At 38.7% G+C, this 64,321-nt stretch overlaps 5 protein-coding genes, 2 long non-coding RNA genes and 1 pseudogene across 18 annotated transcripts in view; 4 read left to right on the top strand and 4 right to left on the bottom strand.

Annotated features, from left to right (window-relative positions):
- Positions 1 to 627, top strand: part of LOC130724472 (protein DEEPER ROOTING 1-like) — a 2,256-nt gene extending 1,629 nt beyond the window's left edge. The window contains exon 5 of the mRNA XM_057575698.1: positions 195 to 627. Within this exon, the coding sequence (XP_057431681.1) occupies positions 195 to 214 (20 nt within the window). The 3' untranslated portion in view covers positions 215 to 627. The remainder of the gene's footprint in view (positions 1 to 194) is intronic.
- Positions 628 to 2,361: 1,734 nt separating this feature from the next.
- On the top strand, positions 2,362 to 6,885 carry LOC130724480 (uncharacterized). Its single transcript, XR_009014529.1, has 7 exons — positions 2,362 to 2,425; positions 2,731 to 2,807; positions 3,729 to 3,807; positions 3,893 to 3,996; positions 4,118 to 4,160; positions 6,356 to 6,389; positions 6,647 to 6,885. It is a non-coding gene; the product is annotated as an uncharacterized LOC130724480 (long non-coding RNA).
- A 729-nt stretch (positions 6,886 to 7,614) lies between these two features.
- LOC130725548 (uncharacterized) lies at positions 7,615 to 9,801 on the bottom strand (annotated as a pseudogene).
- A 20,421-nt stretch (positions 9,802 to 30,222) lies between these two features.
- Positions 30,223 to 42,332, bottom strand: LOC130724056 (uncharacterized). Of its 7 annotated transcripts, none has more exons than XM_057575223.1 (3): positions 41,827 to 42,332; positions 41,444 to 41,485; positions 30,223 to 30,914 (listed from the first exon to the last, which is right to left on the bottom strand). In XM_057575223.1, exons 1-3 carry the CDS (start codon positions 41,854 to 41,856, stop codon positions 30,528 to 30,530), a joined length of 459 nt encoding a protein of 152 aa, XP_057431206.1. In that variant the 5' UTR covers positions 41,857 to 42,332; the 3' UTR covers positions 30,223 to 30,527. The 7 variants fall into 7 exon arrangements, with proteins under 7 accessions (XP_057431206.1, XP_057431211.1, XP_057431210.1 ...); XM_057575228.1 differs by having other exon boundaries at positions 30,223 to 30,907; XM_057575227.1 differs by having other exon boundaries at positions 30,223 to 30,907; positions 41,444 to 42,332.
- Positions 42,333 to 44,198: 1,866 nt separating this feature from the next.
- On the bottom strand, positions 44,199 to 46,985 carry LOC130723612 (uncharacterized). 4 transcript variants are annotated; one of them, XM_057574723.1, is made up of 8 exons: positions 46,971 to 46,985; positions 46,704 to 46,800; positions 45,934 to 46,018; positions 45,689 to 45,824; positions 45,432 to 45,586; positions 45,204 to 45,321; positions 44,906 to 45,094; positions 44,199 to 44,765 (listed from the first exon to the last, which is right to left on the bottom strand). In XM_057574723.1, exons 2-8 carry the CDS (start codon positions 46,708 to 46,710, stop codon positions 44,619 to 44,621), a joined length of 837 nt encoding a protein of 278 aa, XP_057430706.1. In that variant the 5' UTR covers positions 46,711 to 46,800; positions 46,971 to 46,985; the 3' UTR covers positions 44,199 to 44,618. The 4 variants fall into 4 exon arrangements, with proteins under 4 accessions (XP_057430706.1, XP_057430703.1, XP_057430705.1 ...); XM_057574720.1 differs by lacking the exon at positions 46,971 to 46,985 and having other exon boundaries at positions 44,207 to 44,835; XM_057574722.1 differs by lacking the exons at positions 46,704 to 46,800; positions 46,971 to 46,985 and adding an exon at positions 46,115 to 46,436 and having other exon boundaries at positions 44,208 to 44,835.
- A 118-nt stretch (positions 46,986 to 47,103) lies between these two features.
- Positions 47,104 to 60,006, bottom strand: LOC130723613 (uncharacterized). The gene is made up of 3 exons (XR_009014310.1): positions 58,941 to 60,006; positions 58,730 to 58,822; positions 47,104 to 47,238 (listed from the first exon to the last, which is right to left on the bottom strand). It is a non-coding gene; the product is annotated as an uncharacterized LOC130723613 (long non-coding RNA).
- Positions 48,960 to 58,692, top strand: LOC130723611 (factor of DNA methylation 5-like). Of its 3 annotated transcripts, XM_057574718.1 has the most exons (9): positions 48,960 to 49,281; positions 49,583 to 50,465; positions 51,079 to 51,260; positions 51,354 to 51,434; positions 51,516 to 51,818; positions 52,304 to 52,411; positions 52,499 to 52,744; positions 58,007 to 58,121; positions 58,202 to 58,690. In XM_057574718.1, the coding sequence occupies exons 2-8, from the start codon at positions 49,622 to 49,624 to the stop codon at positions 58,079 to 58,081; spliced, it is 1,839 nt and encodes a 612-aa protein (XP_057430701.1). In that variant the 5' UTR covers positions 48,960 to 49,281; positions 49,583 to 49,621; the 3' UTR covers positions 58,082 to 58,121; positions 58,202 to 58,690. The 3 variants fall into 3 exon arrangements, with proteins under 3 accessions (XP_057430701.1, XP_057430700.1, XP_057430702.1); XM_057574717.1 differs by having other exon boundaries at positions 58,007 to 58,692; XM_057574719.1 differs by lacking the exons at positions 58,007 to 58,121; positions 58,202 to 58,690 and adding an exon at positions 53,452 to 53,845.
- A 1,652-nt stretch (positions 60,007 to 61,658) lies between the features above and the next one.
- On the top strand, positions 61,659 to 63,992 carry LOC130724061 (protein MAINTENANCE OF MERISTEMS-like). The gene is made up of 3 exons (XM_057575231.1): positions 61,659 to 62,690; positions 62,775 to 63,535; positions 63,638 to 63,992. The coding sequence occupies exons 1-3, from the start codon at positions 62,657 to 62,659 to the stop codon at positions 63,938 to 63,940; spliced, it is 1,098 nt and encodes a 365-aa protein (XP_057431214.1). The 5' UTR covers positions 61,659 to 62,656; the 3' UTR covers positions 63,941 to 63,992.
- Positions 63,993 to 64,321: the final 329 nt, after the last annotated feature.

Genomic DNA, 64,321 nt, shown 5'->3' with positions numbered 1-64,321 from the left:
AATTGAATTTTTTTTATGGTCTACTAAGCATATACATTAATTAGTTTGACATTGTACTTAAGTTCATGTAATCATGTCGGATTTATTTAATTTGCGGCGATGTTTTCGCCTTTTTTATCAATTAAGTATGTATTTGGATACCAGTTGATTACAACTATTCTGATAATAAACATGTATTTATCTTGTGGTGGCAGATATCGTTCTGGAGATATAAATGGGGCTGCTTCTCATGTGCTTACTCTGTTCACTGAACCTGGTAGCTTAAATAGCATGGAAATTATGGATCTACTCTTTTGAATGTATGAACCACGCCAAAGAAAGGGGACAAGCTGGACGATGAGTCAGGAAAAATGTTTAGATTTCAAGTCTTTTTGTAGGACACGAATGTTTGAAAGAATAATCTAATTTCTTACAGAATATCTCAAATTGTGGTCATGTCATGTGTGTGATTGTTCTATATATGGCTTGCATGCATTAGTGCCTCACTTATTGGATCTTAGTCCTTGATTCCCAATATTATCACATCTGTAATTTCCCTGCTTGAATAATTCTCTATCTAGGATCATGCCACTTGGTGGACATCCCAAAATTCCAGGAAGTAGTGAACAAGAACAATATGTAAAAACACGTGAGATTTACATGAAAATACTCTTTGAGTTTTAAAAGTTTTTTTTGTTTTAAAAGTAGTTTTAAAAGTTTCTACAACCTAAACTAAATTTCTACTTTAAATTCCGTAACTTGCTATTTCAAATAGTTATTTTCACTATATGTATTCCTCAAATTGTAATTGATCTGATGACGCCCATTGTAGATTATGACCATCTTCATCATCTGGATGCGCCGAGAAGCCATTTATAAGTTATGGAGAGTTTGTTGTGTACCTTGTGTTCTCCATGTGTTGCCTCGTATAGAGGTTAGAGTTGTGAGGCTCGAGGTTGTCATGAGTACCTCATACGTTTTTTTAGCTTTGCATCATTGTCTTGGTTGTTGTGTTATAATCACGTGATGTGATGTGGTGAGGTAACATAAACTTTCTCGGTTTGACTTTCAATTGTGGGCATCTCCAACTGCACGAGGGCGGTGATGGTCATGATCAGGAATGAGTTTGGTCAGATTGGCATGAGACGATCAGATCCATCCTCGAAATAGTAGCCCCTAGTTCTAGCATTTAGTCGAGAGGTGCAAAGAGTTGGGAAGGGTTATGCTCGAACATGGCTTGCTCGATCAGGACGACCTCAAAAAACCGTCGGCTCTTTGGTGGGGGCGTCATTAGTTATTTACGCTGGTCGGGGTGGAGGCTTTGGTCGGGTACTGCGATGATCGAGACTTCTTAGAATCCGGGTCGCGATGAGGCTGAATCCAACAAATGGAACAAAGACTGAATGAAATTAGAAATGCAATTCATATAAATGGAAAAAATAAGAATAACATATATTCGCTACGTCACATAAGTGCCCAAGATCAAAGTTGAAAAATCTTTGAGTACACCACTTTTTTTTTCAAAATTATTCAGTCAAATTATAATATTAAAGATTGTCATCTAAAAATAATCTAAATCCTAACTGAGTGGAATAAATCTACTTCCAAGTATCCTAAATTAGAATTCAAAAAAGGGAATAAAAGAAAAATCCTAAAAGATAATAATCCTAATAACTAATTAAGAAATTTAATCAAAGATAAATAAAATACATCTAGAGATGTAAAAAAATAATATAAAAATAAATAAGTATCCTTAAATAGAATTCTAATAAAACTACAAAATCTTATAAAGATATAAATCATAAACAACAAAATCCTAAGTAAAATAGAAAATAATTTTTTTATATGCAAATGTTATATCTTTATATAACTTGGATATATGCAATTAGATAATGGTATACAAACATGGATATACCATTATCTATTTTCTTGTTGAGTTATGATATATACACACCTCTCAACTCCTTTTCCACCTTCTCTTTCCTTTATTTCTCTTTTTCCTATCAATCAAATCACATATCACATCTTTACTTTATATCTCCTTTCTTCCTATCTCTCTCTTCCTCCACCTCTCCACACCTCAAAAAATAATTATTCTTCTTGTTTGTGTGTAAATATAACTTGTTTCAATAATTTTTTTTATTAACACTTAACACATTTTAAAAAATTTAAGCTAGTGTATAATAAAACACGGGACGATCCTAGTACATTACAATTACAATGATGAATAACTTGAAATAACTAATTAAATAGTGATATGATTTGGTGAGTTTTTAAATAATTAATTAGATAATTAGATTAGATTGGATATCTTTTTTTTTTAATTTTAAAATCTGGCATTATATATATAGAAGTGCCCATTTAGGATTTAGCCGAGTCTGTCTTCACTTCGCTCTGTTCCGCCGGGTTCCTGCAGCAGCGCCGCCGGTTCTGTACCATTTTCCAGGTTCGTTTTTTTGCATCAAATCTCTGTTTCTTTGTGTATTTAGAAAATTAGGGTTTAAAATGAATACTCTTGCTTGCTCTTCATATTTAAGAATCTGAGTCTTGAGTAGTAATTGGGAAGAATGAACTAAAGATTGATTGATTTATACTGATAGAATGCATGTACACTGTGCTCTATGCTTTCATATGATGTGTACTGATTTGATTATCTGTGTAGTTTTTACAACATTTACATATTAGATGTTTTACTTGTATTGTAAGTAATTGTTGAGATTGGTTGGTTGCCTGACCTTTCGCAATTGGCAGATGTATTGGCACAAGTTTCTTACGCCCAAGAGAGTACGTTTGACCAAAACGCTCAAAAGGCGGATACGTAAGATAAGGTTTCAAATTGAATTTTCTTTTAACTGGTTCAGCAGTATCTGATTTATCGAAAAGCTTGTGTTATAGATGCTCTAAGTTTCAATTTTGGTTCTCAATATTTGAATAGCTAATTTGGTGAAGTGGAATCTTGTGTGTTTGCGTGTGTGTGGAGAGATACAAAGGCTTATATAGAGAAAATGTTATCAGTTTCCGTTTTCTTTCATTCATCATTACAAAAACGTAAACTTGTTTGCATTTTGTTTCTTACTCAAGGAAATATTGTAAATGATTTTGTGTTGTTGTCATTGTTTTCTGGAAATTTCTCTGAAACCAGGAGAGAAAAAAGAGGCTTAATTGCACTTTAGGTCCCTGATCTAACATGATTGTGCAAAAGTGATCCGCGATGTTTAAAACAAGCTCTTTTTGTCCCAGATATTTTTTACGTCCGCGGTTTTGGTGTAATGAAGTATAGTTAACCTCATTTAGTATCTGTATATAATTGGGGGATGACTCCCCTCAGCAACTTGACCTCATTTAGTTTCTTTATATGTTCCCTTGTCCAGTCCAGTATTTGAATTGGATTTTATTTCAATGTTGTGTTCATATCGGTATTCTTCAGATCATTGTTATTTTTACGTTTACGTATTATTTGAATATGCTGTAGGATCTGTTACAGCCTCACATTTTGTTTGTTATGTATGCTTGAATTTGAACGTTTCCCCGTTAATATTGGTTATGATTTTTGGAATTCTTTCATCCAATTTCTGCATATTGTCTCTGTTTTATTCTTTTTTTGGTACAGCCTTTTGGGTACAATTATAAATTTACATTATAATACAATTTCGTCTCCTTAATCTATATTTAAGGCTGTTGTATTTTGTGAAAGTTCGTAGCAGTTTCTATAACCGTAGCCTGATTTAACACGTTGGTCTGTTTTACAGGGTGAAAGTACCAACAGCTCCAAGGAAGGAAGAAGCTACAATAGAAGATAGGATAATAAGACATTGTTTGAAAGAAATGGTTATATAGTAAATCCTTATATTACGGCTGCTAAATTCCATGTTGTCTTGGCTTTCCCTGATTTTTGTTTTTCAATATTGTTTAGTTTTCTCAAAGGTGGCTTCATCAATGCATAAAAAAAGGAGTTTCACCAGGAGATAATTTCAAATCCCCTAAGGAATTGATTTTTACCTTTCACAGGATGAAGAGGTTTGTATTTTCTAATCCATTTCTCTCGGCTGCCAATTGTGTTCAATCAGTACTATTTGAAATTTAACTTGTTAATGTGTTGCCTATATTTAATTTCTTAATTTGTTTTTGAACTGAACAGGAATAAGAAGTAGAATCTGATGAAGGTCATGTTAATCTTGAAGGTAACTATATACTGTTCCCTCTATTAAAATTGGCCTGTTCCTGTAAATGCTGCTGGATTTTGTACTTTGGATTAAGGCCCAGTTTGGAAGAGCTTATTTGAGCTTATCTGACAGCATAAGCTCTTATGCCAGTGTTTGGGAGAGCTTATGCAAACAGCTTATGGTCTGCCATAAGCTATTTTCAGCTTATTTTCATAAGCTACTCAGGATAGCTTATGAAAAACAGCTTATGCTTATACACAGCTTATTTTTAATTTATTTCAATAAATTTTTAAAAATAGCTTATGAATAAGCGCTTATGTCATAAGCGCTTATGACCATAAGCTCTTAATTAAGCTGTTTATCCAAACGGGGCCTAATTTCTATGAATGACAACTTAGCCACTTCATTCGCGAGCTTTTATTGTATTATTATTCCAATATATATTGTTCATATTGTTTTGTAGTTGGAAGGCTTCCAATACTGAGTTTAAGTAAATGAGGCTTTAGACACATAGTAGACTTTAATTGCTCTAAACTTTTAAGACCGATGTTGGTAAATTGTGGAAATATTTTAGACTTGGAATATGTTTTCGATACCTAAAAATGTCATTTTTTGTTATTAGCCCCGCTTTAATTTTCTTTGGTTTTAGTCTGAAAATTTGAAACTTGTGTTTTTACTTTTTACTCGCTAAAAGTACCCTAGTACGGGACTAAGCACACTATTTGTTGAAAGCGGGGATTACAGCAAAAAGAGGGACCTATTTGAAAATATCATATTTTGAAGTAGTACACATATTATATATATATATATATATTATTTTTTGACAATAATCATATTATATTGAAAACAAAGCTACATGCTACAGATGTCATATGTGCATGTTTTATACTGATTGTTATGTGTATCGATCAAATTTGAGTTCATTCCCTTTCTCTTGCTTTATATTACTCATTATAGTTCTTTGTTTGCTTTGCTAACTGTAAATTATAACATAATTATGCCTAAGTTTTTAGCTTTTAATTTTGCTGTTAACATTCCTGCGTTACAAGAGTAAAAGGCTCCAATTATTTCTGTTGAATAGAGAGAATCTGAGAGACAACATTAGATTGAATTCACATGTTTCAAGTTTCAACTATACTACGGAGTCTATTATCTATAATAGGTGAAATAATTGTACAATTTTTTACCCTATTTTCAATTAACAATAAGGTATCCTGCTAATCTATTTAACAATAAGATATTCTACATCTACAAGATATCTAATATTCTCCCTTAAGCTATAGCATATAAATTATATGCATCATGCTTGTTACATATATAACTAATTTTAGGAACTCTCATAGACCTAGTAAAGACATCTGCCAATTGATTGTTTGAACTTACGAAGTTTGTGGTGATGTCCCCTGATATAATCTTCTGTCTAATAAAATGACAATTGATCAAAATGTGCTTGGTCATTTCATGAAACACGGTTGTGATGCAACTTGTGGGGCTGCTTGATTATAGCAAATCAGTGTCATCTGCGTAGTATCTCCAAACCTCAGCTCTTTAAGTAGCTGTTTGAGCCATATAAGCTCACGGGTTGCGGAGGCATGGCCTGATATTCCGTTTCTGCCATTGCCATTATAGTTTGTTTCTGTCTTTTACAAGACATCAAATTGCCACCAATGAAAATGCAGTAGCGTGAAGGGGATATATTGTTAGTAGGGGAGCTTACAACAGAGTATCCCACTACTCATGCATAAACTTTGTCATCATACGAGAGACTGTTTCCCAGAGCTACTTTGCTGCGAATAACAACATCCCAAAATCCTACACATGGTGGGGTTGAAGGGGACAGAGGAGTTGGCCCCGGATGATAGTGAATGGGTCTGTTGCCAGCTAGTAGTGATAGAGAGGAGGGAAGTGGTCGATGTTGACGTTGGTATACTTGTAAAGGAGGTAGTGGCATTAAATTATATGGAACATGGGGCCTCTCTGAAAGGAGAGGGAAGAGCCGGAACCGGAGACGAGACATGGTTTTTTGAGTAGAATTGCACCCATGGACAGGTGGTTCACTACTGTGGGTTCACGGGAAAACACGTATACCGTGTTGAATAAGGAGAAACTGAATATCATTATTACCGTTTAGTATTTACAATTAACAATAAGATATCTGCATATCTTACCTACGTATCTATAAAATATCTAACAAGTTTCATCCTCATTTTTAGGAGTTAACTTTTGAAAAGTGGAAGAAATACCAAGGTATGTGGAGTCAATTTAACAACCACAAATTTTTGGCACTAATTTATAGTTTCATCTTACACATTTTTGTTCTCTCTTTCCCATCACATGGGGGTGTAACAAAAAAATCCTTCTTGTAAATCTAAATGCATTCTATAGAGTGGTTTTCTTGTTTGACATCTATGGAGTTTAGAAATGTATGAGTCTATGAGATCCTTGAATTTCGTTTAGGTTGCTGCGTACATGATATTACATGCATTAACTTTCATCGTTTTCAGGTGGAGCGTGAGGATGTGAGGATGCTGATGGTGATGTAGCTGCAGAGCTTTTGTTGGTCGTTATTATGATTTCCCAACTAATTTTCTTTATGGCATGTTTCGTTTTTTGGATTTGTTTATTTTCCCAGTTTGGGGGATAAAAAAGTGTATTTTTATTTTTCAATTTGGATATTTATATAGTCATCAATGAATCTAACTTTGTTTGACATGACCAATCTAACTTTAATAGAATTGATTTGATCAGGATATTCATTTTTTAAAGGCATACAAAATATTTCAGAAAAACGCAATGGGTGCTTTCAACCCATTACAACAACCTATGTTTACCGCAATTTAAAATACAAAATGCCTATGTGTACTGCAATTTAAAATGCGATATACATAAAAATGACATGAATAGGTGTGGGGTGACTAATAAAATTTGTTGAATTTTAAATATTTGTTTTTTGTTGTTTGTGAGTACACACATCGTGTAAAGAATTTGAGTTTGGATTCCAATCTACGTTGTTTTATGCTTCTTTGACAAATCCATCGGTGCTTATAAGACCAAATACAATAGTTTGTTGAATTTTTTACTTTCAACACCACTTATTCTCTTTCCAGCACTCCACATCATCTTTTCTTTCCAATTTAACACTCATTTAATTTTTACCCACTCCAATGGTTTTTCATTCAACATCCTACCCCACCACTTTTTTATTTCATATTTTTATTTAATTTTATATTTTTGTTTTTATGATTACATAAAATTACAATTATCGATTTAAATTAAATTAAAACAATAAACCCTTAACAATTTAATTTTTTTTTAATATAGACTATAATTTATTTTATTTTCTTAACTTAAAATGCAAGACAACAAACTAAGCACACAATAATTTATTTTATTTTCTTAACTTAAAATGCAAGACAACAAACTAAAAGCATACAACACACAAATAACGTAGTTAGTACGATACAAATCATCTTCAAAGAGGAAACATTCCAAACTTTGCCCAGATGTACTTCACTAGATCTGCTTGCAGTTCGTGATGAACATTTGGATCATGTAACTCGGATCTAGCACGCACATGATTTGCAAAAGCGGGTAACACCTCGGTCGAGTATGGTTGCGGTGTATTAGATCAACTTTCCCCAGATTGCTCAAAATCGGTCAAACGTTGAGAATATGTATCTCGTTCATCATCAACAATCATATTATGTAATATGATGCATGACCTCGTAATGATACCAAAATCAGCTATGTCCCACAAGCGAGCTGGTTCACGAATGATTTTAAAACGAGCTTGAAGCACTCCAAATGCACGTTCGATGTCCTTCCGACATCCCTTTGAAATTTTGCAAATAACTTATCGGGTTCACTTTGAGGAAGTCTAATCGATTTGACGAAAGTTGGATAAGAAGGGTAGATACCATCAGCTAGATAATATGTCATATTATAGGGACGTTGATTCACAAAGAAATTCACAGTTGGAGCCTTTCCCTGTTCCACGTCACCAAACATTGGTGACCGATCTAGAACGTTTATGTCGTTCAACGTTCCCGAACATCCAAAAAATGCATGCCAGATCCATAGATCATGAGATGCAACTGCTTCAAGAATAACTGTTGTGGTTCCCTTATTCCCTCTAGTAAATTGATCTTCCCATGCTTTAGGACAATTTTTCCACTCCAAGTGCATGCAGTCAATACTCCCGATCATGCCTGGGAACCCCCGCATTTCACTAACATGTAGTATTCTTTGCAGGTCATCTTGGTTAGTCTCTTGTTGCACCGATGCTATCTTCTCCAATCGTTCAAGCTCTTTCTCCTTGAATTGTTTGAATTCAGCCCAATCTTTGTCCACCTCCTCCAAGGTAGCTTCTCTACTTTTCTTTTTACTCTTTTTTTAGCTGCCTCCCTACCCATTGGACGAGGAATTGATCCTATAGAGTTTGAGCCACATGCATCACTCTCGTGAGATCTCTTAGATCCACTACTTCTTGAGCCACCATTTCCTCCTACTTGACTACAAAAACGTGGTTGATCACGGAGAGCGTGTCATTCTTCCATCAAAGTAAATTGAACATTCTTCCCACTTGCGAATAATTCCTGCGCTTTTGCCAAAACATCATTCTCCGACCAACCGCTTCCTTGCTCACGCTTAGCGCCAATCCATTTACCCAGTATTTTGTTCATATAATTCCAACGGTTTCGGCATGCAACTCCATCGCGCGGAGGATCGAATGAGCAATGCTCATTACAATACTCAGCAATATCTCTCCAAAATGTTTCTCCTTTCTGATTTTTCCCGACAACACTGCTTGTTCCATATTTAATCCACTCACTAATTAGCAACAAATTTTGTGCAGTGTTCCATGCTGGTGACGAGGTTTTCTTGCTCTTAGGAGTTGAATCCTCTTGATTTGGAGTGACTTCATTAGCAGCTGTCATGCCACCAAGAGTCATTTGTGTTGAAAATTCGAGAAATTCAGGTGCATCAACACTCGGAAAATTTTCATTCACCATTGACATATAACCACTAAACGGGGGTGTTTGAGATGGATATCTCATAGATCCATAAGATGGATGACTGGTTGAAATTTGGTGCAAAACCAAAATTATGTATGTTTTGAGGACATTGGTTGGGAAATTGATTTGGATCTTGATAATTGTTGGGATTTTGAGGACGTTGGTTGGAAAATTGATTTGGATCTTGATAATTGTTGAGATTTTGAGGACGTTGGTTGGAAAATTGATTTAGATCTTGATAATTGTTGGGATTTTGGTAGTTAAATGGGTAGTTAGAAGAATTTTTGGTGTTGAAATGGTAATTGTTGGAATCTATTTCAAAACAAAGGCTAATAGAAAGATAATAAGATTGTGAAAGACTTGGTTTTTTTTTTCTGTGTCCAAATCAAACGAACCAAGTCTCTATTTATAGAGGGAAAAAAATCATGAATTTTGGTTAAAAAAAATTTCCATTAAATTTTTTTTTCGATGAAATAATTGAGTTCAAAAGATAAAGATGATAAAAATCCAGCGACTCAATCAAAGCCAGCCACGTGTCACACTCAAAGATTTCCGTTAGTTTCTCTCTCCTCCAGTAGGCTCCCACGCGCCTGGCTAGCACCAATCTGAAACCGCCACGTGGCAGCCGGCTCCCCTCTCAACATTGTTGACTCCTCTCAACACTTCTCTCCTCCGCCTCATCTTCAACAAACTTCAACCAACCACTACACACCCTCAACAAAATTCAACCCCCTCTAAACAAACCATTGTATTTGGTCTAAGAATTTGAGTTTTGGATTCCAATCTACGTCATTTTATGCTTCTCTGACAAATTCATCGGTGCTTATCCACTTCTTGCCACATGATAGAATATTTATGTAAAATCATTTTTTACATTATTGGTGCTTAACTATAAAACTTTTGAAATTAAATAAAAAGAGGGAAATATGATGGAAAAGTTAAATAAAAAAACGAAGTGAGTCAGGTGAAATGACGTTGAAATCCCTGTTTGTTTCTCGACCCTCTATTTTGTTGCTGGCTCTCTTCCCAGAGAACACACATTCAGACAAAAAGTATCAATGTATGCACTTTTTATTATCAATGCACGGGAAGAAAATAAATTTTCTCAGAAGCTTAGAGAGTACCACTTCACTCAACTTACTGTCAATGCACATGAAGCAAAATTTTGTTATGTAAACTCAAACGTGGATCAATGTTGAGTTTAATGGTTCCTTCAAAAGGGGTTTAGTTTAATGGAAATTCTTTTTTATTTTTTTATCAAATGGAAATTCAAGCATACTTAGAGCTTCCTCTTTTTATTTTTTTGGTCAACCTTTTCCTCTCATTTTGTTGGGTGGGTTATCATTGGGCTAACCAACCATCACCACACACTAGTTTTGGGCCAACCCAAGTTATACATCAAGTAAGCCTGTGTTGTTAATACATTTTTTATTGTGATCTTATTAGATGGATTTATAATGTGATTCTAACTCTGAGTAGAAGTGGATTCACCCTCCTTGATTGTTCGTGGGTCTTTTTTTTTTCCGGATTGGTTGTATTTGTAAACTTGTTTCACCCTTTGGGCCTGGCCCATTATGAAGTAATATATAAGTCATCATTAATAAATAAATAAAAAACATTGATAGATCTAGAAATCAAAATTTATCTCATCATGTCTTAAAATTGTCACTTTCACGTTCATTTGGGTCGGTTGGGGGCATTAATTGTCTCTTCTTAATAATTATACAATTTGAATGTGTTTTTAATTAACAAGTTTCATTTTATCAAATATTTCAAAAAAAAAAGAGTTTCATTTTATCAAATAAAAAGTATCTAAACATAAATTATATAACAACTAACCCACTTTGGTGAAGGAGGGGGTGGGAGGTTTGGGAATGGTGGCAAGGAATGAGAGAGGTGAAGTAATGGGTGCTGCTGCAAATTACCCAATTCATGTTATTTCACCATTGTTAGGAGAGGCTTCATGCTTGTTTTGGGCAATGAGAATAGCTGTGGATTTTGGTTTTCGCTCTTTGTGTTTTGAAATAGATTGCTTACAACTCTATGAATGGTGAAAGAAGGGGCTTCTAGCTTATCTTATTTGGATGCTATTGTTCGTGATTGTCGGCCTTTAGTTTTTTGCTTTTGATTTCTTTGATTTTGTTTTTGTAAGACGTCCAGGGAATTTAGTTGTAGACTTTCTGGCAATGAACGCCTCTGATTTCCCTACCTCTGTGTGGGTAGAAGAGGTTCCTCATGCTGTGAATTATTTGGTGAACAATGATGTGATGTAACGGCGGCTTCACATATTTTCAATTAATATATTTGCAGGCCAGTTAAAAAAAAACTCACTTTAATCCAAACTATATTTCGTAAATCCATATTCATTTAAACTTGGTTTTTCATACTGAAATCCAAACACTCATTCAGTCTTTATCACACATCAATCATTAACCATTGATAGATAAACAAATTGATAGGAAATTCATTTGTGTTGGGTGGGGGAGGTCCAAGAATTGATCCTTGGAGGAAGTAATTTATCTTTCCGATGTAAAAAAAATAATTTCATAATAAAGTGAGAAATTTTTTAATAGTGCTTTCTCTATTTATCTTCATGATAATCATTTTCCTCTCTTATGAGTCTTTTGTGTTAAAATTGAATATCTATATTTTATAAATATGATTTTCTAAACTAAAATGTAGAAAAAACTTAGAAGAATGGACAAACATTAAGAAACAACATGAGTAACATAAGAGCAAGAATAGAGAGGGAAATAAAATAATATAGTAAATATTGATAGTACAACGATAAACATGTAATTTGAATTAAACTATAAAAAAGTTTAGTTTTTGAAATTTTTTAAAGCAAAAGAAATTTATAGCAATATAATAAAAGGAAAAGTATATGAGGACTACCCCATTCCAGAGGGCAAGTCATACGAACTATTTTTTCACAACCGCCTTAAAAGGCCAACGGGCATTAGTTTTAACATTCCCTCAATTAATCCTCCACCTTTCTTTATGCACCAAAATGTCTCAAATACCCTTGAAATTTAATTTCATTCCAAACATATCACTTTTCCTACCTTATCACTACGTTGCCACTTTTCACACTTAATATATGTGAAAACATTTCATACTTTGTAAGTGTGAACCGAGGTATGTTCATTCTCTCTTCACCTTCTTCCTTTCGTTTTAAGTATTTCACACTCAGTAAGTGTGAAACATTTTCACACTCATTGAAAATGTTTCACTGTTAGTAAGTGTGAAAATTTCATTTTATCACTGTTGTTCGTATTTCAAACTTTAGAGTGTGAATTTGATTTGTAGTTCACACTTTGGAGTGGGAAATAGTTGTTCCGTTCACACTCAAAAGTGTGAAATTTACTTGTTTGCGAATTTTTCTTTTTGATTCTTACTCTTTCCCATTTCAGGATAACTCCCATTTCAGGATAGCTAATCATGTCTCCTGTGCTCATTGAGGAAGTCGATAATGTGGCTGAAGGGGATCATATCAAGGTGGATCATGTGAAAGAAGTAGATAATGAAGTGGATGCTATGAAAGAATAGGGTCACATATTGAAGGATGATGAAGATTTAATGAATGCAATAGATGACATGAATGCATTATCTCATGTTGTTATGGTAGATTGTACAGAAGCCTTCACTACTGATAAGACTCACATATCTCATGTGCTTAATATGATATATACAATTGATTGACTTTATTAAATAATAAGCTAACTGTGTTTGTTGTTTGTAGAAATTCCAAAATCGGCATGAAAGTTTGACATTAGGGTGTGAGCATGGTGGTAAATTCAAACCATACAAGGGAAAGTTTGACATTAAGGTGTGAGCTTGCATTTTTCGCACTCTTGAATGTGAAATTTAATTATAAAAAAATGAAATATTTAAAATTAAAAATAAAATTCTTAACAGTTGGTTCCTTCACACTCTTGAGAGTGAAATTTGAAGTGAAATGAAAATATAAAAAAACCAAAAAATATTTTTAAAAATAAAATTATTAACAGTTCAATAACTCACTCTTGAGTGTGAAATTTGAAAATGTTTCACACACTTGAGTGTGAAATTTAATTATAAAAATGAAATATTTAAAATAAAAAATAAAATTCTTAACGGTTGGTCCATAAGTCCATTTACACTCCTGATCTTGAGTGAGAAACTGAATTGTGTTTCACACTGTGTGAATCGAGTATATTCATTCTCTCTTCATCTTCTTCCTTTCGTTTTAATCGTTTCACACTCATTGAGTGTGAAAATGTTTCCCAGTTAGTAGGTGTGAAAATACTATTTCATACTTTGATTATCTCTTTATAAGAGAGGGTATTAAGGGAATTTAGAAAATAAAAGAGGGTGTGGGATTAATAAGAGGGTGTTAAAACTAATGCCCAAGGCCAACCATAGAAAATGTGTCTCATTAAAAACTTTACTAAGGAAAACTCGTTAAGAAAAATACCTAATGAAGGAAAAAAGAGTACACTAATGTCTAGATTGCCTCTGAAACAAAACCTCAAAGAAACAAACCAAACACCACTACCTTGTAACAGTATCAAAGCAAGAACCCTGTTAGAAGGTAAATATTCCTCCATAATGATGCATCAAATTAGTCCAGCATAATATTCTTCCACCCTGTGAGCATACACATTCAGACACCATGCAACACCATCTACCATACTATCAAGGGCGTAGCCAGAGTTTTGACATCGGAGGGGCCAATTAGATCAAACAAAACATTTACATGTGTATATTTGAAAACACTCTAAAAAGTTATATAGTGTGCAAAACTAAGATGAAGTTATTTATACCAGGTTTACTATGCTCTCTGTTGTTTATCCAAAACACACTATGACTTGAAAGAAGAAATAATATTTTTACCCCACAATAAAATAGTATATTTTGAAAGGAATCACATTTTTCATTAAGTATGTGAATGAAGAAAAATGTAATCGTAATTAAGTATTAAGTATGTTATAAGTATGAAAACGTAATAAATGAACTTTTTATTAATTTTATATCTAAAATTAATTTTAATTAATTTTATTTTATCCGAACAAAATTCTTTTTTTTAAACGTTTGCGTATGATTTTCATACACAAAATTCAATTTTTTTTATCTTTTATCTTATCATATTTCATCATATCAAGCATACTTTTATTGAAGGATGATCCAAATGGACTCTACATGTGTAAATCAAATGATATAATTGACTTTTTAAAAGTTGAAGAAATGTATAATGTATAATTAATTTGAGGTTGATGATATTATCTTTATATATAAATGTGGCAAATCGTAAAATATACATGGTGTTCTATCTAGCTTAGTGGTATGTTGTCCCCTGTAATCTTATGTGTCGCAGGTTGAAACCCTGCTAAACACATCTTTTTCATTTTATAAACCTTTTTGGATTATAGCGCTACGTTGTAACTTGTGTTACATGTTACATCTTTTTACATCTTTTACATAGTATCAGTATAAAATTCGAAAAGATGCCTGGGGCCGTGGCCATGGTGAGCCACCGTGTGGCTTCGCCCCTGCATACCATACCTTGAAGCTGCTAACTCATTCACTTCCAAAATAAATATCCACGTCAAGGGCAAGAATCACGATTGACACCAAAGCACAGACCTAAATTGAACATATAAATAGCCAAATGACCCCCCCCCCAAAAAAACAACTTGTTCAATTCTGCCACACCAGTTTTTTAACAAAAAACAAACCCATATTCATCAATTTAACAACTGCATAAACCAGAATCGCACTCCAACCCCTTAAAAGTACTGCTGCCTTTCCACACTAGCACAACATAACCACATAAAAAATCTGCATTCTAATCACTGCATAAATCAACTAGGTCCAGCAGCCAAAACATAAAAACCACAACTAGCTAAACATATCAAGAGAGTTGTAAACAATTTAGCGGGACTAATATTTATAAGGTGTTCGTTGTGCTACTTTAAGCCAGTTTAAAATGTGGTATTTAAAATGTGTTGACTCCAATAATAAAGACTCAGTATAAAATGAGTCAACATTAATATTTTTCCAATGTTGTTTTTTAAAATAAGTTTATTTATGAAAACATTAGTTACGAACATTCACTTATTAATAATTAGAGTTTAGCATCGCTAACTCTTAAAGTGAAGAGATCATCGGTCTTCTATCCTGAGTGTAACACAATTCATATACTATGTTCTTCTTATCTCCTTCTCTCAGAAGTTCCGCCATTTTCCGAAGGAAAGGAACTTGGAGCGATGACGATTTCCCCATTTTGATTTCAATTCTAATAAATTCTCTATGACATTCATCAACAATGAACGAACCCATATTGATTACATGATTGAAATAATTATTCTTAATGTTCTAAAAACCGGACCGGTCATCAAACCGGTTGAGGCACTGGTTTAAAGGTTGAACCGGGGTTGAACCGGTCGATCATAAGTGTCAGGGGATCCCGGAAGCAACCCTAATCTTACAGTGGCGATCATAAGTGTCAGGGGACCCCGGAAGCAACCCTAATATCACAGTGGGAATCATAAGTGTCAGGGGATCCCGGAAGGAACCCTAATCTTATCATAAGTGTCTCGGGATCCTGGAAGCAACTCTAATCTCATAGTGGGAATCATAAGTGTCAGGGGATCCCAGAAGCAACCCTAATGTCATAGTGGGAATCATAAGTGTCAGGGGATCCCGGAAGCAACCCTAATCTCATAGTGGCGATCATAAGTGTCAGGGGACCCCGGAAGCAACCCTATTGGGAATCATAAGTGTCAGGGGATCCCGGAAGCAACCCTAATCTTACAGTGGCGATCATAAGTGTTAGGGGATCCCAGAAGCAACACTAATCTTATAGTGGCGATCATAAGTGTTAGAGGATATGATCCCGCAAGCAGCTCTAATCTTACAATGGCGATCATAAGTGTCAGGGGACCCCAGAAGCAACTATATTCTCACAGTGGGAATCGTAAGTGTTAGGGGATCCCAGAAGCAACCTTAATCTTATCGTAAGTGTCTGGGGATCCCAGAAGCAACCCTAATCTTATCATAAGTGTTAGGGGACCCCGGAAGCAACCCTAATCTCGTAGTGGCGATCATGTGTTAGGGGATCCCGAAAGCAACCCTAATCTCAAAGTGGCGATCATAAGTGTCAGGGGACTCCGGAAGCAACCTTAATCTCACAGTGGCGATCATAAGTGTCAGGGGACCCCGGAAGCAACCCTAATCTCATAGTGGCGATCATAAATGTCATGGGATCCCAGAAGCAACCTTAATTTTGAATGTACTATTTTTTTCTATTTAAATATTGCAGATTATATTTAACGAAAAAAAATAAATTTTGAATGTATTATTTATTTTTTTCCTATTTAAATATTACATATTATATTTAACGGGAAAAAAAATTTGAATGTACTATTTTTTTTTCCTATTTAAATATTGCAGACGGAAAAACAAATAAATTTTGAATGTATTATTTATTTTTTTCCTATTTAAATATTGCAGATTATATTTAACATAAAAAAATAAATTTTGAATTTTTTTTTCCTTTTAAATATTACAGATTATTTTTAAAGCTAAAAATTTAATTTTCTTGTATTATCTATTGGCCACCTTAAAGCTAGAAATTATCTAACGAAAATCTAAACCCTAAACCCCAATTATGATTGATTTCAAATTTCATATGAAATAACGCGTCTGCCTCTATTTAATGACCCATATTCTCGATTAGGCCCCAACTAAATGCACTACTATCCCCGTTTTGCCCCTATGTCTTCTCTGGCAAGTACTATTATGCCCCTACTTTTGGGAAAAATCCGGGGGGTCAATCAGTGTTGGTACGTGGGAAGTCATGAGTGGAAATGGGTTGGGATTTGGGATTAGAGGGCAAATCACATAAAATTAGACTATCTCTTCCAATTCCTGCAGTTGTGTGAAAAAGTTTATCAACCCAGACGTCGTTTAGCTCCTCCACACCAGCTAGCGTAATGACCCTTTATAAGCAACCTATAGAATTGTGTCTAGATGTTTTGAAACTCATTTCTCTCCAGAAAACACCCCCTAGAACCCTAAGAAGCCATGTCTGGAAGAGGAAAGACCCCGAGGAGAGTGAGCACGAGGAAGAGAAGGACTCGAGATGTTGAGTCCATCACCTGCCCCATGAAGACTCACACCTACCACACACCCTTTCGATCCTTTCAGATAGGCCAAGGAAAATCCCTTCCATCATTACCATATCTTCAAGGTTTGCTCTAAACCCTCATCGTTTTCTTTTTCTCTTGAATAAGCTTGGTTTCTTATTTTTTTTTTTTGGTTTTTTTCCATTTCTTCATGAAGCCGGCAAGACATGAAAGCCCAAGCTCCCACCTTTAATGCACACCCACCGCCTGAACCTCAGATCTGTACCCAGAATGAAAGCCACGAAGAAAAGGTATGTTAAATTTTTGATTTTTATTCCCCTTTTCATTTTTTTTCGCCTTGATTTTGTTCCTTCTTGTTCGTTTTGTGTTGTTTTATTCCTTCTTGTTCATTTTCTGTCGAGATTTTGTAAGTAAAAAAATAAAAATTTGGGAATTTTTTTTAGGGTTTGATATTCAGAAATGAAACCACTTGGGCGTGTCAGGTTTATCCGTCAGGGTTTTGATTCTTAGTCTGACTTGTGATGGGGTTCCTTTTTGTGTTTGAAAAATATTATTTTCTTTTCTGACTTTCGATGAGGTTTTGTCCTTTCCTCTTTGTCTGACAACTTGAAAAGGTCTTTTTTTTTTAAGGTTTTTGTTGTTGGGTGGGGACGAAACCCCAGATTAAAGTTGAGTTTTGTTATAGGGTTTCTCTTGTCCCTTTCTAACTGCTTCAGATTCTTGGGTTTTCTTAAGTTCAAGGCCTAACTTAAATGATGCTACTGATGTCAGGGCTAAAAATTAGGGTTTCGTTTTTTTAGGGTTTTGGATGTGCATATTGTCATTTTCTGACTACTTCATTTATTCTCACTCCATTATTGAAGTTCAATTTTCGTCCTCCACTGAAAACTTGACAAAATTCCTTTATTGTACTTTGCCTGCAACTTAAAATTCCTTCTCTGATTTGTTGATATTTTTGGGTGAGTTAAATTAAATTTATGGTGTCTGGTGGGGTGGGTTAAATTCCTTCTCTGGTATATAATTTATGTGAGTGATTTGTTGATATTTTTGGGATAATTTATGTGAGTATGACATGGTCCCATACTATCATATTTAGCACTCATTTTCTCATGTTGCACCTCATTTCTCATTATTTAACCTCCCTGTGCAGGAAGTGCTAAACACAGTAACTGGATTGAAGGAGGATGTCAACAAGCTGATGCATGCAGTTGGCTTCTTAGCAAGTGCTTGGTGTAGCCAGAACACCCAAAATTCTCATCCAGTGACACCAGAGAAACCAGTGTCACCTAGAACTGAGTATACAGTAACTCCAAAGTACTCTGTCACGGCTGCAGCAATTGAAGAGATCCTTAAGAAATTTCTCAAGTCCAACCCAACACACGACACAGCAAAGCCTATAAATGTTAGTGGACTCGTGAAGAAGTTGTTCTCCCCACCTGAGTTTCAGACCATGCATACTGGCACGAAGACAACAACCCCTTCATCTAAACCCAATGACAAGGATCCCACCACCCCTTCCTCTAACAAACCAACTAAAAAGGCTCCGTTATGCACACCAGTGCCTCCCATTGATCCCCTATATATTCCCCCTGTAAGTTGAATATGACCTTATCTATTTTATGCATTTGATTAATTCTGGCACACCTTGACCACTTTATATGTATTTTAATCAGTGGCTGCTTACCTTGTTTGGACCTGCTGTAACTGAGGCCTTAAGCTACATGGAGGTTGATGTGGCGTGTTACATCTATAAGAGGTGTAATGTTGGAGGTGTAGAAATGTAAATGGTTCAAGTGTCTAATTTTTTTTAAAAAAAATGTTTCTTAGTTTCACAAGATGTTTAATTTTTTCTTATTTTCTAACTCAGGAAGGAAACACTGATTAAACCTCTCCTCAACCACGTTTATGGTACTCGCAACACGTTGCACTGCTTGAAGCCAAAAAAATGTGTTGATCAAGAGATCCTAAACTTGACTGCTTGCATGTTGACCCATAATAACAGAGCCTTCAGCAGGAATCCAACCCATTGGTTCATGCCAACTTACTACTCAGTATGTTTTCCTTTTCTTGTAGGAATAATTTTTTTTAGGTTGTATCATTGCATGCCTAATTTGTTTGTAATATTTAAATTACCAGCAATACATTCTTGGATGGACAACCCATCCCCAGAGCATGATTACCTACCAGCAGAGAACATACATGGGGAAGGTTGACCTGGTTTCAAAGGTTTGTAAGCTCAGAATAATTTCTCACTTTGTAATTCAACTAAGAATAACAACATATCTCACATCTCACACATCCTTTTCTCTTAATTTTATGTTAGGTCTATGTTCCAATGAATGATAACAATGAGCACTGGTACTTGATTGTTCTTGACTTTGAGAAGAAAGAAATGGTCTACTTAGACTCATTCCCCCAAGCAGATAAGCTTGAATTCAGGATAACAAATGCCAAGTTAGTGGTAAGTATTCTATGCTTTGTGCTTATTTAACTGAATCAGATGCATATTTTCTTAATTTGTGCTTCACTGATTGTATTGTATTGATTCAGGCACTGTATATGAAGATAATGCTGCGGGACAAGTCTTTCTACGAGTTGGAAACCGCTGAAAGGCCACGTGTATCACTTTTTAGGGTTGTCATGCCCCGGGGAATACCCGTGCATAAATCTAATTCGTAAGTCATGAAATTTATTACTGTCTTCCTTTAAACTTATAATGTTTGATTGTGAGAATGATTCCATATCTATTTGTTGCTTAATTTTGTAGTAATGATTGTGGGATTTGGGTAGCATCTTGGATGAAGGGCAGAGGGATCAATGGGTACAATCATAAGATTAGTTTGCTTACATTCAAATATTATGTTATGTAGAAAATAGGAAATATATTTACAGAACCCTGATCAACGTATGTGGTTTTGCAGGTTAACAATGGGACGCGCTTGTCATTGGCATTGCAGCTTGCTCTTCACCCATACAATGAAATGCAGGATGTGCTGATAAGGAAGTCATTTGACTATTATGGGACCTTGGTGAAGTATGTGTTCCCTAGGAAGAACTGAAGCTGCATTTGCAAAGGCTGCATGTTTTGATGATGGGGTGAAAGTTGCGCTTCCAAAGTATTGTTTTATCATGTCTGCATGTGTCTGTAATGCTCCCATTTTATGTGTAACTTTTAGCTGGTTGTTGTTGGACAATTATGGCCTGTTTGTGCCATTATTTTTCTGTGATTAATGTTGCTTACTATTGGACAAGTATTGGACAAGTTTGGGCTGTTGTGCCCTTTGGTATTTATGGATAACCGTTTTCTTATTGCCTCATATGGATAAGTTTTGGCCTGCTGTGCCATTTGTTATTATTGCTATTTCCTCATATGGACAAATTGCGTGCATGAAGTTTCAGGTTGTTTTGGTATTCAGGTTTTATTATCGTTACTATTGCCCACATAAATAATATTCGTGCATGAAGTGCCCCACATGGATAAATTTAGTGCATGATGCTTGACTTGTTTTTGTAAGATCAAGTTTTGATCGAGTAGTACAACTCTATGTTTTGATGATTACAAGTTAACATTTTAGTATGAACAATTATGGTACTCTAACGTGTTTTTCTGAGTGTGCTATTTACAGGCTCTGACCTTAATATTATCTCACACAAATCAGAAGCACTGTGCTCAAAGAGTGACCCAAGCAACGCTTTCGCAATATCTATGTTCAATCTGAACAGTAGAAAAGCTTCAGAAGATCTGATGTTAATCAAGCTCTGATGCAGACTCAACTCACTTGAAGTTCTGAAGATCCAGACGTTTTGACAACCCAGACACTCTGAAGGTTCAGATGTTCTGATGGTGTAGAAGACTCTGAAGATCCAGAAGCTGAAAAGTGGAGACTCTGAAGTCCAGAAGCAAAATGGCTCTGAAGACCATGTACTTCCCTCTGAGTTCAGAATCAGAAGGTACAGCGGTCAGAGGATCCATACTTCCCTCTGACTCTGATCAACGAGCTTCACAAGTTCCAACACGAAGCATTCCTCTGATCAGAAGTCTACTAGGTTAAAGGTCAAGTCACTATCCAAAGTACAAAAGCAGATGTACTATCCTGACGACCTAACCTAACATTCTCAGCCACAGCAGAAGCTGGAAATTCCAGATCTGCCCTCCAACGGTAGCATTTCCATGTAGCGTTCAAACCCTAATCCTTGGAGTATAAATAGAGGCTGAAGATTGAAAGATGCGGTTGGAAGAATCTCACACGCGCAAGCCATATTCAAACTTTCTAAGCATTCTTTCATCTTGAATTCATTGTGTTTACTACAAGCTTTTTAGAAGCAATCTCTTTGTAAAAAATCTTTCTTAAACAGTTGTTTAGTTTACCTTTAGGAGATCAAGGTTGATCGGATCCTAGAGAAGACTAAGAGAGTGAATCTTAGTGTGAGCTAAGTCAGTGTATTGTTAGTCACTTGTAGGTTTCAAGTGCAGTTGTAACAATTACCTGATTAGTGGATTGCCTTTATTCTAAGAAGGAAGAAATCACCTTAACGGGTGGACAGGACTAGCTTGAGTGATTCATCAAGTGAACCAGGATAAAATCCTTGTGTGCTTTTCTATCTCTTATCTTAAGCACTTTATTTGTTCTCGAAAGATTTGCTAAAATCTTTAAGGTGGAAGTTTTATTCTGAAAACGTTATTCAAACCCCCCCTTTCTACCGTTTTTCATACCTTCAGTTTTGATATTCAGGTTTTTTGAGTACTTACATAAAACCTCCACTTTTTAGATTAGGATTTAAACACTTATACTTCATTGCATTATAATTTTTTTTTCAAAAATAACAATTAACATCACATTACATACTCATGCTTACTCTGATTTTATGTTAAAAATAACAATTCACATCAAAGTTCAAGTTCATGATATCATAACATAGCATAAAATATAGAGTACCAATGTAGATCATTACACACAAACGTAAGGTTCAAATATTTAATTCCTAATACAAAATAAATATTTGGGGGGCACCTCACTACTATTTAACCCATTTTGCTTGCAAAAGCAATAGCAACAAGAAAAACCCGAAAACAAACGACAACTAATACATAAGCTTGCTCCCTCCTCCTTCCATCAGCCAGCAAAAGTTTCAATGTGACATCCTCAGTCCCAGCAGCAGTCTCCATGTTCCTTTGTGAATTAGTCACACTGAAATGGTTCACTTGAGGTGCTTCATCAACAGGCTGGGTAGGACCTTCATCCCAATCAAAATAATTGCAACCCTACACATTTTGAACTTAGACTAAGAAAGTTGAATATCGAATATTTAATATTTTATATTTCACACAAAATAAATATTTTACCCCATGGGGGCATTGATAAAATGTGCGCCCATAATTGATCTAGTCCACGAGGTTTTAGAGTCGGATAAAGACCACACTTGCAACGTCTTCCATCATTCTGGGAAGAAAATGATTGGGAGGCCATTTTTTGAACTACAATTATAAAAATAAAAATAATACCATTAAAATTAATGAACGCTAAACAAAGCACAACCATAGTTATTAAACACAAATAAGTTCACAAATAAGCACAACCAAGAGTAACCACCACAATAGGAAACCTAAATGTGTTCTCAACATCAAGTCATGGGAACAAGACTAACAATCTAACCTAATTGCCATCAACGACGCTGAATCCTAACATGTAGAACGTTATTCGAACCACTATGACTGAAAACGAGCTAGTCATTTTCAGCTAACTGGTTGTCACTCACAAACTTGTAAAACTCTTCGCCAAGATGGCAATCAGTAAGTTTGTCATTCCTCTTCCTCCAACAGAGCTTGAAAATATACCATTCTTGATCCCCTTCCTTTTTCAATAATACTTTTTCCCAGCTATGTTTAAGGTAGTCACAAACATATGACCATGGCAAAGGCTGATCAAAATAAGAAAAATCAACAAGACTAGAGACATGTAACTCTACAAGTTCAGCTATTTAAGAAACACAAACATTGAAAATGCTTACCAAAGTTTGACCACCACCAGCAATAGAACTAGTAACAATCTTCTCAAAGGTGTACCTTTCATTCTGAACCTGGCCAATTGCAGCAACTTGAGGGCCATCTACCACACCCTCTTCCTCAGCCACAACCTCTTCGTCGACCACAACCACAAACTCTGCCACAACCTCTTCCTCAGCCACAGCCTCTTCGTCGACCACAACCTCAAAATCTTCCTTAGTGTTAGAACTCAAATATAATACATCTGGGGTTGGTGGTTCATCATGCCCTTTTTTAGCAGGTTTTGGACAAGGGAGATGGGATGGTGTTTTGTTCTTCTCTTTCATCCCTTTTTGACCAGGTTTTGGATCAGGGAAATGGTTTGGTGCTTCGTACTTCCTTTTTCACCACCATTGGTTGGTGCTTTGTTCTTCCCTTTTTACCACCATTTGGATAGGGGAAATGGTTGTTATTTTCGTCATAAATTTCTACTTTAAACCTATTTCCCCCTTGATATTGAAAAACCATATCATGGTATTTTTTAAAACCATAAAATGAAACCAAGGTAGGAACAACATAATGAAGAAACCCTCCAACCAATCCAATCAAAACTTCCAACCTAACACAGTTTCCCTTCGGGTCAGTGAGCTTCACCTCAGACTTAATTTCATTTTCCTTCTTTTCATAAAAATCTTTTGGCAATTTCATGTGAAAATTTCCCAATATTATAGGGATTGAAAACATTTGGGGACTTCTACTACCAGAGCAACCAGAGATACTACCACTGGATCCATTGCTTCACAATAAAAATTGAGGGAGATTTAATCACCCAAAGGATAACAAAAAATTGAGATAACAAACAACTTATATATATAAAAAATCAACCAAGCCACAAGGGCACATATTTCATTACTATCAACAAGAACAAGAACAACAAGAACTGAACAAAACGCAGAGACATGACTCAGCACAAACCCTTTCCCCCAAACAATGGCAAAAAAACAACTATTAATTAGGCCGCCATTTACACCAGATCAACAAAGATTGCATTAACCCCAGAAAAACAAAGAAAATATCATACCCTTGCACCCCAATAATCGCACAACACCCGGACAAGATCAACATGCAATACAAAATCCCTAAAATCCCTAACATCAACACTCAGAATTTACTGTTCCCACAATGAAGCAAAGAAAACCACTAACCTTGTCACGGTGGTCAGAAAATGATAGCGACGATCTACGCGACAACAATAAAGCTTCGTCCTTTTCTGCCCAACAGCTGCAAACACCAAAGCATGGCAACAAAAGAAAAACCAAAACGATTAAAACGGTGGTAACGGAAACCGACGACAGAGAACAAGCAGAAAGATAAAAAAAACACAACGACAGAGGAGGAAGAGAGGACAACAGGAAAGAGTGAGACGAAAAACAAGGTACCTTGGTCGTCGGAGGAACTTCAACGGAGGAGACAGGGTTGCACTGAGCTTGGTCTTTGTTTGGGAACCTGAAGCTTCCAAGGGAAGATAAGTTTCAAAACCTTGGGAAAAGGTGAAAGGGTGAAAAGGTCAATCAACTCTAACTACTCCAACCATGGTTTACTTACCTTGGATTAACTTAATTGTTTTTCCTTTTTCTGTTATTAAAAAACGAAATAACTGAAAATAAAAATTCATGCCACCTGTCCTCATCTAATTGATCCACGTCATACCCAACTTATTTGTGTATCATACCCAAACAAATTGTTGTGGTATCGTAGCAAGCATCATAGCCAAATGACCCCCCCCCCCCAAAAAAAAAAACAACTTGATTCAGTTCCGCCACACCAGTTTTTTAACAAACACACTCTTATTCATCAATTTAACCACTGCATAAACCAGAATCACACTCCAACCCCTTAAAAGTATTGCTCCCTTTCCACACTAGCACAACAAAACCACATAAACAATTTGCATTCTAATCACTGCATAAATCAACAAGGTCCAGCAGCCGAAACATAAAAACCACAACTAGCTAAACACTACAACAAATAATAGATTTTGCGGCCACTTTTTAGCGGCGGTTTATGAAACCGTCGTAGCTCCTATTTTGAACATATCAAGAGAGTTGTATACAATTTAGCGAGATTAATGTTTATAAGGTGTTCGTTGTGCTACTTTAAGCCAGTTTAAAATGTGGTATTCAAAATAAGTTGACTCCAATAATAAAGACTCAAGTGTAAAATGAGTCAACATTAATATTTTTCCAATGTTGTTTTTAAAATAAGTTTATTTATGAAAAGATTAGTTACGAACATTCACTTATTAAAAGTTAGAGTTTAACATCACTAACTCTTAAAGTGAAGAGATCATCGGTCTTCTCCCCTGAGTGTAACACAGCTCATATACTATGTTCTTCTTATCTCCTTCTCTCAGAAGTACCGCCATTTTCTGAAGGAAAAGAACTTGGAGTGATGGCGATTTTCTCCATTTTGAAACTATCATCTTCTCTACCTAGATTATTATTTAAATTGAACAAAGACTTACAGACTAGTTCGAATTACACGAAGCAGGACGACGAAACAACACTGATGAGCCACCAAGCATCGATGAAACAATGGCGATGAAACACCTCCTCCTAGCTTTGTCGTTCAAACAATGTCGATGTGCCCGACAATTGAAACCTACGAACTCTAATCCTAAAAACTTTAAATACTTAATTGAACATTTACTCATTTAATGTGGTAACTATTAAACTTTTTATTTTATTAAGGTCTTTGCCGTTTTAACAATTTCACTAAAAAAATTCTCCGTGAAAAATGCAAAATCATAACTTCAATTAAATTACCACAATGTCAATAATTTATTGAACCATTTTATTCAAATATCACACCGAAAAAAGTTATATGAGTACCGATAAGTTTGAAATAACATATCATGAAGGAAGCAAAAGCAAAAGATCAACGAAGCACAACACATGATTAATAGTAATATCAGACCTAAAGGAATTGAATTACATAACACACTTACAACTCCAAAGTCGATGTATATGTAGAAGAAGCTGATTAATAAATGTTAAGACTTATAACTAAAAAAAGATTAAAATGAAACCAAAAATGAAAAAGGTTAGTAGCATCCTCTTAGAAGAGAGTGAAACCCTAAAGAAAGAGATTCCGAGAAAACGTCCCTCCCCAATGATCTCTGGTTCCTCGATCGAGATTGTTATGCTGCTCCCACACAGTCTTTCTTCTTCTTAGCATTTTGTCTCCTTCCCGGCCCTTTGACCCTTTGCATTGTCATGTTTCTATCAATCTGATCAGATCATTGTGCAGCAGCTGATCAGCCCCTTGGCATCCTAGGGAATCTCTGAATCTCTCCTTTTTTAATTTCTCATTGTCTCTTGCCCTCTTCATACATAGAAACTGCACCACTTTCCATTTTTAGGTCAAATTTGATTTACTTTATGCATGTTTTCTAATTTCTATGTTTCACCCATTTGCCTCCTCTTCATTTATTTCTTTTGGAATGTAGCACAACTCAACACCAAGTTTGACCCTTTTGAAGTTCCGCACACTCTGCTTTGTTCCTTTTTCACATTTTTTTTTTCTTTATTTGAAGATAAATTATATTAAAATGAAAAAGCAATAACAAGAAGCCAAATTCACAAATTTTTTGAATTTTAATCTTAATTAACTTCTTGATTTTTTTTTCTCTTAACTTGATGAAGCACAATACAAAATAAGAACAAAATAAAAATTGAGTCAGATAAAATTGGGTGCATAATAGAGGGATAGGGGTGGCTCATAGAGTGTGGTAAATAATGGCTAAGAAAATATGTAAAGAGAAAACAATCAAACAAAAGGTAGGAGAAATCGAAGATGGTAGAGTAAGGAGGAAGAATGGACAACTCTTACAAGAAGGAGAGGAGCATAGAAATAAATAACAATAGTCAATAGATATCCTATTAGAGAATGGGAAATACCCCTGTGAACAACTAAAACTTGGTGGTGATGTGCTAGAGAAAGGAACGTTGGATGTCATGATTTTGTTACTTTTGTAACAAGAGAAGACATTAACAGTTAAAGTGTTCAATTAAGTTTTTTTTATAAAGCCATCGGTAACTTACCAATCGTTGAATTAGGCTACGGGTAAATTGTCGATGGTTAAGTAATCATCAGTTAGTTTACCAGTAAGTTATTGACGGTTTAGGAACTAATTAGTGCAGGATATTACAAACGAATTAGGTCATTGATAATTGATTTGACATGAACGAGAAAACTCATTCAGCCGCGAATGAAAATGTCACATTCATGGAAAGAACTTGCACATTTTGATCTATTATGCCATTTAAAACAATAGTGCGATCATTATTAGCATAATTTGTATATGTGTGCGCGCTGTGTTTTCGAAGCACCACATAAATTATAAATCTGCCTTTTTTACATATAAGACATTTATTAAATGATGAAAATTCATCAATAGCTTTATAACTGGATTTTGAAAGAATTTCATACTAAACACTTGTATCAATTTATTAATAATTATTTGTTTGAGTTGATAGGTATTTTGTAGGTAGAGCAACACCTCCCACATCATGTTGATAGGTAATTTGAGACAAACCAAAACATTTAACGGTGTGGACATGCTTTTAAAATTTTGGATTTTAACATCACTTTTTAGCATAAATTCAATTAACACACAGTTTAGTAGAAATTCAAGTGCAACAAGTCAAGGTAAAACCATATTTTGGGACATTCCTATCAACTTAATCTCATATCCACCCACTTTCTTTTCTTATTTCTCTCTTCTTCTCATCATATTATCATGGCATCTTAAAAAAGTGGAGGTTGAATTGATTTTGATTTTTAGGACTAAACATTTTCCTTTCCATATCATTAGTACTAACCGAATCACTTACACACTCTCACTCTCTCACTCCCTCTGCAGCAGACTCACCTCATCACGTACACACACACACCTCTAAAATGACAGAGCAGCGTGTCTCAAGCAGTGCAGCTAGTACAGTAGAGTAGGGAGCTAGGAGGCCGTTATTCTCTTCTCACACAAGCACCACAGCAAGCAACCAACACACAAAAAGGCACCACCTTTCAATATGACCCTTCATCATCCTTTGCTTGTGTTGAGAATTTAAGTGCGGAGTTGGAGTCCCACATTGGTTAAGTTTGGGTGAGGAGAAGACTTTATAAGAGATGTGACCCATAAACCTAATGCCTTAAGGTTTTGGGTTAAGATGTGGTGTCAAAGATCTCTTGGTGTCTTGCTCCTCGGCCCATGGGCTCCCCTGTCTCCCCCAACAAGTGGTATCAGAGCCGATGGTTGGTGTAGCCATGGTTACGGCTTCTTGTGTCGAAAGTCTTCTTAGCAGTGTGGCTAGGTGGCGGGTTCCGTTGACGCGGTGAAGCGAACGGCGGTGCAAGAGTGGATAAGCTTCCGCGGAGGGGGGCCATGATAATGTGGAGGTAACTCGCACTTGAGGGGGAGATTGTTGAGAATTCAAGTGCGGAGTTGGAGTCCCACATTGGTTAAGTTTGGGTGAGGAGAAGACTTTATAAGAGATGTGACCCATAAACCTAACTAGGATAGTAGCCCGTTTCCGTGCTATGCACGGACGAGCGATTCTACGATTTAATATAATTAATTCTTCAATTATTAAGATGAACAAATTAATTTACATATCAATAATTTATAATCTTTTCAATTATATACCGTAGTTGTCTAAATGACCCACATGAAAGTTTGGTTAAATAACTCATGGTCCTAGACGAACCAATCACATTTAAGATAAGTGTAATATAATTTTCATATTTTATTTATATATTTATAAATAATTTTATTGATTCATTAGGATGAGGTTAAAATCAACAAAATTTATCATCATCTTTTTCAATACATAGGTGACAATAAACCGATTATTAACTTTAATAGATATAAAACATCTGCATTTTGCATTTTTTTTTCACATTTTAAATATAATTATAATACCATAACAATGTTACAATATTCAATTTATTAGAAATGTACAATGATAAAATGATAAGTCAAAAAGATATGGTCTCCTTTTTTTTCCAAGACTTAACAAAAAAAAAAGTATGATCAGATCTTTAATTATCCAACAACGTCTATAAACTGGAAAAAAACCTACTTGATTTATTTTATTAAAATATTACCTGTATTTAAAATAATTAATAGCTATGCACCTTTCTTCATGTCAATTTTGAATATAACTTTGCATATTTATAATTCTAAGAATTAGTACAAATATATTTAATTTTTAGCAAAACTATTTAATTTTAGAAAATTGTAAAAGCTTAGTTGGCAAAGAAAGTAGACAACCTTCTTAGAAAAGATGACAATTGACAAATCAATATAAACAAAGGACAACGATTGGGGGGAGGGTAGCTCACTTGGCGAACTAAGGAAAATGCAAGGATTGCAAGGTGAAGGGTCTTGGTTCAAAGCCCAAGCAAAAGAACTAATTTACTAACCATTAACAACTAACATTTGTCTATAAAAATAACAAAGGACAACAATTGATTTGTGATCCCATAAACGAAAGCTCTATGAACTTGGTAGCAGAGCCAGTCTTGTGAACAAAGAAAGCGGGGAATTTTGATGAGAAAGTTAACCAAAGTAGTTAACAAAGAGACTGAATGAGAAGTGGTTTTCAGCGGGAAGACTTTATCCCAATCATTCAGTGTGACACATATATATGGGCTTTCCCTTCTTAGAAAGTAAATGATAAAGTCTTGTTAGTAAAAAAAGATGTATGAAAGAGAAGGATCACAAAATCCATGAAAGGCAGTAATATATAGAAAAGGAATCAAGTATTCTTACTTGTGTGTGGCCTAAATGAGAAGAAACTTATTTGTTTGCATCTGAATTTGTTGATTCAATAATTGAATAAAAGGAAGAAAATGATACAAGTCTATTCATATGACCATCAAAATAAGGCTTAAATATACTTTATTCATTCTTATAAGCATATTGTTGGAAAAGGACAAATGAAGCATTCACAATGAATACAAACACAAACTTATATTGATAATAGGGTTACTTAAACTACAATTCTGCACATCACAGTTCTCAAGAGGTTACAAAATAGCAAATACATATCACGTTCACCAAACTACATGCAGTTCTAACATAGGACATGTAGCATCACACTTAATTAAATACAATACTTAGTTCAATGGCCCCATAGATTTACAAAAAAGGGACATACATAATGCTAACACATAACACCCATGTACATTGAATTCTTCATTCAGAGTAAGCAATATCCAACATCCAGTAATGAACCTCTAGAAGCCAGCAGGTTGAAATTTCATGTTTTTCCTGGACCTTGAACTCAGCAACTGGTACAAAACGACCCTCACAGTCAGACCCCCCATCAGCTATCTTAATTTCCTTCAAGCGATTAATTTCACCTAACAGTCCATCATCAGCATTGGCAAAGTCATGACCAGTGATTTCTACCTTCTCCACCACCTTTGTTTCAACCTTTCTTAGCTTGCTATCTGCATCTTCATAAAACTCACTACCAGACACTTTCAATTTTCTTTTCACCAAATTTGTAAGAGCACCTTCATTGATACTTTTTCCATATCCAGCAACATGGGCAGCATGTTCTCCCTCACCATCTGTCACCTAAGAGTTCTTCTAAAGTTAGAACATGCTACCTAAGATGTCACCAATGTTATAAAAATTGACTGTTTAAGGATGCATAATATATATATACCAGTTCTAACTCACACATGATACCTAACAAAATAAAAACATAAACACTGCATCTATGTCCTGTAACAAAAAAAAACTAATAAGGTTAATAGTTGTGTACTTGTATCCAGATTATATCACAAAATACATACAAAAATTACCATAATCGATGTAGTACTCGCTGCCTCAGAAAAGAAAAGTGAAATGATCTCAGTATCAGCACAAATTCGAAGAACCTCATAGCAAGGAAACCCCTTAATTGTAATACCAGGAATCTTAGAAACTTTGAACAACAATTCTTTTCCAATAATTTTTTCCTCAACCTCCAGCAGGTAATCAACATCAACAACAGAATGCATCAAGGAAAAAATAATTGAGGAAGGAATCAAGTAATCAAACTAATCCAATATAAATTAATAAATCATTATACTATATCAACAAAGGCTTGGCAATACTCACATCCAAAGGACAGACCAGATCCAGGGGTGACAAACTAATGAAAATATATAGTTAGTGGACTGGGCGGGACATAAAGAAGATTATGTCCCGCCCAAAATGAACAACAAACCATTGACGATAGCCAAGGCGGGAAAGGCAACATGACGAGCTTCATTGCCCTCCCTTAGGTGATGGACCCACAAGCCAGCTGGAAGATTCCTTTGGATTTGTCTTATATGTACGGGGATTTGGGCCCTGATTGTCAGGCCCAAATATAGGAAAGATCCATATCATGACCACCCCCTCTATAAAAGGGGAGGTCATCCACTTGTACGAGACCAACTTTTTCAGCATTAATGAGAATATTCCTTTTATGGTAGTTTTGCTATTTTAGTGCTCTGCTAGGGTTTACTTTTTGTCTTTCTCTTACATAAGCTTGCCCTAGTACAGAACATTGGCGCCGTCTGTGGGGAAGACTCAGCTCTTCCGGTGACAGAAGGAGGAATCGCGAGCCATGGAGACTCGTTCATACGGCGTAGGTCGGCGCGATCATCGCCGGCGCGGTGGTGGTCGACACGGCGGTCGCGCCGGCGGACGAAACAACAACCGTCCCGTACTGGACGACCAAGAGCAGGAAGCTTCCTCGGAGGGGGTCCACTCAGTGGCGCCGTCGCCGGCGTCATTGGTGAATGCAGCTCCGGGAAGACCTTCAGATCTGATCGCTAAATCAGATCCAGGTGTTCGGCGGCGTTCAACGCCGCCTGACTACGTGAACTTGGAAGATCTTAAAACAACTGCTCCACGGAGAGCGCAAGAGGCAGTGACAGGTATCACGCCTGCGGCTTTGCAACAAATGTTAGATACCTTGCAGAAGGTGCAGTCCCAAAACGAGCAGTTGCAAGCCCAAGTTGAGTATCTTACTCAGCGGCAGAATTTTAAGCAAGAACAACGCCTGGAGGCGGAGGATGTAGTTGAATTCCAACCTTTTGTTCCAGCCATCACTAGGGTGGACATTCCAAAGCACCTGCAAACCATGGCATTAGACGCCTTTTCGGGCGAATCTGATCCTATGGAACATCTTAGATACTTCAATACTAAAATGGTGATCGGCGGGGCGTCGGATGCGGTAAAATGTCGATTATTGCCTTCCACGTTCAAGGGCATGGCGATGCAGTGGTTCATTCGACAACCGCCCTTCTCCATTGATAATTTCACTGATCTGTCCACTAAGTTTCTGACTCAATTTTCCGCCAATAAAACCACAAAAGCAACAATGTTTGATCTTATCAGCATACATCAGCAACCAGGCGAGAAATTAAAAACCTACATGGCACGCTTCAGCAAGATGGCGGTGCAGTTGGAGGATGAAAATCCAGATGTCTGTTTGGCGTCATTCAAAAATGGCCTTCGGGCGGGAGATTTGAATAGAGACTTAACAAGGCGACCGGCGAAGGATATGATGGATCTTCGCGCTCGTGTTCAAGAGTTCATATTGATTGAGCAAGATGACCAGAAGAAACAAGAAAGAGAGGAAGGACGTAAGCAGTCTCAATCTGGCGGTGTTTCACAAGACAAATCTAAGGCGGGGAAGGAAACCAGGATAGCGCAAACCCCCCGCGTACCAAGACCGGGACCATACCACAACTCTAAACCTGGCTTTCAAAATACATGGCACAGAAATTCACAAGGTCCCGCTGCTGCCACAGCTGGTCAGCCTGGTGCTTCGCCAACGCCAATCCCACTTACTAAGTTGAATGCACCCTTAAGTACCATTTTAAGGGCGGTTGGACAGACCAACGTTGTGCAGTACCCACCACCCCCACGGCGGCCGCCAGCTAACGTGGACACCAATAGGTGGTGCGAGTACCACAGAGCGTTGGGGCATACGACAGATAATTGCTGGAATTTAAGGCGGGAAATTGATCGCTTGATTAAAGCTGGCCATTTGGCAAACTTTGTCAAAGACACAGCAGCGCCGGAGGTAGCTAAAATCACTCAAGGGGACAAAGGTAAAGGTAAAGAGATAGTTGAAGAGTTGGGCGATCCTGCTGGGGAATGCTCATCTATTGCAGGAGGATTTGGCGGGGGTGCAATTTCAAGTAAGGCTAGAAAACGCTACGTAGCGGCAGTACACTCAGTACAGGAGTCGAACGAAGGCGAGTGTTGGGTGAATCATTCTCCTATTATATTCACCCCTCAGGATTTTGCGCATGTAATTCCCCATGACAACGATCCAATTGTGGTAACAATTAGGGTTAACAATTATGTGACAAAGAAAGTATTCTTAGACCAGGGATCTTCGGCAGACATCATCTATGGAGACGCCTTTGATCGCCTGGGACTAAAGGAATCAGATTTGAAACCATACAGGGGAACTTTGGTGGGATTCACAGGAGACCGTGTCAGTGTGCGGGGATACGTCGAAATTCCGACTGCCTTTGGAGAAGGAGAGTTTGTCAAGAAGTTTCAAGTAAAGTACTTAGTATTGGCGTGTAGAGCCAATTACAACGTACTCTTGGGGCGGGACACCCTCAATAAGGTCTGCGCGGTCATCTCAACTGCTCATTTAACTGTTAAATATCCCGCTTGCAACGGGAAGGTCGGGATATTGCGTGTAGACCAGAATGCAGCAAGGGAATGCTATTTGAGGAGCGTGGCGCTCTATGGGCGGAAGGCCGCCAAGGAGAGCCACCGAATTACAGAAATCTTCCCACAAGAAGGATTTAGCTTGGACCCAAGAGATGATGCTGATGATTTTCGCCCACAACCGCTGGAAGAAACCAAGCAGGTGCAAGTCAAGGACAAGTTTCTAAAGATTGGCAGTGGGTTGACAACAGAACAAGAGGACAGACTAATCACCCTTCTGGGTGATAATCTAGATCTCTTCGCATGGACCATCAATGATGTACCAGGGATTGATCCCAAGGTGATCACCCACAAGCTAGCCATACGACCAGGGGCGACCCCGGTCATCCAACCAAGGTGAAGAATGAGTGAAGAAAAGAACAAGGCTGTACAAGTAGAGACTGAAAAATTGATCAAGGCCCGCTTCATCCGTGAGGTACAGTACCCAACGTGGCTCGCCAATGTTGTAATGGTCAAGAAGGCCAATGGGAAATGGCGAATGTGCACGGACTACACGAGCCTGAACAAAGTGTGTCCCAAAGATTCGTACCCACTTCCCAATGTTGACAAGCTTGTGGATGGAGCTTCAGGGAATGAACTTTTAAGTCTCATGGACGCTTATTCGGGCTATAATCAGATTATGATGCATCCCTCGGATGAGGAAAGTACAGCATTCATGACCAATCAGGCGAACTATTGTTACAAGACGATGCCTTTTGGTTTGAAGAATGCAGGAGCTACGTACCAACGGCTCATGGACAAAATTTTTTCAAAGCAAGTAGGCAGGAATATGGAGGTGTATGTGGATGACATGATTGTAAAATCCGCCAGGGCTAGTGATCATGGCGGCGACCTTAAAGAAGCGTTTGATCAGTTAAGAACATATCAAATGAAGTTAAACCCTGAGAAGTGTTCTTTTGGGATCCAGGGAGGAAAATTCTTGGGATTTATGTTAACATCAAGAGGAATAGAAGTAAACCCAGATAAGGGAAGGGCGATCTTGGAAATGAAAAGCCCAACAAGTATAAAGGAGGTTCAGCGTTTGACAGGGCGAATGGCCGCCTTGTCACGTTTCTGGCCAATGGCGGGTGACAAAGCGGCCCCGTTCTTCACATGTTTAAAAAAGAATTCAAAGTTTCAGTGGACAGAGGAATGCGAACAAGCTTTTACCAAATTGAAAGAAACATTGGCCACATTACCGGTACTCTCCAAGCCAACACCAGGCGTTCCATTAGTGCTCTATTTGGCGGTTACTGACAAGGCGGTAAGTACGGTTTTGCTCCAGGAAGAAGGAAAAAAGCAGAAAGTTATATATTTCGTGAGCCATACTTTACAGGGGGCAGAATTGCGGTACCAAAAAATTGAAAAGGCGGCTTTGGCGATTCTGAAAACTGCAAGGCGCCTCAGACCTTACTTCCAAAGTTTCCAAGTCAAAATTAAAACTGATGTTCCCTTAAGGCAAGTACTTCAGAAGCCTGATTTATCAGGGCGATTGGTTAGCTGGTCGGTTGAGCTGTCAGAGTATGACTTACAATATGAGCCAAGGGGCCAAGTCACAGTCCAGAGTTTAATTGACTTCGTGGCGGAATTAACACCCACTGAAGGAGAGAAGACTCAAGGAGAATGGGTCCTGTCTGTGGATGGATCCTCTAATAACACTGGAAGTGGGGCGGGAATAACAATCGAAAGTCCAGATAAAATGATCATTGAACAGTCTCTCAAGTTCGAGTTCAAGGCGAGCAATAATCAATCTGAGTACGAGGCTCTAATTGCCGGCTTAAGGTTGGCCATTGAATTGGGAGTCCAGAAGTTATTTATCAAAGGAGATTCGCAGTTAGTGGTTAAACAAGTGAAAGGTGAGTACCAGGTGAAGGATCCGCAACTGTCCAAATATTTGGAAGTGGTGCGCAGATTGATGATGGAGGTCAAAGAAATCAAAATAGAACATGTCCCGAGGGGACAAAATGAGAGGGCTGATGTGTTGGCAAAGTTGGCAAGCACAGGGAAATTGGGCAACTACCAGACAGTCATTCAAGAAACCCTGCCTCGCCCGAGCATTGATTTGGTAGAAATAAAGTTGAAAGCTGTAAAGTCAGTCAGTGAGGGCGAGGTATCTTGGATGGAATCGATTAAAACCTTCTTAGAGAACCCACCAAAGGAGGATGATTTGAACACGAGAGCAAAACGAAGGGAAGCCAGTTTTTACACACTGGTGGGTGGAGAGTTGTATCGGCGAGGAATCATGTCTCCTATGCTCAAATGTGTCGATATCAAGGACGCCCTCGGAATAATGGCGGAAGTCCACGAAGGCGTGTGTTCTAGTCATATTGGCGGGCGATCCTTGGCAGTTAAGGTGATAAGAGCAGGATTCTATTGGCCAACGATGAAGAAGGATTGTTTGGAGTATGTTAAGAAATGTGAAAAATGTCAAGTCTTTTCTGACCTACACAAGGCTCCACCAGAAGAATTAACAACCATGATGGCGCCTTGGCCGTTCGCCATGTGGGGGACCGATATCTTAGGACCATTCCCTGTGGCGAAGGCACAAATGAAGTACATCATCGTGGCGGTTGATTACTTCACTAAGTGGATAGAGGCTGAGGCAGTAGCAACTATCACGGCCGCTAAGGTCAGGAGCTTCTTGTGGCGAAGGATTATTTGTAGATTTGGGGTTCCCAGGGCATTAGTAATGGACAACGGAACACAATTCACAAGTAGTGTTACCCGAGAATTTTGTACAGAAATGGGAATCGAGATGCGATTTGCCTCTGTAGAACATCCACAGACCAATGGGCAGGCTGAATCGGCTAACAAAGTTATCCTGAAGGGTTTAAAGAAGAAACTGGATGAGGCAAAAGGGCTTTGGGCGGAGGAACTACCAGGCGTTCTTTGGGCATACAACACCACGGAGCAGTCAAGCACAAAGGAAACCCCGTATCGTCTAACTTATGGAACTGACGCCATGCTCCCAGTGGAAATTGAAAACCAAAATTGGCGAGTGGCTCGGTTTAATGAAAATGACAACGGAGAAAACTTAATAGCAAATCTAATTATGCTGCCCGAGGAACAACGAGAGGCCCACATAAGAAATGAGGCGGGAAAAGTGAAGGTGGCAAGAAAATTCTCAACAAAAGTGGTGCCAAGAAAAATGAGGGTAGGAGACTTAGTGCTCCGAAAAAATACAATGCCCGATAAACACAACAAACTCTCACCCAACTGGGGCGGGCCTTACAGGATTATTGGCGATGTTGGAGGAGGAGCTTATAAGTTGGAACAACTAAGCGGTCAAAAGGTTCCACGAACATGGAACGCCTCTCATCTAAAGCAGTATTTTAGTTAGTAGAAACAACAAATGTGAACGAAGTCGCACTCTTTTTCCCTTTCTTTGGAAAGGTTTTTAATGAGGCGACAATTGTAATGAAGGGACAATTGTTCCCATACGAAAGAAAATTAATGAAAAGATCATTTCAACAGAATCGTATGTTTTTTGAATTTTTATTACGAGTTCATGCAATGCAAATCGTATCAAGGTATGCAAATACCGCGAGTAAACCTTTCGGAATAAGAAAGTATCGCCTTCAAAAGTTAAAAGCCTTGGCAATTCTAGTGGCCACTAGAAACCAAGCCTCGTCGAAAAATCGGCTAAGGTATATAACAACGAAAGTTGGGAACAACTAAAAACAACGAATGAACTTAAGATGATATCCATTTAAAGTAGAGAAAAGGGGGCGATGCCCATACATGATTTGGAATGAAAATAAAACGGGGCAATGCCCAAAGAAAAATTTCAACTTCATAAAATAAAAACAAATTCAAGCCAAGTTCTCGTTGTTGGCGTTGTTGCCCTGGCTTGTCCCAGCTTGAGGATCTTCCTTCCCTTGATCCTCATTCCTGTGCTGCTCATTCCCATCCTCGCCATCTTCTTCAGGCTCACTCTCATCATTGAATTGGGGAAGGAGATCGAGGCTAATGTCATCATCACCAACTACTTGACCATCCTTGATCTCCTTCAGCCACCCAATGCGGGAAAGATCAAAGCCCGGCTCAACTACACTGATCTGCTCTTTGGCCGCCAGAAAGCCTTGAGCATATTGGAGAGAAGCACGCCCTAGGATGGAAGCATTCAGGCGATCATGTTTCTTCTCCAACTTTTGATATTTGGCTTGAATGGCAGTGTGCTTGTCATTTATGGCTTCTTTAAGAGACTTTGTCTTTTGAAGAAGCAGGTCCGAAGCAGCCAAGTCTTCAGTTAACTTAGCACACTTCTCCTCAGCAGATTTCAGCTTGTTGTTGGCAGTCTCAGCATCAGTTTTAGCCTGCTCATAGGCTGTTTTGTAATCAGCTGCCTTCTTCTCAAAACGGTTCTTGGCTGAGATCAACTCTTTTACACACTGAGCCATTCCCGCCACAGTGCTGGCGGCAGAAAGCGCGTGATGGATCGCCATGGAAGCAATGTTGGGGGGACCCTGACCGGAAATGTCCTTGTGAATCCGGTTGTCAAAAGTACGGGTCATGAATTCCAGCCCATTGAAGTGAGGATCCGACAAGCTCAGCAAGGGGGGAGGAGCTTCGCCACCAATGGCTGAACTAGGGCCAGCCTGGCCAAATGGAGTTGATGGGCGGTTGATCAGCGTGCTTGAATCTTGTTGAGGGGGCGGGACATTGTCATGTCCCTTCTTTTTCTCAGCTGGACGACTTTTTGAATCAAGAGTTGATTGGTGGAGAGGCTTACCACCAGCAGCACCTGAAGTTTTTTGACGTTTAGGGTCCCTGACGTTGTCAGAACCCGAGGTACCCTCATTTTTCTTCTTCTGCTCAGTTTCGGCGGCCCTCTTTTTCGCCGCCGCAGCAGACTGGGCGAGGTACTCCTTCATCTTGAGTGGGTTCGCGTCAACCTTGCCCTTTCCCATCGTAGCTGTACGGAAAACATCAATTAGACGAGATACATGAACAAAAAGAAAAAGAAGTTACGTACAAAGATTATAAACTTACTAAAAAATTGATTTAAAGTGCCGGACTTCGACGCCTCAATCAAGTCGTGACCGGAAATTACTGGTAGTGTGCGGAGGTAATCGGCGACGCCTTGTTCAGATTCATCCAAGGCGTCGTATGAAACAGATATTTTTCGGCGAGGGTTCTTTGTCCAGTAAAAAGGGAAGAGGGGGTTATTGTCAGAATCTCGGAACAAGTTCTTTATTTCGGGCGACTCCACAACTTTAAAGTATTTCTTCTGCCATACTTTGTAATGGCTTTTAAGGGCGGTAAACCGACTCATGTTCTTACGGGCTAATAGTGGAACCCATTTCACAGAAGTAGGTTTAGTGGTGACTGATTTATAGAAAAGGAAGAACAAGGGATAGGTTGGAGTGAAACTCAAGTGTTCACAAAGAATTTCAAAGCAGCGGAGGAAACCCCAGGCGTTGGGCTGGAGTTGGCAAGGCGCCACATTCAGAAAAGAAAGAACGTGACATATAAACGGCGAGAAAGGAAGTTTAATGTTTAAATCTAAGAAGAAATAGCCATAAACAAAGAAAAAATCGGGCGATCCATCGTCTGGTTCTTTACGCAACAGAACACAGTCATCTTCGCCACATGGGAGGACATTCAACAGATGATCTTCATTATTCGAGGTGGCGGGATCTATCTTCGTGAACCCTTGAGCAGAAATTCGAAGCGAACTAATGCTCCCAACGCTGCTCCAGATAGAATGCAACAGACATTTATCTTCAACTAAATGCACGTCAGAGCGCCATTCAGGTGAAGACAAATCTCCATTAGAGGAGAGAATTGAGTCTACAGAGCCGGCGGGACCGGAATCATCATGGGTAGAAGGCGAGGAATGAATTTCAATTATAGAGGGGGCGACAACTTCCTCCTCCGTGGAGGGTGAAGAAAGTTCTAGGGAAGAAAGGCTAGCGTTTGGTAAAGACATGCAAGGCAGTTTCATAAAAAGAAGATGAACAGAGTTAAAAGTAAAAAGAAGATGAACAGAGTTAAAAGAAGAAAGAAGATGAACAGAGTCAGAGAAAAAAGAAGTAAACGAAGAGTCTCAAGAAAGAGAAAAACTAACCAGAGGGAGAACCGTGAATTTGAGAAAGGAGAACGTCGGCGATAGGGGAGCACCGCGCAATGACGACGGCCGGAGGAAGAAAAGGTTCACCGGAGTTCAAAGAAGAGAATGAAAGCTGCGGTGAAAAGGGTTTTCAGAGCAAAAGTTTTAAGAAAGTGAAAAATGAAAAGTGAAAAGGGGATTTTATAGAGAGAAAGGAAGAGAGAGAATGAGTGGGGGAAGATCGTGGGATCGTGGGATTTGAAATTCGAAAAGTTAGGAAGCGAAAAGACATTACTCCTCGAGACGCGCAACTGAAGATTGCATTTATAACAAATGATGACGAAATCCCGGAAAATAAGGATACGTGCGTCAGTTGAAAAGACGTGGTTGACGGTTATGATTAATGGCGACATATCTTTGAAACGGCAACAAAGGTGGCGAAGCGTGAAAATGGCGAGGTAACAACGAAGGTAAAATGGCGATGAACGAATAAACAATAGAGGCGAACTACTAGGTAACATGATGAAGACATTTCAACTCTCTACTCGAGTCTCATGTCTTGGGGGCATGTGGACTGGGCGGGACATAAAGAAGATTATGTCCCGCCCAAAATGAACAACAAACCATTGACGATAGCCAAGGCGGGAAAGGCAACATGACGAGCTTCATTGCCATCCCTTAGGTGATGGACCCACAAGCCAGCTGGAAGATTCCTTTGGATTTGTCTTATATGTACGGGGATTTGGGCCCTGATTGTCAGGCCCAAATATAGGAAAGATCCATATCATGACCACCCCCTCTATAAAAGGGGAGGTCATCCACTTGTACGAGACCAACTTTTTCAGCATTAATGAGAATATTCCTTTTATGGTAGTTTTGCTATTTTAGTGCTCTGCTAGGGTTTACTTTTTGTCTTTCTCTTACATAAGCTTGCCCTAGTACAGAACAGTTATATTGCTTCAACTGCAGATTTGCCTAAGCACGTGATTCCAATTAGTATACAGGTATGTCATGAAAACATATTTGATGAGTGTTTTCAAAGAAATTGCAATTTTTTGTGCAGTGGCAGCCTTAAAATTATGATAAGATGCTATGCTTTATCCTTTTACTGCAATAAAGCAAATTCACTAACCAATAACCTGAATAGGAAGCAAAATACTATAATCAACTTATGAAAACAAACATAATAACCTATTTTGAAATTTTTTTCAATTTCAAATATCAGGTTTTACTATACAATAATTTTTGAGACCACAACTTCCAAAACTGGACAGAAAACCTCAAGATCACCCTTTAAAACCAATGAAAGCAATATAACCAAAGAAGACATATAGAAAAAACCTACCTGGAAGCAAGCACATAGCACTTCTTCAAGAAAAGAAATAACCTATGAACGATCAAGACAAGATTAATAGCATATGGTTTGCCAGGATCAACAACAGGAAACATCTTTGCTTGGGCATAAGCTACAAAGGGGATGGAAAAGACCAGCAGTAAAAGCCATAAGTAACAACAATCAACAATTCTCTATACGAAAGGGGAGATAAGCAAAAGAAAATTGCATTGAGCAAGAACACCAAGAAGAACAGAAGAGAGCAGTATTTATAGACAAGTGCAAGTGAGAAACATTTGAGCATTTCAAAAAATAAATTAAATTACATTAAATTGAATTGAGTTTCAGCAGTAAACCTGCTTCACAGCTATGCATACCAAACCTCTGTTACTGACCTGACATGGCTTCTGATACACATCTACCATCCTCCTTCAGACAGCACATTCTGCACATATCAAAATCCTTCATCAACAGTTCTATTCTCCTCCTTCAAATTACAACCTATCTGACAATGACTTGAAGAAACTTAGGTCAGGGTGACGAAATTTTCCCTAAATCGTGTTCAACAGGAAAACCTAAAATTTCGACTTCCTACTTCAACCAAACTTACAATGATCCTTCCTTCTACAACTACACCTAACCCAAACAACTACTGCAGGACACAGGCTATCTGCAAGAATGACGATGGCTATGGACACACTCTTTGCCTCATCCAGAAACACGCTACAGGGACAGGGGCTGCAGGGGTGACATATACCCACGAAATCAAACCATGGTGAACACACTCTATCACGACGTTCTGTATATCAGAAAATTAGAGCAGCTTGAGTGGAATAAAGATGAAAAAAGTCTCACAAAGGAAGGGCCATGATTAAATAGATCGCATGGAGAGAGAATCAAATGGACGACCAAGATTGAAAGTTCTTTTAGGAATAGTGATTTCTTGAGTCTCTTTTAAAGTGTAGTAGATAATAATATATAATAACAAATCTACCTAATTTTAAATATGCAAATATTAGTTATTTCAGGACTTTATGGAAATCTCTTTTTTACCAATGTTTCCTCCACGAATACATTTTAAGTATAACATTTTTTTACTTATAAGTATAACATACTTAACCATATATCTACTTTACCTACCACTAAGTTCAAGATCGGTTTTCGATATATCAAAGTAATGACTTCTGGATCTTTTAAATAAAAAAAAATTTTAAGGGACCAATGTAATCAAATAGGATATAAAGATAACAATATGTTAAACTAAATTATTCTGGGTATTAGTTTTAACACCCCTCAATTAATCCCCCATCCTCCTTTATGCACCAAAATGTCTGAAATACCCTTTAAAATTTTATTTCATTCCAAACATATCTATTTTCCTGTCTTATCACTACCATCATTTTTGTTTATCACACCACCATTCACTTTTACTCTCATCTCATAGTTTTCTTCGTTGTCACTTTTCACACTTAATATATGTGAAAACATTTCATACATTGTAAGTGTGAACCGATGTATATTCATTCTCTCTTCACCTTCTTCCTTTCGTTTTAAGTATTTCACACTCAGTGAGCGAAACATTTTCACATTCTTAACAGTTGGTTCCTTCACACTTTGAAAATATTTCACACTCTTGAGTGTGAAATAAAAATAGAAAAAAATCAATTTTTTTAAAAAAAATAAAATTATTAACAATTCAATAACTCACACTCTTGAGTGTGAAATTTGAAAATATTTCACACATTTGAGTGTGAAATTTAATTATTAAAAACTAAATATTTAAAATTAAAAATAAAATTCTTAACACTTGGTTCTTTCACACTATTGAGTATGAAATTTGAAAAGATTTCACACTCTTGAGTGTGAAATGAAAATTATAAAAAAATAAAATTAAAAAATTATTAACAGTTTAATAACTCACACTCTTGAGTGTGAAATTTGAAAATGTTTCACACACTTGAGTGTGAAATCTAATTCTAAACAAAAGAAAAATTTAAAATTGAAAATAAAGTCTATTCACACTACCGATCTTGAGTGCGAAACGTGATTGTGTTTCACACCCTTGAGTGTGAAACAAAATTGTGCGAATCGAGTATCTTTATTCTCTCTTCACCTTCTTCCTTTCGTTTTAAGTGTTTCACACTTAGTGAGTGTGAAATATTTTCACACACATTGAGTGTGAAAATGTTTCACACTTAGTATGTGTGAAAATACTATCACACTTTGACTATCTCTTTATAAGAGAGGGTATTAAGGGAATTTAGAAAATAAGGGGTATTAAAAGAGGGTATTAAAAGAGGGTGTGAGATTAATAAGGGGGTGTTAAAACTAATTCAGTAATTCCCAATTATTCTCTGCCAACACTACAATAATTATTAAGTGCCAAACTAATAAAAATGAACAACAGCCTCTACTAATCAAATAAACAGAAGGGTAAGTTAATTTCTACCAAATTTCATAATTGACCACACCCATCTTGGAATAAAAAAACGTAGACAGAAATACTTTGTCTTTTTAAACAAAATACGACACAAAAATATTACGTCATTGGAATGACAGAAAACAATGTAAATCTCATACAAAAAAAACTACACTTATTACAGTTCATATCATATTTTATATTACACTTTTCAAAATAACAACAAGAATACCTTTATAAAAAGTTCTGGGCAATTGTGATGTACATATAACATGTACAAAGCTACTAAATCTCATACCATAAATAAGATCAGTGAAACACCAGTACAATACATTTATAAAATTAAAGTCCTACCCAAGGTATGTTAGAGGAAAATGATGATGTCGAATTATAAGTGCTCCCAGAACCAAATGAAAAATAAACTGCAGAATATTACAAACAAATAAACATAAGATTTCCCATATCATCGACAGTTCATTACATCACATCAAAGTGAAACCATAAAACAAAAGACAAAGACCATCTAAAAAAACCAGGACAACCAGCAAAGGTTCCAATCACTAAAAATTAAAATACCCCTCGGCAGTATAACAAAATATAACAAAACATAAGGTGATAGAGAGCACCCGAATAGAAACATTACAACAACATCAGAGGGGCAGCAAAACACAAGTTCTTGACACAGTCAAAATGGATAAACTACTTGGAAGGAACACATGATGTCTTATAACTGAAAAGACTCCTAAATCTCTTTAACATTCCTTAGCTTCATCCTCTTGGTAGGTTTGGAGGAGCTTGCATCAAAATCACCAGCACTCCCAACAGAAGAAAGAACAGAGGAACATTCCACCGGAGATATGTCATCAAGGGAGACTGTATTGGCACCAATTTCTGAAAGTTCATTGGAAGACTCAGCTATAATGTCACTCAAGTGACGTCCATTTGATCCACCAGCAAATTTAGAAACAAACGCATCGGTAAGCAACTGGAAATAGGAATATATAACTCATTACCAACAGTCCAAAGCAATTTTCAAATAAGAAACAAATAAATACCTTCTTAGGAGTTTGAACTTGAGAATTATGCTTGAACTTCTCGATAACAGAACCATTATCACAAGCCTTCTTCACTTTGAATGAATCGTCAAATTTCGCACCGTGGTCAGACATCTTCTCAACCTTAAAAAGGTACTCCTTCCCAACTAAACCCTTAATAACATCAGGATATTCACACGCATTCTTCCCCTAACATAACACAGGTAAAAAAAATATAAACTTAATAAAGGTAAAAACAAAACACCAAATGTAATAACACACACAGAAAAATATTACAACAAAGATAAGTAAATTACACCTTCCAACCAGCAAATAAATCCTTGCAATTCCTTTGGATTAGATGTTGACTATCAGCATCAAATAAGACAAATATAGTTGTGTCTTCACCCTCACAGACTTCAATCTTAATCCTAAACCTATGCATCCAAGAACATATCAACGTTTAGCTGATCTCCAAACACGAACAGCTGAAAGAAATACCAAAAAATAAAGAATAAAGGCAAAAATATATACTTCACTAACTTACCTTGGAATAACTTCAAGCACAAACGTAGCACACCCAGAACAATAAGGCATATCATCTTTAATTGTAACACCTCTGTGACAACGGCAGGACATATACCACCACTTCTCCCCCTCAAGTAAACCAGATACCTTAGCACATACAATGAATATACCTTCCTATAAACATATTTAATCAAAAGATAACTTAGTCTATATGTATAAACAAATAACTAAGAACGTAATAAAAACACCATACAATACACGAAATCATTAATGAACCTCAGCAGTTGAATGCAAATCCAGAATAGTCTTCCGAGGAAACATTGTTAAAAAATCCTCATCAAGAGAAAGAGTTGGCACATCACCATCAATTAAACCAAGAGGAAGGTGACAATCAATTCCATTACGAGCAAAACTACACACATCAGTAAAGTCCATAGATATAATTCGACATTGACGGGATAAAATTAATACAAAGACAAATTCTTTGCATAGGAATAATAAAAAAATAAATACTTGATTACCCATCTCGAAATGATGCTACTTCCGGGATATCAGGATTCCACATAATCTTCGTTCCATTCATAACATTTTGAAGAACAATATCACCTAAAATTGAATATAATGGACAAAACAATTAACAACTGATTAAAATCATTTAAAACAACACAGCTGCGATCAATAGCTTCCGAATTAGGATATTACCCCGAAATGACTTGATCTTAGCAAATTGAAGAACAACTATTGGATCAAGCGCTTACCACTACGCCAAAAGCAATTGCTGTTAGTGAGGGCGCAACTTTATTTCCTTATAGCACAGAGTCCTCAAGGGGCTGCGATGTTAAGCGCCATGGGGTGGGATGTTAAGCCCATCGAATCCTAAGGGTGACGCTGGATTAATAAATCCAACAATCTCCCCCCCAGTGTTAGCCGGGGGATTCGAACCCATGACCTTGCTCTGATACCACTTATTGGATCACGCGCTTACCACTACGCCAAAACCAATTGGTGTTAGTGAGGGCGCAACGTTATTTCTTATAGCGTAGCAGACAGCGCCCCGTTTCGAATGCTACCTGCAGGCAGGATGCTGGCCCACCTGGACCCAACAACAACAACTGGCAATTCATCGCCTATAGTGGCAAGAAACCCTTTTACAATGTCAACATAACCACCAAACAACGCACACCTCACCACCCCCCTACATACACACAAATAACAACAAAGGTACGGGTTGAAAAACAATCTAACAAAAGTTTATTATGCAAATAAGTTTCACAGTATTGTATGCAGTTACTTTTCATCAGTTAAATCCAGCTCAATCTTCCTTGTGATGTTCCCAGATTTGGTATACTGCTTCTCATTTGAAGCTGCTGTGACTAATCCAATAAAATCTGAAAATGAAACATAAATTTCAAAACAAATCAAAATGCAACAACAATGAATTCCACCTCCAACCCAATAATGATCACAACATCTAAATATAACACACATAAAACTTAAACTAATAATCAACATCATTATACCAGAAACAAAATCAACAAAATGGAATTGGTCATTTTACCTATGAGAAAATCTGATTCCCCAAGAGTAGCATCAATGTCAGCAGAGTTTTTCAGGGATAACGCAATCGTAGGAATAGCATCTGAAGATTCAGGCACAACCCGTGTCCTCGAATTGAAGAAAATTTTGAACTCATGATCAGATGCACGAAATGCGCCCGAGTTTTCAGAAACACCGAAAAAATTTATCTTGTACACACCACCCTCAGAGAATTCACCCCTAAACTTACTGAGATAGTTCTTCTTGATACAAGCCTCAATTTTGACACCCTATACAACAAAATAAAAGCACAAATTATACACTATGCTTAGATTCCACAAGCAAAAAGAAGTAACAAAATAAAAACTAAAATAAATAACCTGTGAATCGATCAACACAAGATTCATAGCATATGCTTTGCCAGGTTCACCAACAGGAAACATTTCCCACAGTCGGAGAACCCGAACCTTAACTTTCCATGTATCTTTGCCTTTGCATAAGCTACGAAGTGGATGAAAAGGGCCAGTAAAAGCCATAATAATTGACAACAACCAACAATCTTCTAAACAAAAGAGAAGCTAAGCAAAACGAAATTGCTCTGACCAAGATAAACAGACTGAGCACAATATCCCAATATTTATAGCCAACTGAAAATGAGAAGCATATCAGCATTTCAAAATTCAAAATTAAAAAAATAAAAAAAAAAACATAAATTCAATTAGGCTTCAGAAGCAATCCTCCTTGACACATGAAAAACAAAACCTCTGCTACTAACCTGACATAACTTCTGATACAATACTAATCTCCTTCATCAAACCACCCATTCTGAACAAATCCAAAACCTTCCTCAACAGTACTACTTTCGTCCTTCGATTAATCACCTACCACACAATGGGAAATGAAACTTAGGTCAGGATGACGATTTTTAACCCAGACCCTGTCAACAGGAAAACCTAAATTTTCGAATTGCTTCCTCTACCATAATTACACCCTTACCTCTTCCTACCATATTACAGCTAACCCTAACAACTAAAGCAGAAAAAAGGATCTGCAACAATGAAGACTGCAACACTCTTCGGCTTCAGATCTGAGCACAAAAACGCAATCAATGATATCATCCCCTTCATGGCAACTTCGACAGCTATTCACTCGATGAATCCAACTACACTTATACATTAGACACGCAACAGAGATAAAGTCTGCGAGCATGACGATATCGCACGAACGCTTATAGAAATACAATTTGTGACCTTCAGCCAACAACACAGAGAACCTGCAGTAAAACAGGGGAAAAAAAGTCTCACAATCGAGTGGTCAAGATTATAGCGTGAAAATGGAGAGAGATTGAAATGGACGGCTAAGATTTGAAGTTCTTTTATGAATAGTGATTTCTTGAGTCTCTTTTAAAGTGTAGTAGATGCCTTAAGGTTTTGGGTTAAGATGTGGTGTCTAAGATCTCTTGGTGTCTTGCTCCTCGGCCTACGGGCTCCCCTGTCTCCCCCAACAACTTGCACCCTTAGACCATTTACAATGGTTGTTGAAGATTGTGGAGGGGAGAGAGAGGGGAGAAATGTTGAAGACTGAAGAGAGTGCTTTTTTTAAGGCAGCGACACGTGTCACAATCTGATTGGCTCGCCGGATTTCTTTTACCCTTATCTTTTAAACTCAATTATTTTATCAAAAAAAATATTTTCTGAAAAAAAAAATTATACCAAAATTCATGATTTTTTTTTTCTCTATAAATAGAGACTTGGTTCGTTTGATTTGGACACAAAAAAAAAAAACCAAGTTTTTCACCATCTTATTATCTCTCTCACCATCTTATTATCTTTTTATTAGCCTTTGTTTTGAGTTAAGGAAATAAAATAAATTATTGTTTATATTTAAAAAAAATTAAATTTTTAAGTGTTTATTGTTTTAATTTAATTTAAAATAATAATTGTAATTTTATGTAAATAATAAAACAAAAATATAAAATTAAATAAAAATATGAAATAAAAAAGTGGTGGGGTAGGGTGTTGAATGAAAACTATTGGAGTGAGTAATTGTTGAGAGTTTGTTGAATTGGAGAGAGAAGATGATGTGGAGTGTTGGGAAGAGAAAAAGTGGTGTTGAGAGGAGGTAAATTGTTGACACCATTGTAAATAGTCTTAGCTTCTTCCTCCTCACAAAAAAAAAGGCACCACCTTTTTTCACCATAATAACCACACAAAACCGTACACACACTACCTCAGAAAACAAAGAATGTTCATCATCACTCGTTTCGTCTCCTTCATTCTTGCCCAGAAGCTCCATTGAGTTGCATATTCATTCACCACCAGGCCATTCTTCAGGTTCTTCCCCCTTTGCTCATGATTCATGTTCTTCATTTATGTTGACAACCTTCCATCATGCCAATAAACATTGCCTAGGGTTCATATATGCTTCACATTTCCTTTCTATTTTACATGCCCTGTTCATATTTGTTGAGATAATAATGTGATTTACTACTTTCTACGTCTAACAAAATGAAACATTGTAATAAAAAAGTGAAGTACTACTATCAAAGCTAGCTCTTTTATAAAAATTCTAACTTTTGCCTAATCCTTGCTGATAGTCTTTTTTAGTAATTTGTGTGTTTGTTTGTTTTCCCAGAACATAGATTGACTTCTTACAAAACATTAGTCAGCTTCAATGGGTAGTAGCAGTTCAGCCACAGATTCAGAAGTAAAGGAATCAGATAAGTATGATTACATGGAGAGGTATTATGATGAAATCAAAGCTGGGAAATACAGGACCAAGAATCCAAATGCCACCTTAAGGTGCCCTTTCTGTGAAGCCAAAAAGAAGCAGGAGTTTCAGTTTAAAGATCTTCTTCAACATGCATCTGGAATAGGAACATGCTCAGCTAAAAGAAGCATGCAAGTCAGGGTAAAGCACCTTGCCTTGGAAAAATACTTGAAACAGGATGTCAGCACTGAATTGGATATTGTTGTTAAGCCTCCTCAGTACTTGGAAGTGGCCAATGAGCAGCCCAGCTCAGAAGGGAGGTTTGTTTGGCCTTGGAAAGGGATTGTAGCCAGCATATTCAGGAAGCCAAAGAATGAGACAGAAGAGTATTGGCTGAGAAAGTTTGAGCTGTATAAACCTAAAGAAGCTCATGTGTTGCATGGTAAAGATGATCCTAGAGGATATGTTGTGCTAGAATTTGGAACAGAATGGACAGGGTACAGGCAAGTGATGAAATTAGACACAGATTTTCAAACTGATTGTCATGGAAAGAAGGACTGGGACTCAATGATGGAGTGTCCTGGTTCAGATTTGTATGCTTGGATTGTAGGAGCTGAGGAGTACAATTCAGAAGGGATGGTTGGTGATTATCTTCGTGAGAAGGCAGTGCTGAAAACAGTTTCTGAGGTTTCACAAGATTTATGGAAAGAATGTACTGAAAAAGTGGAAACTAATTACTCTGAGAGAAGCTTTTCATTGATGAACATAATGGCAGGGAGGGAGGAACTTACAGAAGCTCATATTGAAGGTTTGTGAATTGTAACTCTACCCTACTAATGAAGATGACACTGGCTACTTTCTTTAATAGCAGTTTGAAACAAATTTGCAGTGCATGCTCTTAATTACTTATATCATTTTTACCCTTAAGCATACATTTAGTATATATATTTTCTTGCTTGGATGCATGAGTTTTAGTTCACTTTTATCTTAAAGGGTGTAAGATAGGAAATGTAAGAGAGGTGCAAGGAAAGATAACCCTGAACTCAGCATAAGTTAGTTGAAATTAGTATACTATGATGTTACTTATAAGTTATAACCTAATGGATTCAATTGTTACAACTGTCATAGTTAGTTACTTAGTTATATAACTGTGGGGACCAGTTGTGACTAACTAGGAGAGTATATAAAGGTTGGAAATTGGTAGGGAATTTTGGAGTGCAATGGATCACTCAAATATCCAGAGTTTTCTTCTAGTAATCAATCACTTTCATTCTCTGGTTCTCCTATTCAGGGGAAACAGAGAAATTTACTCAATGAAGTTTATCGTTTAGAAACTATTTCCTTCTCCTATAGCCAGTTCTTATTAGCATGTGAATATCTTATGTAAATAGATAACCAAATACATGCTTAATTTGCTCCAGAGATGCAGAGGATGGAACAGAATGCACGTGAACATGCTAGAAGAATAATAGAAGAGACTGAATATTTAAAGAACCAAATTTATACAAGGAATGGTGAACTTGCTCGCTTGGGTCACCAACTGAGTGAGAAGGAGAAGTCAACTATACATGAGAGAAGAAAATTTGAGGAAGAAAAGAAAAAGGTAAATCTTTGAATAGAATTTGGATCCTATATTGCAATTTGATAATGACAGTGTGCAAAGTCTAATATCAACTATCCAATTTTGAGTGTGTAGATAACAGAATCACTAATTTTAGCATCAGAGGAGCAGGTGAAGGCCAAAGATGATATTGCTGAGGTTCTTAAGAAACACAAGGTTTGTCATACAGTGTTGTTAAGCCTCAAGTTTGGTTTCCTTTTTGCTAATCAATGAATATTGCAAACCTATTCTTTTCAGATGGAGGAAAAGGCTATGAGAGATACCCTTTTGAAGCTGGAGAAAGATCTGAATGATGAGCATAAGCTGAAGATAGAGATTGCTGAACTAGATGAGCAACTGAAGGTTTTGAATTGTATGAATGTGATGGGAGCTGATTCTGAAAAGGGTAAAATTAGTAAGAAAGAAATAGAAGAGATGGAAGGAAAACTGGAGGAGATAATTGAGAAAATGTCTGAAAAAGAAGATGTTAATCAAGTTCTTGAGATGAAAGAACAATTAGCCAAAAAGGAGCTTGAAGATGCTCGTGAAGCATTCATTGCAGTAATGTTTTCATTTCCTTCATAGTCCTATAATATTTATCTTGTTAATGACATGCTAATTGATTAACAGTGGATCACAAGGACCACTTAAAAAATGTCCACCACTCCACCCTATAACTTCCCATATAATGAAGATTTATTTTCAAAAGTTTGTAATTTCTTATCATGAAGGATAGTATACTTTGTTTTCCATTAGTTTATTCCTGCATATGATCTTTTTGGGCCACTCATGTGAACATATCTTATTCTATGATATTGATATTGTAATAAAGGAAAGCTTCATTGTAAAGTTCTACATTTTTTTTAATACATGTCAACCACATATAAGAATTTCTTCCTCCCACAGTCCCTATTGTTTATGGTTTTCTGCCCTTGTTCACTTCATTGATGACTTTACTGCCCCAGGATTTAATAATGTGTTGCTTTTGTAATTGAAAAAATTAATTTCCTTTGAAAAGCTCATTTATCTGCTGCTGTGTCTCTTAGGAAGAACTGCATCCACATTTCTCTCTGCCAAAGGTTATTGGTGAACTTTTTAACCTCGCAAAAACACTATTTGGCATTGAAATCGAGCCAGCTGATGGTCTAGCTCCGGTAACTAGATTTCCTTTTGTCCATTTATGGTTCTTGTACTGTGGAGCATCTATTTTAAACTTACTGACACATGATTGTTGTTTTCAGGTTTGGAATAATGATGTCAAGTTCTTTCATGTAAAAGATTCTTCTGGCAGTCCCATTGCATATTTTTATTTTGATCCTTATAGTCGTCCTGCTGAAAAGAGGCAAGGTGCATGGATGGATGAAATGTTTGCTCGTAGTCGTGTATTATCACGTGATGGTACCTCAACAAGGTTTCCTGTTGCCCACATGTTGTGCAATCAAACATCTTCGGTAGGAAACAAGCCAAGTCTAATGACATTCTGTGAGGTAATCTCAGTTTTACATGAACTTTTTATCTAATTTTTATTTTTAGCATTGATCATTATCTGTGTATTAAAGAAAAGCTAATTCAGCTACACTAGGAGAGCAATAATTTCCCGGGGTAGTTTCTGGTTTACTTATGTTTTCAAATTTTAGACTGAGTTTATCAATTATATATCAGAATGGCTTTTATTAATAGTTTCTGAGATTTAATATTTTGTTTACCTGCATGAATGGCCTCTTACAATTTTTCCAATTGAAATAGATTTTTTAGTCCGCCTGTTTTAAATTTGAAGAAAAACTTTTACTTTTAAATGAACTTCAATATTGAAAATTCATGTAGGATGTAGAGACAAAGTCATACTAATGAAGTTTCAAGGTTCCCTTGTTTCTTCCAAGGTAGCGCAGATTAGAATAAAATGGCTAAAATGAAAAGTACCTCTCTCTAGTTGGTCAATCCTTTCTTTTAGCCTAATAACAAAATATATTCATACTAGAATGCCACATATTCACTGCACAAAAGGATAATGTTCAGCAGACATAGTTGGAAAAGTATGTAAGTTGGATCGCCGAAGGAAAATTAAACAAAAGAGAAATGAGCAGGTAGTAAACTTTCTTTTATTAGATTTATAGATTTTGGAATTTATTTTCTCTTGGCTACGACCCGGCGGAGAACGACCAGCTCATTCACGAAGACCTGGACTTGCTCGCAGAAAGGAGGGCAATCGCTAACTGCAGAGAATTAATCGCGAAGCAGCACGCAACCATCCGCTACAACAGGAAGGTCGTCCACCGCGCGTTCCTGCCCGGGGACTTAGTCCTCCGCAACGCCAGCATCGGAGCCCGCGGGACCGAAAGAGGCAAGTTGGCCGCCAACTGGGAAGGCTCATACAAAGTAACTGAAGCAACCGGCACCGGCGCCTACAAGTTGGAAAAACTCTCTGGGGAAGAGATCCCCCGCACTTGGAACGCCGCCAACTTGAACCGCTACTACAGTTAGCTCAGCCCGACAAAGCACCCCAAGCCCAGTTTTCTTTTTATTTAAAAACCTTAAGTCAAGTTCATTTTAAATTAGAATCAAGGAACTGTTTCCAGTCCTCCTCTTGTAGCCGAAAGAAACACTTGCATTTTTTATAAAGAAACAAGTAGGAGTGTTTTGTTTAAGCTATTTTCGCATGAACGCCGACCTACGAATTTTAAAAGACCCACTGGGCACGAGATTTTAAAGACCCTCTGGGCACGTAAAGACCCACCGGGCACGAAAATTAAAAGACCCACCGGGCACGACATTTTAAAGACCCTCTGGGCACGAAAAGACCCACCGGGCACAAAATTTAAAAGACCCACCGGGCACGAGATTTTAAAGACCCTTTGGGCACGTAAAGACCCACCGGGCATGAAATTTAAAAGACCCACCGGGCATGAAATTTAAAAGCCCTCGGGGCACGTTAACTAGACGACCCCCCGGGCACGGAAATTAAAAGTCCCACCGGACACCATAATTACAAGACCCAACCGGGCAAGGTGAATAACATAAGTCGCAAATTAAACAAACCGAGCAAGCTAAGCATTACTATTACCACCAAAAGTTGTCATTACAAACGGTCAACTATCACAATCGTCCAGAAGGACTCAAAACACTTAAACAAAAAATAAAATGAAATTACAATCCCCTCAGGGAGCCTTCTCCGCCGGGAAGGTCGGGATGAAATTCCCCTTGGAATCCACAGTCCCGATCTGCCCCCCGGAGACCACCTTTCGATATCCAACCGGCCCAGTCTCCAAACCCGGGTTGACAACCGAAAGCTGGCTCACCGCATTGTTGAAGGAAGCCTTGTTAATCTTCGACACGGTGGCCGCCAGCTTCTTCTTATCAGCCTCCAGAGAAGCGACCCTGGCCTCGAGCTCTTTCTTCAAGGCAGTACTCTGATCAAGCTCCAAAAGCCGAGCGGCCTTCTCCTCCACCAACTCCTTCTCTACCTCCTTCAATCGAGCCGCACCGGTCTCAGCGCTCTCCGCAGCAATCTTCAGCCGTTCCCCCAAGCCTTGACGAGCCGCATCGCCATCCAAAACCTTCTTCTTCAGTTGATCGTTCTCGGCCTTTGCGTTGTCCAACGCCTTGCTCAATTCCTCGATCGTAGAGCACCCCGCTTCCAGCTCCTCACTCATAGAGGATATCAACTGCCCATCCTTCTCAACCTTCTGTCTGAGCTCCTCCAATTCCGGCAGAGCCGACAACTGCAGGTACCGAACAGCAGAGGCAGTCTTGAGCGAGGCCCGGAGAGCATGGTTGAGGAGTCCGTAGGGCTCCTGATCACCCAGGTACTTCTGGTCACTCTCCGTCAGCAAGAGGTCGTCGATCTGGTCTAGGTGTTCCCGGCAGTTGGCGGCCCTAGGGCCCCACATCGAAATCCCCGTGGAGGCTACCACGGTAACGGGCTCCACCTGCTCCGCCTTGGAACTCTGCCCCTCACCTTCGAGGTGGGCTTGATTACTCTCCTCCTTCCGCTTCTTTGAAGCCGGGTTCCGAGCACCCCCCTCCTCGTCGAACGACCGCTCCTCCTCTTGGACGGGAACAGAGCCTCGACCCCTTGGGGATACACCCTTCGGAGGGGAACCAGCTCCTTGGCCGCCCTCCGTCAAAACCTTCTCCGCGGACCCAGAGGTTCCTCCTACCTCAACCCCTTCCGCACTCTTAGGATCGGGGACGGGCTGCTTTTCAGCATTCTCCTTTTCCCCCTCGGGAACCTTAGTCTCTTGATCCGCCTCCTCATCCGTGGTCTGACCATCATCCACCTGCAACGCCTCCAACAGGGTCCGATCAATGTCTGCCATAGCACCTGCCCAAAGAAGAACGACATTAACAAACAAAAGAAATGAAGAAACGACGGAGGGTGTAATATATAGATAACTTATGCAAAACTTACGCAATAACTTAGCATTCTTCCGAACGCTGAGGAACACAAGTCATCACAACGAAGGGGACGAACCGGGACCTTCTTGTCCCCCTCCATGACGTAACGAACGGCACCCATCAACAACCGTTTGAATTCCAGATCGGTCTCCGATAGGGCGCCCTCGTCCGAGAAACTGAACGACGTCGCCTTCTCTTTATCATGGGCCGCGTTCCAGGCCAGCAGGAAGCGCGGTCGCATTCCGCCGCTCGGACCCTGCTCAAACCACCAGTAGGGAGGAGACGAGGTCGGTGCCACCCGATAGAACTGGTCCTTGAAATCTTTATACGAGTCGACAAAGGCCTTAAATACCGGGTACATCGTCCTCAGGGTCACCATGCCATGACCACCGTGGCCTTGGGTATGGGCGACCGCGAAAAGGTGGAAGAATAGGGGCAGGGAAAGCACCTGCCCAAAGAGAGCGCAGGTAGTCTCATAACCTCGCACGAAACCCCAACCCCCCGGGTGAAGTTGGGAGGGGGCCACCATCATGTGCCTGAGCACAGCGACCTGTTAATCGGTAAGCTGCATCCACACCTTCACCTTCTTCATCGTATAAATGTGCATATAGATGCCGAATGGGGGGGGGGGGGGTCTGCGGCAGCCTCTCCGTCTTTCCAGGAGCAAAAACGTCATGCTCAGGACCGATCTGCTTCTGTGACAGATAATACTGCCTCCGGAAGTGTCCCTCGTCCTCGTTAGCATAGCAGGACTCGATCTTCAAGATCTCCCTGCACCAGTCGTCCAATGGCGCCAAGTCACCCTCCAGATGGGGAAACTTCTTTCGATCGATTTTCTTCCGTTTCGGGGCGTCCTACTCATCTTCGGTTTGGAACTATCCCCGATTGCTTTACCTTTCCTCTTTTGGGCGCCAGCCATACTGAAACCTGCGCAAGGGAAAACGTCGTTTCAATATTACAATTTATTGATCACGACTCAAAGGGGAAACCCGCCAGGATCCGCCTTTGTACCCGGCAGGGAGAACAAACCCTGCGCCGAAGGGACGGCCCATGGACCGCCCCTCCGTCGCACGGGGGGGGACCACTCCCACCCGAAAAGACGCACCCTAGAAACCCCTAGAGAATGGAACTAGGAAGAAAGGGATGAAAAGTAAAATAAAGGTAGAAGAAGTTGAGAAGAACTTACAAAGGAAATGACGGGGACGACCATCGGGAAATCAAGAACGACCGCCTCGAAAACCACGTCTAACGGCGCAGAAATTCAGAACTTTAAGGAAGAAAAGAGGAGAGCTTGAGGTGCGAAAAAGTGCAAATGAAGCCCCTCCCTCTCTTTTATATGGAAACTCAGGAATGGGAAGCGACGCTTCACCAAACCCTACGACTGTAATAATGACGCTAGGGGAGGCGGGAAAAATCTCGTCCAATCCGCTTCCGCCACGTCAGCAAGGAGAACGAAACGACATAACGCGTGCCACACTTTGTCAGACGCATTAATTGCGCCGCAGAAATGTCGCTTCACGTTACTGTGGCGTAACGTTTGGAGTTCTGGACCGCCCAGTCGTCCCACGACTACGAAGGGAGCCGACCGGTTAACCCCCTCACCCGCGCACCGTATGCCGGGTCGTCCGGGGCACCCACCTTTCCTCTTACACCCGTCCGGACGCAACTTTAAAGCTCATGCCCCACTCATACAGTGGGGCAGAGCTGGGGGACTACTGTTCTGGTAGGGGGCTGACAGGAACCGACCGAAATGACGGGAGGATGCTCAAGAGAGCCTCACCTAGGAGGGCTTCACCTAAAGCTTCAGGCCCATTAAAGTAGTGGGCCAAAGCTGGGGGACTACTGTTCTGGGACGGACGGGGACACACCGACCCCTACCCCCGGTATGGTTAGCATCTGTTCTGAGAGGGACGGGGACACACCGACCTCTACCCCCGGTATGGTTAGTACCCGACCTGGGTTACCCCGGCGAAGACCCCGAGGGGACGACCGGGGTGGGATGTCCGGGCCCTGTACCACAAGCAGGACGACATCCTCCCCTAATCCAAGAACCTGGACCCCACCACCTAGAGGTTGACCTAGGCCCACCACCCTACGGAACTAGGGTGGTTGGGAGGTGGGTCCCTAGGGATTCTAGGCCGTTGGATCACTGTTAATAACAGAAGGAGCAGAAGGATCCAACGGTTCCTAGCCCACCGGTACGGACCATGCATGACGTTGCATGGCTCCAACCCTAATACTCCAATGTGTATATAAGGGAGGCGATACATCCATTCCAAGGTACGTTATTCTCTTCACCTCACTACTCACTTACTCGATTCCCCTACTCACTTTGGCATTGGAGTCCCTTGCAGGAGCCCCTCCCGGGATCACCCAGCTCGCCAGCACACCAGCCCTACTTCCCTCTTGGCTACCCCAGCTCTCCGTGATCATCCCGATCAACACGAAATGAATACAATATAGACATAGGTACTCTCTTCCTAAAATATATTTGATGGGGGATTAATTAGTAAAAATAGCTCTGAAGCAACCCCTTTATATTATTTCAGAACACAGGAATGCGATTTGTGTGCCTGACTGAGATTAAAGCCGAAAGTTGGTTGAAAAAAGGTGGTGGGTCATAGTCGTTGTAGAACTTCCATTTGTTTTTTAGATGACAATGAAGTTATGATAGCTCAAAGAGGGTGGTGATTCACTTTTATCCTTGTTTCTGAGTACAACAATGTTTTCAACTTAATCTAATTTGTTGTGAAGCCTAACCAAGTTGAAAACATACTCAATTTTGAGCACCCTAAAAATCAAAATGAGAAGAAGAGTTGCTTGAGGATTACACAACTGTCACAAACATGGAGACTCCAGCCATCAATAGCTACTATCTTAATGATGGGGAAAACTTTCAAAAGAAGCTATTATTAAGAATTAAGTTTTGAAATGAGCATTGAGAATACAAACATGAAGACTCCACACAACTTATGCACTGAACATGGAAATGAGCATAATTGTATTAAAACTTGGAACTATTAAGAATAAAGAAAGAAATAATCCATACCATATGTATGAGAAAGTTAGATCCTCACCTTAGCTTAAAAAGTTTTATGAGTAAGCCTCTCTTGTAGACACCCCTCCTGATTGAGGATGCATGCTGAGCCATTGAAGCACTCCATTGCAAGCTAAAATTCACAAAAGCAAATATAGCTTAAATCAACCACAATTCGTTATCAAAATCAAAACATGTATTCTATAAATTATAAGCTTTTCAGACATTCATGGTTTCACTTAAAGTTCAACCTCCTGGGTGATACTTCATGATACAGGAGTAGACCTTCTCTGCTGATTATGGATGACACATGACTCCCTCATTCTTTCGTTCAATATGTTTCTCCACCCTCATTGTGTTTAAAAATAATATAAATTTCTCATTTCTCGAAGTGTGCGAATGTGTTTTTGTGAAAAGAGGAATGAGACACAAATCCTTGAGAGCTCATGGGTACAAAAAAGGGATACCAATCAATATCCCTTGAGAACTTTACATACCTATGTCACAGAAAACAGCACAAATAGTCCTATCATTTTCTTGTTCTCAATTCTCATACAAGTTCATCGACACAATCCAATAAGATTAAACCAGATGCTTATAAATTAAAAGGAAATATCACGAGGGCTTTTGATGCATTCAAAAGTCACAAGTAAACATATTCATCACACCAAAAAGTCACAAAAAACAACTGACATGAGAGTATGAGAAATAATTAGAATGCATCTAGGTACATACTATTGCTAACCCAACAAAAAGGTAAGCGGTGAAGGTATCCTCAATTTCACCACTACAATAAAAAATATGAAACACGTTTCCTCAGCCAATTGTCTTAGTTATTTTCACTGCTTCAATACTATTAATTACACTGCCAATTTGGTTCACCTATAGAATAGGTACCAAAAAAATGAAAATTTCCTCATATAGTTAGAACAGAATTTTCAGATTCAAACGAAAGAAACTTCGGAGAGGGAAGTCATGCAAATAAAATATGGAAAAAGCTAATTTATGCGAGGGTGGTTGAGGAGTGAGGCATTAGGATTGGGGTAGCGATAGAAGGGAAAATCTTAGATTGGGATAGCAACGAAGCAATTGGTGCATGAAGAAGGGGTTAGGGGTGTGTTGCGACGGTGGAGACATTGCAGATGTGTGAGGAAGCGAAATGAAGAGAAACTTTTGAGTGGGAAGTTGTGACGATATGGTGGCTTTTGGATTGCATAGAAAGGATAGTGGTAACTCAAAGAAGGTGATTCGATGGAACCAAAAAGTAGAAGCGTACAAGGGATTGGAAGGATTTGGGGCTGTCCACGTTGGATTATTATTGACATGACAAAATATGTATTATGTGTCGCTCACATGTCAATCTTATAATGCGCGCTTCACAATTACTATATTAATTTCAATTTTTTGTTTAAAAATTTTTCAACAAATATTTTATACTTTTTTTATTAATTAGAGGGCATTTTCTTTGGAACCCTTTCAAAAATGGAGGGTTCCATACCTTTTAGTCATGTTTTCTCTATAATAGACTTTTTAAAATTTACAAATACGACCTTTGTATGGTAAAAAATGAACTAAAGTGTATTGTGCCCTCTTATTTTCAATTGGTACCGGAGCAATGCCCTAATTAGAGTTATGTGATTTTTTTTTGTTTTTTGCACATGTGTGAGTGTCTCTATTTTAGTGTTCTAAAGAATATTGTTCCAAAAAACAGATAATTGTCGGTGTTTTTTTTTTTCAAAGCAATGTGATTTAGGGTGTAAAGCACATATAAATGGATTTATGTACGTAGATTTGCAAAAATGGAACGATTTATTGAATATTTGATAATCACGGTCAATATACAAAATAAAAAAAATTGTTTCAATTATTGAAATTGACCACCGAGGTAAATAATCCAAAAACAAAAACAAATTGTCAATGTTTCTAAAGACGAATAAGGAAAAGTTTAGCACAAAGGCTATTTATTTGTAAGCAATCTTAAGGAAATGATACTAAATCTTCTCCACATTCATCCTCTTTAACATTTTTGCATCTGTATTTTCAACATCTTCTGATATGGAATCTTCGTCGGAACGACGCTTATTGGGTTTGTTGGAATCAGAAACATTGTTTGCAGTAGGCTTCAACGCATTTTCAAACGCTTATTGGGAATTGGGTTTAACGCCCCAGCCCTTAGGCTTCCCACCCCACTTAAAGTGGGGAAATTACCGTAAAGTCCCTCCTGACTAAAATCCGATATATTATATACCGGTTTCAATACGGATAATCATTTACTGTATTGTATTTAAACGTATAACAGGAGTGCAGCGACCCATTTTTTCCATTTTCAAACCCTCCCCTTTCCCTCTCCAAATCGCACCCTCCCCAAATCGCTTCCAATCGTTCGTTCGTGCACCAGAAGTCCTTAGAAGCTCAGTTCTCATCATCATCAAGCCTCCATCAAAGCTCAATCGGTCCCTCATTCCATTCAAAAGGTAAGTTTTCGATTTTCACCGATTCTCACCATTTAAGTTGAAATTAGGGGCATGATTCAACACTAGGGTAGTCGATTGATGATTAGATATATGTTGTGTTGCCTGAAATTGCATGAAATGAGTATGGGTATGAGTCAGTTGAGGGCTATGTCATGACTGGGTTTCACTGTAAATTCGGTGAAACATTTTCCGTTTTCAACATGGTAAATGATTTACTGTTTTCAACATGGAAAATGATTAACTGTTTTCATTATGGAAAATGATTAACCGTTTTTTAAGCCAGATTTTATTTTTCTTGTTTAGTGAAAATATTTAATATGCATATTTAATTAGTGGAAATAGATAATTTATTTAGTGAATTCTTTAATATTAAGATAACATAGATAGTTGAAATTACTTATATAATTGAGATAAATTAGATAGTTGAATATTGAATAGTTCATATCGAAATAATTGATAAAATTTGATGTTAATGTTATTAAATTCGTTTGCTTTGAATCGATAGCGAGAATGAAGGGCGGGAAGAGGTCTCGATCTACTAGTGAGGATGTAGGGGGTACCGAGGATCGACACCGACGCTTGCATGCTTCTAGCCGTCGCGGCGATCATGGTGCAGCCACTCAGGCGGTCGAGTCTTCAGCTCCGGCTGCTACTATGTTGTCGCCCATGGTTGAGTCTTCAGCTCTGGCTGCTTCCGTGCCGTCTACCAGGGGAAAGTCTTCCACTATGGATGCTACTGTGCTGGATCTCGTGGTTGACCCTTCAGATCCGGTTCCTACTCCGTTGTCTCCGATGGTTGAGTTATCTCCCCACGCCATTCCTCAACAGCCTTCCAGCGAGGAGACATCTGGCGAGGAGTCTTCTTCTGACCATGAGCGTGAGGGGAGTAGTGAGGAGGAGCTTATTCTTGAGGAGGAGGTTGATGCTGATGTCGTGCCAGAGGGTGCACAGGGCGGTGATGATGACCTAATCCAGAGGGTGGCGCTGTTTTCGAGGGGGGCCTGATGACCTGTCGCTTCTCACGCATTATGTTGATCACAAGGCTCCCTGGACGTGGCATTCACTCCTACGCACAGACCCGCGGTACGTGGACCGTCGGGCATTGAGGCTGGCCACGGTTGGGGGAAGGTATGGAACCTCCCTTGTGACGACGATTCAGACAGCCATACACAGGTTCGACAGCTGCTGCAGCAGACGGGTTTGTATCACCTACCTTGGTGCGGGTACCCGAAGACAGACCCAGGCCTCATATTGGCCCTTGTTGAGAGGTGGCATGAGGAGACCAGTAGCTTCCACATGTCGTTCGGGGAGATGACTATCACCCTGGACGATGTGTCGGCTCTTCTCCATCTCCCCATGGGGTCGAGGTTCTACACGCCTGGCAGGGGGAGTGAGATGAGTGTGCAGCGCTCTGCGGCCAGCTCATGGGAGGATCCACCGCTGATTATCTTGAGGAGTTTGATGCGACGCATGGCTAGACTATTCGGTTCTTTATGTTGCAGACCCTGTATGAGACTGTTTTGGTTGGTATGTCTTCATTATTACTTGATTAAATTGTATCTATTTTTTGCGTATTATTATAAACTGTTAACTTAATTCATTTCATTGTAGAGCACCGTTATGAGGATGCTGCCCGGATTTGGCTGGTGAACCAGCTTGGCGCGACGCTCTTTGCCAGCAAGAGCGGGGGATATCACACGACTGTCTACTGGATTGGGATGCTGGAGGACCTTGGGGGAGTGTCGGAGTACGCGTGGGGCGCGATTGCGCTGGCTACGTTGTACGACCAGCTTAGTCGTGCATCCCGTAGGAAGACAGCCCAGATGGGAGGGTTCACCTCGCTCTTGCGGTCATGGGCATATGAGTACCTTTATGACCGCGTCATTATCAGGAGGGCGGTTCCGGACTACACACAGGACCAGCCTAGGGCGCAACGGTGGTTTACGTCCCGGATCGGGCATGCCGGACTCGATGAAAGACGATTCATGCTCGATGAGCTTATGGTGGATGACATCATATGGACCCCATTTGAGGACCATCGAGATCATCGACCGCGGGATCCGAGGGCCCTCTATTCTGGCTACATCAGGACACCTTTCGACCGGTCTGTGAGCCGACATCTACCAGAGAGGGTTATGCGTCAGTTTGGCTACATACAAGATATCCCTCGACACCCCTCTGAGATCCAGACGACGGGGTCCCTTGTTGAGACCGCAGGTGCTGCCTATGCTGACTACGCGCCGCACCTGGTCCCTCTTGGGACCCCTGCTATACGTTCGGGAGACGCAGTGTCAGAGTACATGAGGTGGTATATCAGAGTGTCCCATCAGTTCATCATCCCTGACGATAGGAGGGAGGAGCTCAGTGTCGTGGTAAGTTTGGATTCCAAACTTGTATATTATTTTATCAATTCAATTGTGATTTTTGTTAATGAGATTTTCTTTGTAACTAAACATGTATATTATTTTTTGCAGTCTGCTATGCGTAGGGGTGTGGAGATGTTGGAGCAGTCACTGGAGGTGTCAGGTGCTCCTGCAGTAGGCACACAGGCCCGACTCCTCACTAAGAGGGCGCTCGAACTTTTTAGATCGAATTCCTTCGTTGGTACCCAGGGAGTTGCCTTTGCTACTGTTCGAGGAGCCGCAGCTGCGGGAGGCAGAGCTCGTGGAGGCAGAGCCCATGGAGGCAGAGCTCGTGGAGAGGGTGCTCCTGGAAAGGGTGCTCGCGGAGGTGGAGCTCGTGGACCTAGAGGAGGTCGTAGGGGTCGGGGAGAGTGATTTTATGATTATTGTATGTTATGTATATTTTTATGTGGACCATATGAGACTATTTATATTATGATTCTTTTTATTTACATGCTTTCTATTTTAGTCTTAATATTAAGACTCTTATAATGAAAAAAAGAGTAGCAACTACAACATAAATAATCCAATGCAGGTAAAATAACATAAATCATCCATGACAAACAGTTCGAAGGTTACACAACCAAATTAACCAGAAGCAACACGAAAAACAAAAATTATGGCTCTGTGATATCGATGAAGTCATAGGGTCCGCAATCCTTTGGAAATACCTTGACTATGTTGGACAATGTTATATTAAGATAACAAACAGATCTTCTAGGTGCAAACAGAGCAACCTGCAAGTAAATTGCAGAC

This window comes from Lotus japonicus, chromosome 6, assembly GCF_012489685.1.
Source record: "Lotus japonicus ecotype B-129 chromosome 6, LjGifu_v1.2".
Taxonomy (NCBI): Eukaryota; Viridiplantae; Streptophyta; class Magnoliopsida; order Fabales; family Fabaceae; genus Lotus; species Lotus japonicus.
Note: the sequence above shows the minus strand (reverse complement) of the source record. Positions and strands in the feature narration are given on the sequence as shown.

What these genes read in the sequence shown, in the direction of transcription:
- LOC130724056 (XM_057575222.1), bottom strand. Translation starts at nt 31,342, where the DNA reads ATGCATTCTGTTGTTGATGTTGATTACCTGCTGGAGGTTGAGGAAAAA. An exon ending in CGAGTACTACATCGATTATG is followed by an intron (nt 30,915 to 31,144) that starts GTAATTTTTGTA and finishes AAGAACTCTTAG; the next exon opens with GTGACAGATGGTGAGGGAGA.
- LOC130723612 (XM_057574720.1), bottom strand. An exon ending in GTGCTTGAAGTTATTCCAAG is followed by an intron (nt 45,322 to 45,431) that starts GTAAGTTAGTGA and finishes TTGGATGCATAG; the next exon opens with GTTTAGGATTAAGATTGAAG. An exon ending in AAGTTCAAACTCCTAAGAAG is followed by an intron (nt 44,836 to 44,905) that starts GTATTTATTTGT and finishes TCCTATTTCCAG; the next exon opens with TTGCTTACCGATGCGTTTGT.
- LOC130723611 (XM_057574717.1), top strand. Translation starts at nt 49,622, where the DNA reads ATGGGTAGTAGCAGTTCAGCCACAGATTCAGAAGTAAAGGAATCAGAT. An exon ending in AGGTTCTTAAGAAACACAAG is followed by an intron (nt 51,435 to 51,515) that starts GTTTGTCATACA and finishes TATTCTTTTCAG; the next exon opens with ATGGAGGAAAAGGCTATGAG. An exon ending in GTCTAATGACATTCTGTGAG is followed by an intron (nt 52,745 to 58,006) that starts GTAATCTCAGTT and finishes AGTCCCTTGCAG; the next exon opens with GAGCCCCTCCCGGGATCACC.
- LOC130724061 (XM_057575231.1), top strand. Translation starts at nt 62,657, where the DNA reads ATGTTGCAGACCCTGTATGAGACTGTTTTGGTTG. An exon ending in GTATGAGACTGTTTTGGTTG is followed by an intron (nt 62,691 to 62,774) that starts GTATGTCTTCAT and finishes ATTTCATTGTAG; the next exon opens with AGCACCGTTATGAGGATGCT. An exon ending in GGGAGGAGCTCAGTGTCGTG is followed by an intron (nt 63,536 to 63,637) that starts GTAAGTTTGGAT and finishes TATTTTTTGCAG; the next exon opens with TCTGCTATGCGTAGGGGTGT.